The 72,089-nt window shown below is 37.5% G+C and overlaps 3 long non-coding RNA genes across 4 annotated transcripts, besides 1 other annotated feature; 1 reads left to right on the forward strand and 2 right to left on the reverse strand.

Moving 5' to 3' along the window:
• The first annotated feature begins 7,088 nt into the window (after positions 1–7,088).
• LOC107984630 (uncharacterized) lies at positions 7,089–35,691 on the forward strand. Its single transcript, XR_001751015.3, has 3 exons — positions 7,089–7,174; positions 11,043–12,295; positions 33,849–35,691. It is a non-coding gene; the product is annotated as an uncharacterized LOC107984630 (long non-coding RNA).
• On the reverse strand, positions 35,450–39,578 carry LOC112267892 (uncharacterized). 2 transcript variants are annotated; one of them, XR_001751016.2, is made up of 3 exons: positions 38,094–38,636; positions 37,039–37,246; positions 35,450–35,536 (listed from the first exon to the last, which is right to left on the reverse strand). It is a non-coding gene; the product is annotated as an uncharacterized LOC112267892 (long non-coding RNA). The 2 variants fall into 2 exon arrangements; XR_007064285.1 differs by lacking the exon at positions 35,450–35,536 and adding an exon at positions 39,471–39,578 and having other exon boundaries at positions 36,829–37,246; positions 38,094–38,170.
• Positions 39,579–45,479: 5,901 nt separating this feature from the next.
• LOC105370590 (uncharacterized) lies at positions 45,480–50,190 on the reverse strand. Its single transcript, XR_001751017.1, has 3 exons — positions 50,088–50,190; positions 47,107–47,158; positions 45,480–46,570 (listed from the first exon to the last, which is right to left on the reverse strand). It is a non-coding gene; the product is annotated as an uncharacterized LOC105370590 (long non-coding RNA).
• Positions 66,288–66,582: an enhancer, noted in NCBI's record as "tiled region #2920; HepG2 Activating DNase matched - State 8:EnhW". NCBI's record gives its function as "activates a minimal TATA promoter and a strong SV40 promoter by Sharpr-MPRA in HepG2 cells {active_cell/tissue: HepG2}" and the evidence as "EXISTENCE:reporter gene assay evidence [ECO:0000049][PMID:27701403]".

Raw genomic sequence — 72,089 nt, forward strand, 5'->3', positions numbered from 1 at the left:
TGTGGGGTGTGGGGAGGGGGGAGGGATAGCATTAGGAGATATACCTCATGCTAGATGACTAGTTAGTGGGTGCAGCGCACCAGCATGGCACATGTATACATATGTAACTAACCTGCACATTGTGCACAGGTACCCTAAAACTTAAAGTAAAATAATAATAAATTTAAAAAAAGACTAATCCCAAAACACATTGCAACTACAAGAAAAAAAAAAAGTCATTATTTCTAAATAGTCTGATTACAAGAGGAGTTGACTTAGAAAGCAAAGAGGCGATTACTATATGGAATATACATAATCAGAATTGTCCAAAGAAAGCACAATGGCATATCCTGGATGTGAGTTTTTTGGGAGATAGGAACACAGAAAGGGAGAGAGGACATGACGGGAAAGTACATAGACAGATAAAATTAGGGAGGTTTCCCAGGGAAAGGGAACCACTTACAGTACTTAAGGCAACAATTTTTGAAGTCGTTTCTAAAAAATGAACTGTAAGAACTCCCTATTCTATTCCTTACATTGACAGGCTATAAGCTACTTAGGATAATATTCACTTTACTTAATATTCAGTGCAATGCTTTGTATAAATTTCAAAATCTTTACCCTAGCTGCACTAGATATGTTATGTAGTATAAGGCAGAGGGCAAGGGAGGCAACACTAAGCAAAATAACAATAGACAGGTTAGAATTTCCTCCTTAAGACATCACTAGTGCAACATCAGCAGATTTGCTGACTCTTAATTTGGGCTCTCAGTATTCTTGACATTGTCCATTTAACTGCTTGGAACTAAATTAACCTTAAATTTTCTTCTAAACTTTCCCTTTACTTCTAACACTAAGTTTAACATTTGCTCACAGCTTCTCTAATACTATATTTATCTTGATACTGTCTCACATTAATGATCATTTTAAACAAAATTTTTTATGTATCTAAAAGCCAAGTGCATTTCTATGCAAACATGCCTCTGAAAATATAATGGAGAACTGTTGGAAAACATGTGGCCTGTAAACGTTCGATCTACAGATTTTAAATTTCAAGAAAGGCTGTATAATAAAAACAAAATAATAAAATTTAATAAACAAAAATAAACAAAAACCCCACAAAGCTACCCTATAGAAATTGATTTCTGGGGCTGAAGAGAAAAGGAAAAATAGCACTTCCTTAATATTAATCTATTATAATGTATCCTTCACCTCAGCTTCTCTTTGCCACATTATAAAGCAGCAACGCTTTGCATTGACCGTATAATTCAAATCTTTCTTTGGAGAAATATGCAATAGTTGGTAATTGTCTGCATTCTGAAGCATCTCATTTTACGCCCCCCAAATGCATGATTCACTTTGAATGATAAATATGGCTATGAAATGGAGTGTTTCCGACATTCACAGATCAAATGTAACTGGGGAGGAATAATTCAGATGCATCCTGATGTTTTATATTTCCATGCACTAATATTTGCTTCACACCATATGTCACAGTAACACAAGAGTGTGATCATGTAGAACAGCCCAGTGGTTTTCTCCTCCAACATCTGGTCTTCTGAGGAAGTCTAGCACTTTAGAGATTCATGTGTAAATCCCAAGACAGGTGGTAAAAATCAAATGCCTTGGTGACGGGAAGTAAAAAGAAGGCTAGAAAGGCTTTTTCCTGTCATCAGATTGGCATCAAGGAATGCTGTGATCATCTTAGTGGAATTAAACAAACAGAACCAGTAGTCCACTGGACCCTCTCTGAAAAGCCACACACTATGTACATTCACAGGGCAGTAAAGAGAACCAGTTGTCAGCAGGCGTTTTAATCGGTGGCCCCCCTCTTCAAGTCTGCTGACTCTTGGCTCTGTTGAAGGCATCCAGCCCTGGAGGCACTATAGCTTCGTAAGGAGCAATGGCAACATCATCTTCCTCTGGAAGCTGGCTTGACCACTCTCCAGAGAAGAAGACCAAGACCACTTTAGGTGTACTGACAGCATTTACAATACAAGCTAGTCTCTCTAATCCTTAAAAAAAAGAGAGGAGTGGGGGGAATAAGCTTTCATATTTCCTACTCTCCTGCAGGCATAAATTAGCTAGATTTATTCTATTTCCTCAGCTCCTCTTTATTCTTCAGGTTGGTACAGTGTGGTTTCTGTCCCTACCACTTCATAGAAGCTACCCACTGAGTTCCTAAATGGCTACTGTGTAAGCTAAACTTCATTTACCCTTTTCTAACTTCATTTTGCTTCACCACAGTGTTTAACAGGGTTGACTGCTCTCCACTTCTTGGAACACTCTTTTTTTTTTTTTTTTTAACTGAGTTAGATGTTACACTTCTCTGCTTTTCTAACTACCCTCTAAATCTTTTTTTGTGATTCCTTTACTTTCCTAGACTTTCAAGTTTCGATGTTTAGCAAACTGTGCTCTTACGCCTTCTTTTTGTCTGTTTACATTGACTTCTGGATGACCTAAGTCCCTCTCAAAATTCCAATTCCTAATCACCCCTATGCTGCAAGTACTGTCATCCTGTGTTTGCTGCTGCCTATCTATTACCCACCCTTCTCCACCCTGCCCTGGGCCCTGGGATGGTGATCTCTAAAAGCTGCATCATCAGACTCCTCGTATTTTGAATGATGGTTTGTTTTGTTAACGGCAGATAGTATCAGAAAATGGGATGGTAGGAAGAAAAAGAGGTGGGACGTTAATTTTTTTTTTTGTAATTTAATAGACTTTTCCAACCTTGCGTAATTAGGATAAATCCCCCTTGGTCATCTTGTATTATTCTTTTTATAAACTGTTAGATTCAATTTGCTAACATTTTGTTGAGGATTTTTGCATCTATTCTCATGAGAGATATTTGTCTGTAGTGTTCTTTTCTTATACTGCCTTTGTTTGGCTTTGGTGTTAGAGTAATTCTGGCCTAATGGATAGAGTTAGGAAGTATTCCCTCTGCTTCTATCCTCTGAAAGAGATTGTAGAGAATTGGTATAATTTCTTTCTTAACGTTTGGTAGAATTCACCAGTGAACTATCTGGGTCTAGTGTTTTCTGTTTTGGAATGTAATTAACTATTGATTTGCTTTTAAAAATAGATATAGGCAAATTCAGATTGCTTTTCTCTTCTGGCATGAGTTTTCTCTTCCATACTTTTAATCTGCTTTTTGTGATTTTAATTGAGCATTTATCGTATTTTATATTCTAATTCTACAAGTAGTCCAATTCTGCTTTTAAATAACCCCATACCACTTCACAAAGCTAGTACTTTGTAATAACACAATACTAATTCCTCCCTTTCATCCCTTTTGCCATTGTTGTCATTCATTTTCCTTACATATTTGCATACCCAAGTGTCTATGTAATCATTGTTGCTATTATTATTATGAACAAACTGTTTTCTGTTTACTAAATTAAAAATAAGAAAAAACAAATGTTTTCATTTTGCTTTCCCTTCTTCCTTTTTATGTATTGATCCAAGCTTCTGGCTTATATATAATAACTTTCCTCCTCCCTAAAGAACTTCTTCTAATAATTCTTGCAAGGTATGCTGTCAATAAATTCCATCAATTTTTGTTTGTCTGAGAAAGTATTTATTTCTTCTTTATTTTCGATGGATAATTTTACAAGACATGTAATTCTAGGTGTTTCCCCGCCCCCCCCCCCTCAGCACTTTAAATATTTCACTTCATTCTCTTTTTACTTTTATGGTTTCTGAGGAGAAATCAGATTTAATTCTTACCTTCGTTCCTCTGTAGGTAAGGCTTTTTTTTTTTTCTTCTGGTTTCTTTCAGAACATTTTTTTTAATCTTTGATTTTTCTGTAGTTTGAATATAGAATGCCTATGCATAGTTTTTAGTTTTTGGTTTTGTTTTTTCGCATTTATACTGATTGGTGTTCTCAGAACTTCTTGGATCTGTGGTTTGGTATCTGACATTAACTTGGGGGAAGTTCTCAGTCATTACCTCAAATATTTCTTCTATACTTCCCTCTCTTTCTTCTCTTTCTGTTATTCCCATTATACATACATTCCATCTTTTGTAGTTGTCCCATCGTTCTTGGATATTATGTTCTTCTTTTTCAGTCTTTTTTGTTTGTTTGTTTGCTTGCTTGCTTTTCAGTTTTGGAAGCTTCTATTGAGATTTCAAGTTCAGAGACTCTTTCTTCAGTTGTGTCCAGTCTACTAATAAGCTCATCAAAAGTAATGGTCGTTTCTGCTTTAGTTGCTTTTGATCTCTGGAATTTCTTTTCAGTTCTTTCTTGGAATTTCCATCTCTCTGTTTGCATTGCTGATCTGTTCTTGCATGCTGTCTACTTTATTCATTAGAGCCTTTAGCATCTTAACCATAGTTGTTTTAAATTCCCAGTTGAATAATTGCAACATCTTTGCTATATTTGAGCTCTGGTGCTGATGCTAGATTTATCTCCTCAAACTGTTTTTTGCCTTTCAGTATCCCTCATAACGTTTTCTTGATAACTGGACACGTTGTACTGAGTAAAACAAATTTTTACAAATATAGGTCTTTAGTAATGTGGTAGTAAACTGTGTGGGGAGGGAAAATATTCTATAGTCCTATGATTGGGCATTAGTCTTCTAGTGATGCTGTGCTCCTGGACTATGAACTTCACAAGGGCCTCTCAGTCCCTTGCCCCTTAGTTGGGACAGGTTGGCTAGAGTGGACTGGAGTTGGCTAGAGTGGGCTGCAGTTGGATATTTCCTCTCCTCCACATGGAAGCTAGAGGGGACTGCAGTTGAGTATTTTCCTTCCCCAAGGTCAATTAGATTCTGATAAAACCCCAGCAGGTTTAGATCTAGTGAAACAGTTTCACCTAAGGATAGGCAATACATTTCTGTTTAAGCCTCCCAGTTCATGGTCTTTGTTACAGCAGCCCTAGCAGAAGAATACAGCAGGAATCATGTCTGCCTTGATTACTGTGATATACCAAGTTTCTAGCATGTGTCAAACATTTATGGTAGGAATTCTAGACATATCTATTGAATGATTGATTAAATTCCTATAATTACTGTGAAGTAAAATGACATATTGGGAAAGTAATTAAACCAATTTGGTAATGGGACATAATTATTGAAATACAAGGTTATCACGTTAAAACCTGATCCCACATCTGAAAATAGAAGAAAAATGTTTTAATCAGTCCACACCACATTTAATATTAATTAATCAAGTAGGAAAACGGAGAATATTTTCTATCAGGGAAAGTAATAAAATAAATACTAAAGATCACTACTCAGAATAATAACTTATTTTTAAAATGCTATATCAGGTTTTCTTACCTCAATTCACGAGCCCTTTAGATTTTACGTTTCTAAGTAATAGTCTTTATTGTCAATAGAGTCTTAAGCACAGGGAGTGAAGGAGTTTGAGTGGGTCCTTTGTCATTTTTACTTATATCAGAGGCAAGAGGCGAAGGAGATTGTTTAGTTGCTACTTTCTGAGTTTATCTCTTCATAATTCAAACCTGAGAATTTCAACTCCCCCAACAAGGTACTTACAGGCTGAAGTTAAGAAACCCTTTAAAAATTTTGTGGACCAGAATAAAATTATCAGTTCATTCAACTTTCCATAACGCTTCCAAGGTAGAGGTGATTCAGCTAAGAGACAGCATGTGGATTTCTTAATGAATAGTAAACTTTGTAAGTTTGTATGTACCCTAAAAAGTTTTTGCCTTAACCCAATCACATATGTTAAAGTCAGACAATATCTTAGAAACAAAGACCTTCCTTCCATTCCCAAATGACAAGTTGGCATTTCACAAATACCTCTTTAGTTAAATAATGGGGTGGTCATAATGATGAAGTGGTGAATATAATTTGAACTAAAATATATTCTGAATGCTCATGTGTAGAAAAATAAGCAGCCTAATAAAACATATTAGTAGTGACTTTGTACTAGATGTCATCAATGATATCTTCTAATCCTGAGTCTTCAAATGTAGTCACAAACATGCCATTGGTACATTCTTATGAGATATCACCAAGGAACGGAGAGTACTTGAATTTAGCCACTTTAATTTCCTTCTTACTAACTTCTATTTTCCACATCTACAGCAGGAATCAAGATTTTAAATGTATTTGATTTTGTCATATTATACTCATACAACTCTGTAACCCCAGTTAAGTCCTCCACAAAGAGAAACTAAGTGACCAAAATCTTGCATGCACTTTCTTTAAATAATAAATCTGCTCCATATCATGTGGCCAACTTTCAAACAGAGAAGACCTGATACACTGGTACATTCTTGGACTATATCCCAAACTCAATTGCCTCATTGAACTTTAATTCTTCCTAACATGTTATTGGAACCATCGTTTTATTGAGCACTCCAGCCCTAGATCTGATGATCAACAATGACTTTCTGCTATCACTCTTGACTTCTCCCCAAGCCAAGCCCTACAGCATACCCTCATTTTGTATTACCCTTTGGCTAGCCATGCAAATTTTACACTACCTTGAACCATTCAGATCTTAATACTTTACCATGTCATTGATCATGTAGGCACAGATTTCCACAGTCCTGAAGTGGAAAACCAAATAATTATGAAAGACGTACATTTTGCCTTTGTTACTAGTTCAAGGCTCCCTTTTCTATACCCATAGTCTCTTACAATCTTGGTTCATAAACTCTTAGAGATATGTCGATGTCATGATGGTTGCTCTATAGACTCCTTCTGCCTAAATCAGAGATGTACAATTTTTGTAAAAGCTTATAGATGTCACAGAATACTTCCTCCCTCAGTGAAATATTTTATAGTATGCTTCCTGTGTTCGTCTTCTTCCATCACCATGGTGATTAAAGGACTGATCAGTACCACGGCTACCTGGAACACAAACTCAGACATAATTGCTCTGGAACTTCTCCTGTAGTTCAATCGTTGCTTGAGCCAGCAGAAATTTGATTTTATGTTACTTGCAAATAAAAGATGCCTAGCATCTAATTCAGTCTTTCGTCTCAGGGAACTGCTTATTCTACTTTAAGACTTTAGGAGACAGGGGAAGAAGACAATAGGAGACAGGGGAAGAAGACAAGGGCAGCATGTGACAAGAGCAAAAAATCAATTTGATGGACTAACATAACAAATCTTGTGTTCTCTGAAACAACGGGGCCAGCTTAACAGACTTCACAAGATTGTCATGATGAACATATTCAGCAACTCACTGCTCAGGCAGTGTTTCAGGAAGCTTGTCCAGGTATCTATGAGACAATCATCAAATCGTTGAGTCTAATCAGCATGAAATAAAATGGTTGCTTTTAAATATTCTTAAATACTCTCAGTTCTGAGCCTTTGGCACTTTTAAAATACATGCAAAGAATAAGTTTTTCTTGAGTTTTGATATGAATTATGAGAACTGAGAATTTGACACTGACCTAAATTACTAACAAAAGGCTTTAAATATCAATGAATAAAAGTGGAACAGAAGAAAAATGTTCATTTTAATTTTTAAAGAAAACATTTTCATTTTATTAATCTTTCTAACAAAAATATAATTATCTTCAAATGAAAGAGCAAGATTATTAATAATTTTCACTTTTAGAAGAACTTGAAAGAGAATAGAAACATTTTCTAGTGGAGTGAATCTTTTAAATGCAGGTGGCCGGGCGTGGTGGCTCATGCCTATAATCCTAGCACTTTGGGAGGCTGAGGTGGGCGAATCACTTGAGGTCAGGAGTTCAAGACCAGACTGGCCAACATGGTGAAACCCTGTGTCTACTAAGAATACAAAAATTAGCTGGGCGTAGTGGCGGGTGCCTGTAATCCCAGTTACTCAAGAGGCTGAGGCAGGAGAATCGCTTGAACCCAGGAGGTGGAAATTGCAATGAGGCAAGATTGTGCCACTGCACTCCAGCCTGGGCAACAGAGTGAAACTCTGTCTCAAAAAATAAATAAATAAAAATAAATAAATAAATAAAATAAAATGCAGGTAAATGTGATCTAGTGAAGACATTATGAACTCAGGCCTTTTATTACTAAGTAAATATAATTCAATGTTTACCCTTTAAAAAATATTGAAATCTGGCTGACAAAATGCATCATAAGTGGAATTCCATTTAGGGGAAGAAAAGTCAGGCCTTTCCATGGTTTCTTTAGGTCAGCATTGGAATAATTATACACTAGCATATAAGCAAAAAATAAGCTAAATATATATAACTTGATCTGATATAAAATTCAAATGTCTTCTCATGGCTCAGTTCGTCAACATTTTTCTCAATTTTAAAGAAAAAAAGCACAAGAAACACAAGCAATTTTCTCTTTCATGTTGACTTCCAAAATAATGTCTGCATGAAGCCTGCAGGGAAGCTTGGGAATTAGAATCCTTTTTCAATTAGCAAAGGAAAATCTAAGAAAATTTCCAGTAGTGACTCAATTAATCCAACTACAGCAGGGAGTATATACTAATAGTTAGAATAAGAAATGGAGAGAAGGTGCCTCAAACACCCTTCTAATTCCAAAGCCTGAAAACGGAGTTGCCAAAGGCAATTCTACTTGCCTGCCTGTCCTTCAGATTTCCCCATTGTAAAAATAAACAAATGAAATTTAATCTAGTTCAATCATAGGGCAATGTTTATAGAATACTTACAAGTTTTACTAACAGTGTTCATAGAGCAGGGCCAAGAAAGGGTCTAGAGACTGACAAGGCTATTAATTGCTAGTTACGTCCTACATTAAGTTTGTGTTCCTCACATCTTCCTTGACGATGAGAATATTTTCACATTTGTCTTCATTCTCAGATAGTTCTACTTTTCTGGATGGGGAGACATTTTGTCAGTGTAACTGAGACAGCTTTAATAGAATCAATTTCAATTTTAAATCTCTCTTGAGAGGCACTCACATCTTGTAGGTTCACCTAGGCTGATTCCAATGATGTCTCTTGAGTAACTATCCTCGGGCCATATGCATGCATTTTGGCTTCTAGCTGAGATTCCGCTGAATTAATAGTTGATTAAAATTGTTTTAAGAAAAATGTCACTGAATGGCAAAATGCCAAATAACAACTGAATTCATTTGTGAGGCACAAAGACGAGTGTTACTATCTCCACCCCATCTCCCACAGGCCAATGGCAGTCCTGACAAAGTACAAAGTGAAGCTCTCGTCTCAAAGAAAAGACACAAAATCCCCAGCAGCCCCATCCCAGAGAGGATATGACAGCAGAGCTCCAGGGGGGACACAGCTCATGATAACAGTGGATTTCTCTTGCTTCCCCTTGATATGATATCATACCTTTTATTTTTTCCAATCAAAATGTAGATTAAATTTCATAATGCACTGCAAAGTGTTTTCAAAATGCAAACTCGTTACAAAAACCCATTGAGTAATATTATTAATTTATGTTTATTGCTATATAGAAAGAATCTTGCTGCTTTTCTGTTTTTGACTATTTGCACATGCTCTTTCCTCTGTTTGGAATGCCTTTCTCATTTTCCGCTTGGAGAAAGCCCAACCCACCAGGAGAAAAACCTTCCTTGGCAAACTTGCCACTACCCCAGAGCCTCTTGTGACTCCTATGGGTTCCCAGAGCCTACTGTGACCCCTCTTACTTCTTAGCTCTTGGCATGCTCTAATATAATGTTAGATTAATATAGCTCTTCTGGCTGCTAGACAGTGACTGTCCTGAAAGTAGAGGAAAGAGAGCATCATGTTGGTATCTGGTGGGTGTTTAAGAACAATGCCTAGTACAAAGGTGTACTAAAATAAACATGTTTTTTGAATTAATGTAACTAGTGCTGCCCAGTAATAAATGCTTTCAATAAGCAACATAATTTAGATTTCTGTATCCTATGGAGTTACCTCAGTACTTTCAAAACACACACTAGCAATGTAGGTAATGGGTTATCATTAAAGTCTTACTTTTTTTTAGGTTGACTGCTGACTCAAATGTGCTTTATTTTGTAGCCATAATTTGTTCACATTTGTCTTCTTTATTACCCCATAGGCTCTTTGATAAAAGAGATGGTGCCCCAATTCTTGTGCCTAGCAGGCACAAAAAGAAATACATTTGAATAAGTAAATAATCAAATATGGAAAGATGACTTATGGTGCCCATGGCTAGGCAGAGGGTGTAGGTATTGTGGATTGATTCAATAGCTACACAATCAAATAGAGATGATAACTGGAGTTAAGATGTAACATTGGATCTGGGACAGGGAGAGTTTAGGAAACTAACAATAAAATCCTTCCATAAACTAAAGAACGCTCGCCACTATCAGGATGAAAAAATATGTCCTATGGAAAGATGTTGCCATAGAAATAGGGTATATGACCCTACAATGCAGAAGAGTTAAAACTGGTACTGATGAAAGAGGTTTGTTATTCATCTGAGAATTAGTAAAATAATGTCTAGCTATCCCAACTCCATAAATGGCCTAAAGGAAAGGACTGTAACAAGCAGTTTTCCAGAAAAAAGGACAAGTTGCTTGGACATAGAGCAAAGGGGAAAATATGAGGACATGATCGATTCCATCCATGGACAACTGCCTGAGAATCAGGGAGGAATGAGGTTGGAAAATCCCCCTTTATTTTTTTTCCGCATAGGTGTGTTCATTTCCAAGCAGTTTGGCTTCTTTCAATCCTGGCCTTCTTCCTGCTGAATACAGAATCATTTCAGGGGCCCAATAGTTTACCAATACCTAGTCCAGATGCACTGACAATTCTGGCATGCCTCTCCATTTTATCAAAGCACCCAGACATCAGAGCATCTGTATTGCACCAGCTGGAGGCCAGCCCCTTTATCCTCATGCTTATGTGTTCTTAGGATACATAAGCACTTGGAAAACCACTTAGAGGGATTACCAGCCAAGGTACCACATAATGCAGCTAGCCACTATTACCAACAGAGACCTAACACCAGTACATGTTTTGTTGAGAAAAATTAAAAAGCTACTCAGCTGTAAAAGCCATTTCCCACTCAATTGTTGGCAGCCTCAAATTGCAGTTATGTGGACCCAAGCAAGCAGTAACACACACGCATACCCTTCAGTTAAAGCTCAAGAGCCACATGATTTAGCTTTGAGTCCCAGCAAATAACTAGAAAGGTTTTCCTTTCTTTTTCTTCTTCCAGTTGGTCGACAGGTATAACAAGTTGACTGGGTCTGCAGTCAGCTCCATCAGAGAGTGTGAATAACAGAGCAAAAGGCAGAAAGATTTTATGTGTCTGGCGAACAGAGCATCCCCAGGGAAATCTTCAGAGGTTGAAAACATTTTTCGGAATTACTGCAATATACTACCTTTGTCAAAGGTGCTTACAGTGATTGAAACATATTAATTAAGTTTCCTTCCTGACCTTTGGGATTGGGACTGTAAAGTAGCATTAAAGCAGATTTGTAGAAGATAACAAAGGGGCTGTTATCCAACCAGTGCTGACCCAATCATGCATGCATAGGGTCTCCTTATCACCATGCTTTTTTCTCCACAGTCTGTATAGCCAGAGAGAAGTCAGGCTAGGCTTATATTCAGGTACTTTCTTCCGCTCTCTAAAGTTTGAAGGATATTGTAAAGCTTATAGTAGGGTGGGGAAAGGGGGTCTTCAAAGACATGAAATGGCAAAAAAGAAATATGAAATTTGGAGAGGAGCAGTATAGTGAAAATTGCTCATGGCTTTTCTTACCAATTGGTTTTTAGCAATGATGATCTCTACAAATAGTGTTCTCAGTCATTTTGAATGGAGAGATGAACTAATACAATTCATTTTTAATCAGTATTTAGGAAAACTGCCAGATTGCAGGAAGCCAAAATTGGTTGACTGTTAGTCTTTCCCCTGGATTAACAATCATCTCTAAATGGATAACTTCCTTGTCTGTGCCTCAATTTCAATGTTCTCAATAGACCTCATATGGCATTTCCTGTTGAAATAGTTCCTGAGCTCTCTGGTGAATTTTGGAGGTGTTTGAGAGGTAGATCATCCTCCTGTTCATGAGCCCCTGGCCTTTTGTGAGTATCCCTTACACTCTTCAGGACCCTTCCTCCCACAGCACTGCCCTCCTGCCAGGGAACCCCACTGCGCTCGGTCCTGCAGGCCCTGACCTGGCCTCACTTGGGGATGGACTCCTCATCTAACAAGAAGGAAAGTTTCCTAGTTGAGAAAAGGAGTGAACTTTGGGATTAAAGCTCTTCTTATTTCCTTGACTATGGCCAGATTGTTTAACTGATTTCATTTCTTTTCTCTTCCTGAGACATTCAGTCCTTACAGATGTCCTGCTGTTTGGGTTTCCAAATTACACTTCTTACACTGACTACCCAGAGCATAAATTCTGTTGCCACATGGATGTCCTGGATTGAACCTGGCTCTAACGCTAGTAAACTTTGGGTCCTTAGGTAAGTCACTTAATTTCTCTCTGCCTCAGTTTTTCCATCTGTAAAATGAAGTTAATAAGCTATTTTTATTTATAGGTTTGGTACAGGAATTGTATTTTCTAGGTTTTCCACATGTCTCACATTCCTTTTGCCATAGGATCACATGTTGGCCTCCTAACATGCATGGTCCCTGAAGGTATTTGAATTTGCAGTTTAAGTGTTTTCAGAGTCCTCATTGACCACTGTAAACCAAGGTCTAGGAAATATCATAGAAGATGCTAAGATTAAATACTTAGATTAAACAGATAATTCTTCAAATTAGAGATTCTTCTATTCAACTTTGTTCATGGGAGATTTGGAACCCAAACCACCTGATAAATCATCACTGCCCCTCTATGCCCAGAAGGCAGCCCAAAGAGCAGTGTGAGCCCTTGGGAGAACTGCAATTCAATGTTTACAATGAAGAATGCTCCATTTATGAACGTTAAAGACTAGGTAATTCAAAATCAATTTCATATTAGACAGTATGCAAGTTGTGAGTTCAAGGAGGGGAGAGCTAGCGGGAGGTGGATTAGGCCAGCAAGTCTCAGGACATTGGGCAGGTTCAACGGAAAGGAAAGAAAGACGACAAAGCAGTTTTATCTGGAAGAGTGAGAAGAGGTCAAGGGTAGCACAAGTAGCTATGCAAACCCTTGGTCTAATTAAATAAAATTTTGCTTTTCCAAAAAGCTTATCATACCTGCAAGTTCAAAATTTAAATTTGAAGAACTGAAATACACACACACACACACACACATACATACATATATTTCAGTTCTTGCTGATACAGTCATCACAAAAAAAACTAACAACAAGATCTTCTAAAATTGAAAAGCTCCACCTAAGAACTGGAGACAGATCAACCATGATGACATCATGAAATAAAACTTTTTTAAAAAAACTGGCTAATGCTTTACAGACTCATACTTGGATGCTGCCTACTCTGTGTCTACAGTATTTCTGCTTTCAGTGTTTTCCTACCTTTTACAGCTCTAGCATCAGATCTTTTTCCCTCTTTAATGTTTTTATTCTGCAATCTAAAAACATTTTACTTCAAACACCTGTACATCTTCTTGCAAATGATCAATGAAAATGTGTCAAATTGAATTGATCTTGGTGGCCTCCCACAAAGCAGCTGCACCTTCCTCCTCAAGCCCCTTCCTGTCCCCTCCCCGCATGTGCCATGCCACACTCTGCTATAGGTTGCTATTTATCAATAATTATTATGTAAAAATCTGTCAACTTATATTTGGTCCACATGCTCATGTATTTAAAGGGTAGAAATTCTTTTGAAATTACCTTGTAAGATTGAAGACAGGAGGGAAGCTAGGGAAATCCTTTCACTTTTAGATAAAGATTGAAAAGTTAACTCTTGAGTCACAAACATAAAAAACTACGTAAATTCATGAATATACATTGGGCATTATTTTTATAAAAGAGACCCCCCCCCCAAAAAAAAAAAAAACTACTGTTGCTTTATTTCTTTCCTCTTTCTCTTTCTTTCCATTGCTTTTTGGACTAAAATTCTCTAAGCCCAGAATTCTCATTGGAAGGAACATTTATTATTTACTTTGGTGATTTAGAAAGTGCCTATTCTGGCAACTATTCATTGAATTTTAAAATTAACCATAAATTACATGAGTTACTCCCAATGAATATCATTGACCAATGTTTCTGCCATTACCGGGCATAGATTGATCTGGCAAACTACAAGAAATGAGACAAAAATACTAACCAGTCAAAAGCTAGATCAAATAAACGTGCTTTGCATTGCGACCCAGTGATGGCAGCTTTCAACAGGAACTGCAGAGGGGAAGTAGTTTTTGGTTTTGTTTTAAGTGCTAGGACCCCTTTTGAGTAGCTGTCATCATTTAATACTCTAGGATAATTTAAGATAAATATTGATGTGTCTCTCAGAAGTTTAAGATATAACAGTCACATGTTTTTCAACAAATAGGAGAGAGGACTGCTATCTATTTAGTTCATTGCAGGAGCAAGAAGCAAATTTTCCCCAAAAAATTACAGTTACAGTGGGAGTAACTGTCAACAACATTAGCTCTGTAATGTAAACAAGTAGAAAACTGAACAAAATGTATGAAACAACTATTTTTAGGCATCGGACCACAGACAGCCTAGGACTAAGGTTGCTGAGACTGCTAAGATTCCCTTGCTGTGATTGCAAAGGAAACAAATTTGAATTGCCCAGGCATTCTGCTTGGGGTAACTTTCCAGATTTGGAAAGAGAGAGAAAGAACTCAAACAGACACAGCATGGTGATTTTAGTGCATTGAATAGGTAGAGATCAGAGTTCCAGGAAGCTAAGACAGATGGAATGTGTGGACATAGTACTAGACAGAAGAGGAACACATAGAGGAAAACCTTCAGAAATCTTCATAGGTGCATAGGGCACCTTTGAATCTGTTATTGAATACTGAGCTACACATGCATAGAGTAGAAAATCCATAAAGTCTGACAAAGAACTCTCAGGGAGCCATAAACTGAACAATGCCCAGAGCTCAAACAAAGCTGGGAGACATGCGAATTCCAATCAGCCAGGATGGGGCATTCAGGTACAACTGGTCCTATGGTAAATACTACATTACACTACTAAAAATAAGGCTTAAAAAATGATGAAGTTAATCTGCAAACAAATTCAAGGCTAGTTAAAACATTTTTCCAACACTTTATTGGGAAAAAAACACCTTAAATGACATAAAATATGATACTTTACATATTTATACTATTAGATGATAGTGTCTGATATCCAAAGAAAAAATTACTAGCCATAAAAAAATGAAGAAAAATGAGATGAAGAGCCAGGTGAAAAGTCAGCCAATAGGAACAGACCAAAAATGACAGAAATAATAAAATTATCAGAAAAAAACTTTAAAACTGCTATTAGGAATAAATTCAATACGTTCAAGTGTTAAACCAAAAAGATAAATGTGATGTGAGGAGAAAGGAAAGCTATAAAAAAGTTCCAGGTGGAAATGCTAAAGACGAAATATACGATATTTGAAGTGAAAAACTCAGTGGATGTGATTAACAGCAGATTGGATAGTGCAGAAGTAAACATTAGTAAATTTGAAGACATTGCAATAAAAACTATCCGAACTGAAGCACTGATATAAACGACTAAGCAATCAACACAATGTCAGAGGCCAGTGGGACAATATGAAGTATTGTAGCATATGTGAATACAGAACCCCAGAAAGATACAGAAAGTGTTTGGGAGGTATAAAGAAATAATGCCCTCAAATTTTCTTAATTTGATAGAAACTCTTAATCTGAAGATTCAAGGAGCTCAGTGAACCAGAAGTAGCATACATATACATAAACACAATACAGACACACACACACACACACACACACATACACACACACACACAACCAACTATGAGACCAAGGTACATCATAAACACATTTCTGAGAACCACAATAAAGAAGATTTAAATCTACCAGAGGTGAGGGTGGAGACATGATATATAGAGAGAAAAGAAAAAAAAATTACTGAGGACATGTCAAAAGAAATAAGATAAATGAAGGAAAGAAAAAGAAAGACCCAGTTTAAAAGTAGTGAAAGAAAAAAATAAACAATCAAATTGCATTCTAAATCTAGCAAAAATATCTTTAAACATGAAGGCATAATAAGGAAATTTCCAGACAAACAAAAGCCAGGAGAATTTGTTGCCTGCAGACTTGGATTTAAAGAAATAATATAGAAAGTTTTCACACTGAAGAAAAATGATACCAGATGGGAACATGGCTTCAAAAAAAGAATTAAAATACTGGACATGACAAATACGTGGCAAATATGAAAGTCTTTCTTTCAATAACAATGAAGGGTGGGGTTTATAACATGTAGAGTTAAAATGTTTTAAAAGAGTGCCCAAAGGATGGGAAGAAGGAAATGAAAATATACTGTTATAAGGTTCTTATCTGTGAAGTGGTATATTATTTGAAAGCAGAGACTCTGGTTAACGATGCACATTTTAAATCTTAGAGTAATCATGAAAACTAGCAAAAGGTGAAAAAAAAAAGGTGTTGTATTTAATAAACCAACAAGGACAAACACTCTCAGTCATTCTCTCTGTGGTATTCAATACTTCAGATTGTTCAAGCTCTTCTCTTCTGCCATTGGTTTGAGTAATATAAAAGTCCCTGTGGGTTTAGGCCCAGCCTGATAAGAAGTGAGACAGGCTGAGTACAGTGGCTTACATCTGTAATCTCAGCACTTGGGGAGGCTAAGGCAGGAGGATTGCTTGAACTCAGGAGCTCAAGACTAGCCTGGGCAACAGAGCAAGACCTCTTCTCTATTAAAAATCAAAAAAATTAGCCAGGCATGGTGGTATATACCTGTAGTCCCAGCTACTCAGGAGGGTGAGGTGGGAGGATTGCTTGAGTCTGGGAGGCAGAGGTTGCAGTGAGCCATGAGCCACTGCATTCCAGCCTGGGTGATGGAGACCCTGTCTCAAAAAAAAAAAAAAAAAAAAGAAATGAGACTTGTGGTTTTTAGATTTAAAACCCATGATGCTTTCAGTACTAAAGCCACTTGGAAATAAAAATTTCCATCAGGATCAGCCATAGGTAAGATTATAAAGTAGGAAAAGTCTATCATCCTTATTATTCCTTTAATGGACAAGCTACTATTAAAAAAAAAATTAGAGGAGAGGCCAAGATGGCTGATTGGAAGCAGCTGTGGTCCACAGCACTCATGGAGAGGAATGAGTGCCTCCTCACTGGGTGGGATCTTCCTGTGGGGGCTTCAGCCACTCCAGCCAGGGTTATACAGAGAGAACTCGTATCTTTTCCTCAGATGGCGCTCCCAGGGGCAGGGGTGGCTGCCATCTCTATGATTCAGTTGTCTCAGCCATCCAGCCTGCCAGCTTTGGAGAGTCCAATGGTCTGGATGAGGAAGGGTCCCTCACAATGCAGCACACTTGCTCTACCAAAAAGCAGCCAGACTGCTTCTTTAAGTAGATTATTGATCCTGTTCCTCCTGACTGATAGTGTTCCTCTGACTCCCATCCAAGGTCTCCAGCCACTTTTCACAGGTACGTTCAGGCCAGGAACATGTCATTAACCCCATGGGCTAGAGCTTCCAGAGGAAGAAGCAGACTGCCATCTTTGCTGTTATGCAGCCTTCACTGGTGATACCTCCAGGTACAAAAAAAACTGAGGCAACTCTAGGGTCTGAAGAGTACCCCCAGCAAACAGCAGCAGCACTACAGAAGAGTGGCCTGATCACTAATAGAAAAACAAACAGAAAACAACAACAGAACATCTACAAAAAGACCCCACAAAATCCCCATTCAAAGGTCAGTAACCTCAAAGATCAAAAGTAGATAAGTCCACAAAGATGAGAAAAATCAATGCAAAAATGATGGAAATATAAAAAAGATGGAATGCCTCTTCTCCAAATGGCTGCAACACCTCTCCAGCAAGGATACAGATCTAGGCTGAGGCTAAGATGGCTGAATTGGCAGAAGTAGGCTTCAGAAGGTGAGTAACGATGAACTTCACTGAACTAAAGCAGCATGCTGTAACCCAATGCAAAGAAGCTAAGAATCATGATAAAACAATACAGGAACTGATAGCCCGAATAGCCAGTTTAAAGAGGAAAATAACTGACCTGATAGAGCTGAAAAACACCATACAAGAACTTCACAATGTAATCACAAGTATCAATAGCAGAATAGACCAAGCAGAGGAAAGAATCTCAGAGCTTGAAGATGATCTTTCTGAAGTAGACAGGCAGACAAGAATAGAGAAAAAAAGAATGAAAAGAAACAAACAAAACCTCTGAGAAATATGGGATTTTGTAAAGAGATTGAGTCTACAATTGGTTGAGGTACCTGAAAGAGACAGGGATAACGGAGCCAAATTGGAAAACATACTTCAGGATATCATCCAGGATAATTTTCCCAACCTAATAAGGCAGGCCAACATTCAAATTGAAGAAATGCAGAGAACTCCAGTAAGATATTCCATAAAAAGATCTACCCCGAGACACATAATCATCAGATTCTCCAAGGCTGAAATGAAAGAAAAGACGTTAAGGACAGCCAGAGAGAAAGGCCAGGTCACCTACAAAGGGAAGCCCATCAGACTAACAGCAGACCTCTCAGTGGAAACCTTACAAGCCAGAAGAGATTGGGGGGCCAATATTCAACCTTCTTACAGAAAATAATTTCCAACCCAGAATTTTGTATCCAGCCACACTAAGCTTCATCATTGAAAGAGAAATAAGATCCTTTTCAGACAAGCAAATGTTGGGATAATTCCCCACCATCAGGACTGCCTTGCAAAACTCCTGAAGGGAGTACTAAATATGGAAAGGAAAAACCATTACTAGCCACTAGTTCAGTAAAAACACACTGAAATACACAGACCAGTGACACTATGAAGCAACCACATAAACAAGCCTTCAAAATAATCAGCTAGCATCATGATGTCAGGATCAAATTCACATATAACAATACTAACCTTAAATGTAAATGGCCTACATGTCCCAATTAAAAGACACAGAATGGCAAGATAAATAAAGAGCCAAGACCCATTGGTATGCTGTCTTCAAGAGACCCATCTTATGTGCAAAGACACATATAGGCTCAAAATAAAACAATGGAGGAAAATTTACCAAGAAAATAGAAAACAGAATAAAGCAGGGGTTGCAATCCTAGTTTCTGACACAACAGACTTTAAATCAACAAAGATAAAAAATGACAAAGAATGGCATTCCATAATGGTAGAGGGTTCAATTCAACAAAAAAGCTAACTATCCTAAATATATAAGCACCCAATACAGGAGCACCCAGATTCATAAAGCAAGTTCTTAGAGACCTACAAAGAAATTTAGATTCCCACACAATCATAATGGGAGAATTTAACATCCCACTGACAATATTAGACAGATCATTGAGACAGAAAATTAATAAAGATATTTAGGACCTGAACTCAGTTCTGGATGAAGTGGACCTGATAGATGTCTACAGAACTCTCCACCCAAAAACAACAGAATATACATTCTTCTCATTGCCACATGGCACTTACTCTAAAATTGATCACATAATCAGAAGTAAAACACTCCCCAGCAAATGCAAAAGAAGTGAAATCATAACAGCCTCTCAGACCACAGCACAATGACATTAGAACTCAAGACTAAGAAATTCACTCAAAACCACACAACTACATGGAAATTGAACAACCTGCTCCTGAATGACTCTTGGGTAAATAATGAAATGAAGGCAAAAATCAAGAAGGTGTTTCAAACTAATGAGAACAGAGAGACAACGTACTAGAATCTCTGGGATCCAGCTAAAGCAGTATTAAGAGGTGAATCTATAGCACTAAATGCCCACATCAAAAAGCTAGAAAGATCTCAAGTTAACAACCTAACATCACAGCTACAAGAACTAGAGAACCAACAGCAAACACACCCCAAAGCTAGCAGAAGACAAGAAATGACCAAGATCAGAGCTGAACTGAAAGAAATAGAAACATGAAAAATCTGCAACAAGTCAATGAATCCAAGATCTGGTGTTTTGAAAAAATTAATAAAATAGACCACTAGCTAGACTAATAAGAAAAGAGAGAAGAATCAAATAAACACAATCAGAAATGACAAGGGGGATATAACCACTGACCCCACAGAAATACAAACAACCATTAGAGAATACGGTAAGTACCCCTATGCACATAAACTAGAACATCTAGAAGAAATTGAGAGATTCCTGGACACATACATGCTCCCAAAACTAAATCAGGAAGAAACGGAATCCCTGAATAGACCAATAAAGAGTCTGAAATTGAGGCTGTAATATAATAAATAGCCCACCAACCAAAAAAAAGCCCAGGGCCAGATGTATCCACATCAGAATTCTACCAGAGGTACAAAGAAGAGCTGGTACCATTTCTACTGAAACTGTTCCAAAAAATTGAAAAGGAGGGACTCCTCCCTAATTCATTCTATGAGGTCAGCATCATCTTGATACCACAACCTAGCAGAGATACAACAATAAAAAACTTCAGGCCAATATCTTTGATAAACATTGATTCAAAAATCCTCAGTAAAATATTGACAAACCGAATCCAGCAGCACATCAAAAAGCTTATCCACAATAATCAAACTGGCTTCATTCCCATGATGTAAGGTTGGTTCAATATATATGAATCAATAAATGTGATTCATCACATAAGCAGAACTAAAGACAAAAATGACACGATTATTTCAATAGATGGAGAAAAGGCCTCTGATAAAATTCAACATTCCTTTATGTTAAAAACTATCAATAAACTAGATATTGAAGGAACATGCTTCAAAATAATAAGAGCCATTTATGACAAACCCACAGCTAATATCATACTGAATGGGCAAAACCTGGGAGCATTCTCCTTGAAAACCATCACAAGACAAGGATGGCCTCCCTCACCACTCCTATTCAACATGGTATTGGAAGTTTTGGCCAGGGAAATCAAGCAAGAGAAAGAAGTAAAGTCTATTCAAATAGGAAAAGAGGAACTCAAATGATCTTTGTTTGCAAATGACATAATTCTGTACCTAGAAAACCACATCATCTCAGCCCAAAAGCTTCTTAAGCTGATAAGCAACTTCAGCAAAGTCTCAGTATACAAAATCAATGTGCAAAAATTAGTAGTATTCCTGTATATCAGCATCAGGCAAGCAAAGAGCCAAATTATGAATGAACTCCCATTCATAATTGCTACAAAAAGAATAAAATACCTAGGAATACAGCTAACAAGGGAAGTTAAGGTCCTCTTCAAGGAGAACTAAAAACCACTGTTCAAATAAATCAGAGAGGACACAAACAAATAGAAAAATATTTCATGCTCATGAATAGGAAGAATCAATATCATAAAAATGACCATACTGCCCAAAGTAACTTACAGATTCAGCGCTATTCACATTAAACTACCATTGACAGTATTCACAGAATTAGAAAAAAAAATTTAATTCACATGAAACCAAAAAAGAGCCTGAATAGCCAAGACAATCCTAAGCAAAAAGAATAAGGCTGGAGGCATTATGCTACCTGACTTCAAACTATACTACAAGGCTATAGTAACCAAAGCAGCATGCTACTGGTACAAGAAAAGAAACATAGACCAATGCAACAGCATAGATAACTCAGAAATAAGACTTCACAACTACAACCATCCAATCTTTCACAAACCCGACAAAAACAAGCAATGGGGAAAAGATTTCCTATTTAATAAATGGTGCTAGGAGAACCAGCTACCTAAATGCAGAAAATTGAAACTGGACTGCTTCCTTACACCATATACAAAAATTAACTCAAGATGGATTAAAGACTTAAATTGAAAACCCCAAACTATAAAAAACCCTAGAAGAAAATCTAGGCAATACCATTCAAGACACAGGCATGGGCAAAGATTTCATGATGAGCTTCAAAAGCAATTGCAACAAAAGCAAAAATTGACAAGTGGGATCTAATTAAACTAAAGAGCTTCTGCACAGCAAAAGAAACTATTATCAGAGCAAACACACAACCTACAGAATGGGAGAACATTTTTGCAACCCATTCATCTGACAAAAGCCTAATATCCAGAGTCTACAAGGAAGTTAAACAAATTTACACACAAAATAAAAACAACCCTATTAAAAAGTGGGCAAAGGACATGAACAGACACTTCTCAAAAGAAGACACACATGTGGCCAACAAACAAATGAAAAAAAGCTCAACATTATTGACCAAAAGAGAAGTGCAAATCAAAACCACAGTGAGATACCATCTCACGCCAGTCAGAATGGTGATTATTAAAAAGTCAAAACAGCAGATGCTCGCAAGGTTACAGAGAAAAAGGAACACTTTTACACTGTGTAAATTCAACCATTGTGGAAGACAGTTTGGTGAGTCTTCAAAGATCTAGAGGCAGAAATACCATTTCACCCAGCAATCCCATTACTAGATATATATACCCAAAGGAATATAATTCATTCTGTTATAAAGATACATGCACGTGTATGTTCATTGCAGCACTATTCACAATAACAAAGACATGGAATCAGCCAAAATGCCCATCAATGATAGACTGGATAAAGAAACTATGGTACATATTCACCATGGAATACTATGCCGCCATAGAAAGGAATGAGATCATGTCCTTTGAGGGACATGGATGGAGTTGGAAGCCATTATTCTTAGCAAACTAATGCAGGAACAGAAAACCAAATGCCACATGTTCTCACTTGTAAGTGGGAGCTGAATGATGAGAACTCATGGACATATTGCGGGGAAAAACATACAATGAGGCCTGTTGGAGGTGGGTAGGGAGAACATCGGGAAGCATAGTTAATGGATGCTGGGCTTAATACCTAGAAGATGGGATGATCTATGCAGCAAACCACCATGACATACACAAACCTACACATCCTGCACATGTGCCCCTGAACTTTAAAAAGCTGAAGAAAAAAAATTAACTTGTTCATTGTGCCCTAGATCCCTCTTTGTCAACCTCCTCTTCTCGTGGCTTTTCAGCTCCTTCATCCAGAATCTGGGTGCTTTATGCTGTGATTGATATAGTGGCCACCTTTCATTCAACAAAATTTTTTGAGCTTCCCTTGTTTACCACACAGGGTTATCACGAGGAGGCCCTTTTTCTTCTCTGTACATGCAAATTTAATTGATTCCTTAAGCTCAATTTCAAATGTTTTTTTCTGTGTGTTTATTTTTTGTTTTTGTTTTTCCTGTAAGGCTTTTCACTGGTCACAAAGATCCTTCTCTAAAAAATCTCTGTTTTTTTTTTTGTTTATTTGTCTGTTTGTGTGTTTTGAGATGGAGTCTCACTCTTTTGCCCAAGCTGGAGTGCAATGGCACAATCTCAGCTCACTGCAATCTCCATGAAACCAAAACTTCCTGGGTTCAAGCAGTTCTCCTGCCTCAGCCTTCCGAGTTGCTGGAATTACAGGCACGCACCACCACACCTGGCTAATTTTTGTATTTTAAGTAGAGACGGGGTTTCACTATGTTGGCCAGGCTGGTCTTGAACTCCTGACCTCAGGTGATCTGCCCACCTCAGCCTCCCAAAGTGCTGGGATTACGGGTGTGAGACACCGTGCACAGCCCCTAAAAAGTGTTATCTGAAATCCATAATGTGTTGTTCTTTTCTTTACAGCTCCTCACTACCCTGTATTGTTACAATCTGTTTCCTTATCGGTGTCTTACTCACTGAGCTGTATATTGTCCATATTTGCACTTGCTTCCCTGCCCAGGGCAGAGGCCTGCACTTAAAAGAGATTTCATCCATGGAGCAGGGGGAGGAGACAGGCTTTTGAGGTTATGGAATCCATCACTTTACTCTTTTATAACTTGGAAAGCAAAAAGTGTCTGAGAATCAAAGAAAAAGAAAGTGATTATTGCCAGGTAACTTGCAAATGTAAGATAAAGGTCTATTTTTACTATTGATAAAATCTCATATAAACAACTCAAACCCTATCTGTATCAGCTTATGTAGAGAAAACAGAAGAAAAAATGAGCCATGTTAGGGCAGTGAAGATTCTTGCCCTTTGTTAGAGAGCTTAGAAACTCCAAAGTATTTCATGTTCTCCTTTCTGTTTCATGGGGACCAGCGAAGTTCCCAAAGGTGGAGGTTCAGTCTGCCTGGGTCTTCTGTGACAATGACATGGAGCAGAGTCCAAACTCCACCTCTGGGCAGCCAATCTGAGATTGAGGTCAATATGATCTGGGCAAGAAATAAGCAGTTGTTGTTACAAAGCATCAAACTTGAAGGATTGCCTGCAGTAAAAATATAACCCATCCTCTCCTGAATGACAGATACCTACAGAATCCTTGCATAAGCATCCACACAGCATCTGCTAAACATAGCAACATGATCACCAGATTAACTGGAAGGGGTTGGTATATGTCATATTCAAGAATACCAACAAAACAATACCAAGAAAAATGCAATGTCAATGGTTAGTCAAACAATCAGGTGATCTGTGTTTGTACTTCACAACGACTTCATACAAGTGGTATCATATTTTCCAAGTTGTAAAGCAATTGATGTGGTTGCATATCTGTAGTACCACTTTTTGGTGTGTTTACCTAGCTTCAAACCATCCTCCCTTCCTTGGAAAATGTGCCTCATTTGTACTATGTGATTCAATTCTCTGACAATAACTGCCTGTAACAGGAATGGGTGGGAAGCCCAGGCTGTGCCAATTCATGGCAGTCACTTCCCGTAAAATTTGGAGCTGGGATCATGAAATTCCAGTTTTATCTTGGTCTGGGCTCATACATGAAGAGGATTTAAAACTAAGAAATTGCAAAAATTCCCTTTTTCTGATATATGGAAGGTAGAAGTGAAAAGAAAAAACTTTTTTGTTCAACTTTTATTTTACGTTTGCGGGGTACATGTGCAGGTTTGTTAGCTGGGTATATTGTGAGATGCTGAGGTTTGGGATACAATCAATCTCATCACTCAGGTAGTGAGCATAGTATCCAACAGTTAGTTTTTCAACCCTTGGCCTCCTTCCTCCCTCCCCATTCTAGTAGTCCCTAGTTTCTATTGTTCCTATTTTTATGTCCATGAGTATTCAATTTATAAGTGAGAACATGCGAGATTTGGTTTTTAAGTTCCTGCAGTAAACTGATTAGCATAATGGCCCCCAACAGCATCCATGTTGCTTCACAGGACTTGATTTTATTCTTCTTTATGGATGCACAGTATTCCTTGGTGTATGGGTACCACAGTTTCTTTATCCAGTCCACCATTAATGAGCATCTAGGTTGATTCCATATCTTTGCTGTTGTGAATAGTGCTGTGATGAGCATAAAGGTGCATGTGTATTTTTGTTAAAATGACTTATTTTTGAGAAGTCATTTTGAAGATATATAAATGAAGTGGGCATGACCAAAAGAAACAGAAATAAGAGAAAGAGTATTCCTTCAAATGACTTCCAAAACTCTGACAGAGTTGGCTAAATTTCTGCCTCCTAGTCTCAAAAAGTATATGTAGATTTTTTAAATTTGAAAACTCTTTGTTTTGAAATGACTTAAGATTCACAAGAAGTTGCAGAAATAGAACACTTTCTCTGTACACTCACCAACCTGAACTCTCCCCCCCAAAATAACATCTCATATTATTAATACTGTAATATGTCATCAAAATCAGAATTGGTGTTGGTACAATACTATTAACCAGAGACTTTATGCAATTTTTACATGCACTCATCTTTTGTGTGTTTGCTTTTAGTACTATGACACTTTATCTCATATATAGATGTATAGATTCTTGCAACCATCACCACAATCAGGACACGTAACTGTCCCAATACCACAAAAAAATTCCCTCATATTACCCCTTAATAGCCAGATCCTCCCTGCAACCCTAACCCTGGCAACCACTGACTTGTTCTTCATGTCTAAAATTATGCCATTTAATACTGTTATATGAATAGAATCATGAAGTATGTAGCCTTTTGAGATGAGCTCTTTTCACTTAGCTTAATTTCCCTTAGATCCATCCAAGTTGTCGCATGTATCAGTAGCTTGTTCCTTTTCATTGCTGTATGGTGTTCCATCATATGACTGCTCCACAGTCTGTTGATTCATTCACTCACTGAAGAACGTTAGGATTGCTTATAGCTTTCTAGCTATTATAAGTAAAACTTCTATAAATGTCCACGTGAATGTTTTTGTATAAACGTAAGTTTCATTTTTCTAGGATACATACCCAGAAGTGTTATTGCTAGGTAGTTTGGCATACCTGAAATTTTAAAATGCATCTTTCCTTTAATTATTCACTATGATGTTGTTTCCTTTTTTACAAGTCAAGTTTCCCAAATAATATAATATCTATATTTCCCACCAGAATATGAGTCTTCCAAGGCAGAGGCCATGTCTTAATTATGATTGCACACCCAGTGGCTATTTCCATCACAAAGTAGACATAAAATAATGTTGTTTAGCTTTTCTCTCAAAATATCCAAGGCAGCTCCAAGTCATTTCTGATGGATCAGTCACTTATATTTACAACGAAGTCAATCACATATCTGAACAAAGAATTTACAAAGTACAGGGAGCCTGTGTGGTGCCATTCTGAGCAGCAATGATCTGAGTCTAGAATTCCATGCTTCGAAAACAGCTCTCTCTGCTCATGGTAACCACCATCTTGATCTTCTCTTCAATCTCTTAAACACATCAAGTATAACCACCAGTTACCCCAATTTTGGGGTGCTTGGTTGATTTTGAGCCTCTTTTATTGTAAAAGGCAAGTATTTAATCAAATCTCAAGGGAAGCAAAGGACATGTTCTAATAGAGAAGAACAAGGATCATATTTAAGTCATGAAGAGTATGGTGAGCACAGCTGAAAACAGTCATAATGGGAATAAAAAATTTACAGAGAATTTGGCTCCTGAAAATGTGCCAATGTACAATTTTAGTTAATAAAGGCAATTAATGATTTAATCTTTCAACTGTCTGAATAGATATTATTTTTCTTGAAATGGCAAAGTACATCTGTTGTTTTTGCTACTCACAACTTTCTCTTGATATCCCTCCTCCTCCTCCAAATCCAAAATTATATAGAGAGACATCCCCATCCCCACCCACTAATTGGAGCATGGGTGTTCATGTATTTGCATGACAGGATTTTCTCATCTCTTATGCTTCATGTGCTACTTATTATAGAGCCCTCAGTATATGTTATTGGCATCAAAGAACTCAGCCATGGCTGCCTTAGAACCAGAATGGAGCTAAATGTGCCAGATAAGACAATACTGACAACATGGTAGCAATTAAACTGCCTCAATATTTTCTGTTCATCATCTCTGTGTAAGAACCTAGGAAACAAAGTGGATGAAAAAATCTAGGGAAAGGAAAAAAATGGATAAGGACAGTGTTTGGAATCAGCACCTTGTTATCCTTTCATGGAAGGAACCACATCTCTTTCTTTCTCTCTTTTTCTCTGAAACTGTGTCAGGTCATTGTCAAAAAGTCATACAAAGGCAGGTTCAACTAGATAAAATGGAAAGTAAAATAAAAACTGAAAGTAAATGCAAATCTTATTTTTGAAAGTGATATTTTTCTCTCCTTGTATGAATTGCTTTGATCCAGACATGAAAAACTAAAGACTTAACTGAAATAAGAGTCTTGTTCCCACATGAGTTCCCATATGAGTACCAGTACTTGGAGGATTGCTTATTCAACATTTTGTCCACAATTGAGACATGGTATCAGGAAAGAGTAGTTTTAGCTGTGAGTGATAGAGATGCCCAAATAACAGTGGCATTTTGAACCATTGTTATTTGGTTGAAATGTACTGCTCTCATATCAAAATTAATTCTAGACATAAGCATTTCAGAGCTTATGTAGTCACTCCATGATCATTAGAAACCCAGGCTTCTTAAATTTCATTGTTCTATCATCCTTGACTTGTAGCTTTCACCCTATGGTCCAAGATGGCTTCTCGGGCTTCATGTTGTCCACAATTAAGCAGCAGAAGAAAGAAAAGTCAGTAGTACTTAGTCCCACTTCTAAGCATTCCTTGCTTAAAAATCTGCAGAAGTACTTAGTCCTACTTTTAAGCATTTCTTAAGCTGTATGTACTTATATCTCATTGGATAGAAATTAGTTACATTGTCACATCTAGCTTCAAAGAAGTGTGGGAAATGTAGTCCATATTTTGATTGGTCATATGCCCAGTTAATATTCAGAGATTCGATTATTAAAGGAGGGGAGAATGAATCTTGAGAAATCAATATCTGGCTCTGTCACAGGTTCTATATAGTAGTGATCTGTTTTTCATGGCTGCCCCAAATCTTTTGAACGTGCTCTTTTTTTTTTTTTTTTTTTTTTTTTTTTATGGAGTCTTGCTCCATCGCCCAGGCTGGAGTGCAGTGGCATGATCTTGGCTCACTGCAACCTCCGCTTCCCATGTTCAAGCAATTCTCCTGTCTCAGCCTCCCATTTTGCTGGGATTACAGGTGCCTGCCACCACTCCTGGCTAATTTTTGTATCTTTAGTAGAGACAGGGTTTCACCTTATTGGTCAGGCTGGTCTCGAACTCCTGACCTCAGGTAATCCATCCGCCTTGGCCTCCCAAAGTGCTGGCATTATAGGCGTGAGCCAGCGCGCCCAGCCTGAACATGCTCTTTTTTTTAATAGTTTCACTTTACAGTTTCTTTTATCATTGCAAATCCCTAGTGAGAGCGGTTAAAAGGCCAGAAATGAGGCTGGAAAGAGTGCAGGAGGCCAGTAGTGAAGGGTCTCATTCATCATGCCAAAGAGTACGGATTTTATAGGGAGGAATCTTTAGGTTTCCCTGGAACTTACAAAAGATACAATGGATGAGAAAGAGAGAGAGAGAGAGAGAATGCTTTTGATTACTATGCTTAAATCTATTTTAGCATGGAAGATGAAACAAAAATAAAATTGACATTCATTGCTCTTAAGTAGCTTATAATTTTATAGAGAAAATATGTCCATAACTAAAATCCAATGCAAAGTGATAAAAGTTTATAGCTCCTTTTAATTTACAGAGTACTTCTACATAAATGATTGAGTGAATGACTGAAGCAAAGAAATGGAATCCAAAGAGGAAAAGATATTTTGGGAAAATGAGTAGTTTGTTTTGACCAACTAGAAACTCATATAGGAGAAAAGTAAAAAAAGCCTAACAAAAATAATTAAGACTAGATCACATAATATATTGAGCATAATATTCCTTGTTTCCGAACTTATAAAAGTAAGAACATAGACCTCAGAATCTCTGAGTACACAAATCGCACTTGCTTGCACTTAAACCTTGACTAGACTAAATACTATTTCAAATGCTGGTGATTCCAAGAAAAATCTAGTCACCACTGACAAATAAATACTACTGCTGATTCATAATCAACTACATAAGGCCAACTATGTGAAGCTGTAGAAAACTATAACCTCACTGCTTTGATCTTTTCACTGGCTCCTGAGTAGTGACCTAGGATATTTGCAGTCTGTCTCCACATATACTTATTTTTGTCTGTTATCTATTACTGTGTAACAAACCATCCCCAAGAGATAGTGGCTTAGGACAACAGCAACTTAGTATTTCTGAAGGTTTTGTGGATATTTCTGATTCACTTGGTATCAGCTGAGGTGCTGGGAAGACTGGATGTTCCAAAATGCTCTTACTTATATTTTTAGCAGTTGGTGCCCTGACTGGGAGCTCAGCCAAGGGCCTCAGTTTTTATCTACTTGGGCCTCCCCCTTGAACTGCTTGGGCTTCCTCGCAGCATGGTAGTGAGCATGGTAGTGAAGATCTAAAAAGGACTGTTCCAAGTGGCAAAGGTGGAAGTTATAGATCTTTTAACAACAAAACTCTGAAGTTACACAGCATAATATCTGCCCCCATTCTTTTGTTCAAAGTGGGTCATTGGAGCATCACAAATTTAAGGGGAGAGAAAATAGACTTCATGTCTCGATAGGAAAGTGGCAAGGTCATATCACAAGGAAGTAGATGGGATGGCCGATATTATTATAATCATCTTTGTAAAAACAATCTACCACTATTTATCTTCTGGACATAAGAATTCATATTCCTGACACTTGAAAAATATTCTTAGCCTATCTCCCCAAAATCTCATCCCATTTTAACATTAGGCTCATACTCAAGTTCCAGGACTTTTTTATCTAAATTAGATCAGGTTAAGAATGAATCCTCTTGGGTACAAAGACCTATGAACTATCTACTACTCCATTCCTATGCCCAACAAACAATGGGGAGATGTCTCCCCGTAATAGACATTCCCAATCAAAAAGGGGGGAACAATTACATTTAGGTCAACTGTTTATACAAATTTTGATATCCAGCCAGACAGATGTTGGTAATCTGTGTGCCAGTTTCAAAAAATTTACATTGATTGGGGCCCACTGCTGGTCCCTATGAATAATTCTCCTTAGTTTTTTGTTCTGCTTTCAAGATCTTAGGCCAGTGAGTCATTCTTTCTTTTCCATATGAAGTGGGCAATGTTTGTAGTTGAGAAATTTTCTCATCCTGCTTTCTGACCATAGAATGTTAGGAGTCCAGAAATCTTGATTCATTTTGAACTCTCAGTCCTTTTTAGTCTAAGCTGGTAGTACCTACTCTGACAGTTTTCTTAGGAACTTTGTAGGTTTCCTGTGACTCTTATTGGAATTAGCATCATTGTACATAAGCCACACACACTTAATAGAACTAGCATCCACACCTACTGGGGTTAAGGTCACACTCTTAAAGACAGGCACCTTTCAACCTTGAGGTGAGGATTGGGGCGCTGTGAGATGTTGCCCTTGAAAGTTTTACAAGTACTTTTTTCTACTTTTTTCACCTGAAACAGCATGAACTCAAGATGTTTAAAAGATTTTTTTTTTTTTTAAGACAGAGTCTTGCTTTGTCACCAGGCCTGAAATGAAGTGAGGCAATCATTGCTCACTGCAGCCTTCAGCTCCTGGGCTCAAGCAATCCTCCTGCCTCAGATTCCCAAAAAATTAAGACTACAGGCATGTGCCACCGTATCCAGATAATTTTAATTTTTTTTTTTTTTTTGTAGAGACATGGTCTTGCTATGTTTCCCAGGCTTCTGACCTCAAGTGACCCTCACCCCTCTGCTTCCCAAAGTGCCGAGACTACAGACATGAGCTACTGCATCTGGCCTAAAAACCTTTTTTTTTTTTTTTTAATCTAGCTGAGAAGTCTAGGAAGCAAAGGCTTTAATATTTATGAGGTCTTAACAAAGAGTCTAACGAACACATCCTTTACTTGATTCTGATCTGAGACATTGTATCAGCATCATCCTGGGTTTGATCTTTTCCCAGAGCCATTTCTTACTTTGCCAACTTATTGCCATCTGGAGAGGCTTGGACCAAGAAACAGTTTTGTTTTCCAACTTTGAAACTTTTAGTTTGGAAAATTCTTCTCTAAACTCTGCTTGAAATCCGAATTTGTTTTTTTAGGTCCTCTCTCTTTTTCATCACTTTATTATCAGCAGTTAAAAGAAGCTAATTGACGCACTCAGCATCCTGCCTGGAAATCACTTTTGCCAAATCCTTAAGTTCATTATTTGTATTTTTTGTTTTCTGTGTTACTGTAGATGACAGTGTTGCCAAATTTTCTATCACTATATGATACTGGGCACCCTTCCTCCAGCCTCCAATGTTAATTACCGCATTACATTTTTAGCCTCCACTAAGTCTTCCTACTTTTCTCTATGCCTGTGCTCAGTCTCAGCTCAAAGACAATGCCATGTGTTTTAGGTTTAGCTATGGCTCTACTACATCTCTATACTGCCCCCAAATTTAGTTGCTTATAACAATAAAAATTTTTCATATCTCAAGTTTCCATGAATTGACTAGGGGGTTCTTTTGTTTCCAATGATGCTGGTTTAAGTGCCAGGACAAATGGGAAGTCCAAAAATGGTGTCACTGATCTGCTTGGCAGTTGGTGCTCAGTGCTAGTTGATAACTCATCCAGTTCTGACAGTTAGGGGTCTTGGTTATCCTGTATATGGACCCCTCCACACATCTTTTTATGCTTCCTGGACATGTTTTACTAAATTTGTTTATTTTTTGAGACAGGATCTCACTCCAGTTGCCCAGGCTGGAGTACAGTAGTGTGATCTCAGCTCACTGCAGCTTCGACCTCCTGGGCTCAGGTGTCAGAGTAGGTACTACCAGCTTAGACTAAAAAGGACTGAGAGTTCAAAATGAATCAAGATTTCTGGACTCCTAACATTCTACAGTCAGGAAGCAGGATGAGAAAATTTCTCAACTGCAAACATTGCCCACTTCATATGGAAAAGAAAGAATAACTCACTGGCCTCCCAAAGAGTTGGGATTACAGGCATAAGTCACCATGCCCAGCCCATTAAATTTAGTTTATTTCTTTAACTTTAGCATTGTGAGGTAGATCTTATCACACCCATTTATTCAACAAATAGCACCAATGAGTAGCAGCGATATGCCAGGAACTATGGTTGATTTATAAGAATAAAGAGTCGAATAAGACATTATTCCTTGCCTTAAAAGCTAATATCTCATGGAGGATTTAATCAATGATTACAGTGCAAACTTATATGGTGAAACTGAGGTTCAAAAGTTTAAGTACATTGCTTCTCATCTAACAGCTGACCCAAAATTTGAACATTTATCTGCCGGATTTCACAATGTATACTTTCCCTGTGGCACAACTGAGTATTTAGAAAGTTAATATGAGTGTCCAAACCAATGGCAATTAAGATTTGGAAACTGGAAATGAATAATGAATCAAATGCAAAAATACTGCCCAACTGGAATAGACAGGACTTGATGATTGCTTAGATTTGGTAGATAAGGCCAACAGTAGAATAAAAGGTGAGTCTTATGGTACTGAAGTTGGGAAATCAGAAGGAAACGTAGTAAATGATGATGCTATTTGTTTTATCCATGTTTAATTTAAGAGACCAACTAGATATACAGATGTTATCCAGCAAGCAAAGATTAAAACTTTTCTTTCATTTATTTTAATTTTTATGAGCACCTACCATATGTCTGGTACTGAGTAGGTGAATAAGAAGCCAGATCTCCAGTGTCAATGATTTATTAATTGGCAAAGACAGTCCTACAGGCAAGTGATTATACTTGGATGTGATAAGGGCCACAATAAAGGTAAATACACAAGTAGGTGCAAGGGAACAGAATAAAGTAAAGATAACACTAGGGGAATTAATTGTATTTGGGTGGCCATTACAACAGGGTGTGGATGCAATTGCTAAGTGAAGGGAAGAAAGAAAATGTTCCAGGACAGTCACTAGGATAAGGATCCACGGAAGAGAATAGGAGGAAAGTTCAAGAGGTAGGAATAGGACCACCCACAGAAGTTAAGAGAAGATTACATTTCCAAAAAGACACCGCAGTCCTGGAAGAGTCACAGGGAGGCAGCCCAACAGAACGAGATGCGTCTAGAGCATTAATGTGTAATACAGGTAAGATAGACAAAGAGGATGCAGACCGAGAAAGAGATTGTTTTATTGGACTTGAATTCAGTTTTTCTTTCTGTTTATATGGAAGTCAGATAAACTATGATAATTCCATCTTTCAGAGACATTAAAATGACTCCCAGACAAGCAAGTATATTGGTTATATAGCTGTATCATAATGACTCATATCCCAGGAAGGGATAAATGAACTATAAGCTGAATGAGAAAGAAACACTTAGCTAAGATAATTAAGTTGGCTAGGCTTAATTGAGGGTTCAGAAGCTCCTAGATTTGGAATGAAAATGGTAGAGGAAAAGCTTATTTCAAATATGGAAGGACAATTTCGGGTTAAAAACTGAGTAGGCCTCAGGATTTAGAGTCTGAGCTGTCCCATTTCAACTTCTTATTCTGCATGAAGAAAATTTCATCATAAAAATAGAAATAGCTAGATGTTTGGAAAGTACAGGACAACAATTCATTTTTAAACTTTCTATTTCCTATAAGAACCATTTAACCAATACAGAAAAACATTTATAATAGGATGTTAAAATTGTTCTTTCCTTTCTCTGTTTCAGCTGAAACCCCCCAAAGGCTGAGAACAAAATGATTGGTGCCAAATAACCTCCACAATCTAAAATAAGAAGCCAGGCCATATATGCAGGACTTGCAAAAGAAGTATTCTGGAAATTTCCTTTGGCAACCCCTAGCATAAGAACTGTCTCAAGGATATTTAAAAGGTTGGAGAGCCAAAAAAGAGGACTACTATTTTTTGAGACTTCCAATTTCTTTGGAGAGAGCTATTAGAATGGTATGGCAATCACCACCAATTCTGACTTAACACACACACCTCACTGCCCTGACAGAGGAGAGCAAAGTGTACTTATCCCTGACCTCAAGCCAAGTAAGTGGAGATGAAGAAAACTACTCAAAGAAATTGGCAATCTATGAAATACATAGACTGATGCCATCTTTATTTCAAGAAAAGTTCAAATGTAGGACATTGTGGTGGCTTCATTGGTCAGCAGCTGCACTCATCCCATGTTTCCCAGGAATTAATTGTAGGGCTCAAACTGGGATTCAGCTTGGATCCCACACAAAAAGAGCTGTCTAGAGGGAAGACAAGACCCCAACAGAGTCGACAGACCACTGGGTGCCCATGGTCTGGGAGGAATTATAAGCAGACACCTAGCAGAGAACCTCAGGAAATGTGGCTGGAGGTTGCCAGTGGGAAAATCTTTTAGAAATCCATAAAAGCTCCTCATGAGATAATGAGTCAGCTTTGGACAACCACCAGGCCCTGAAATCAACAAAGTGAGATCATGATGGTATGACAGTACTAGCATGTTAAATCTTTACTGCCCCGAACGTCTCTTCCTCCTTTCACTCCCACCCCCACCCAAGCCACTCCCAAACTGAAGGAGTCAAAGGCATCTTATTATTGTATGGTGACATAGGAGCTTTAGCCTCAAATGAAGCTTGGAGTCCTGATTACCATCATGGACTGGCAATTTTAATTCTGAAGTAAGATGGTTATTGCATCTAGAAGTATGAGGGAATTTTTATTAGCTAAAAATAATATAGCCACTGGAGAAGCTATGAAACCTGCTCAAGATTTTATTCAATGCCCAGGGAAGAAATTGTCTACACAGCTGTTTTAAAGGAGCAGTGTATTTTGTTTTCTTCTCACATTCTGAATCTCACATATTTGTTATAATCTTTACACTTAGATTGTGTTATCTTTTTAGTCCAGTATAACATAATGATTAAAGGTGCTACTTGTGAAGAAAGAGTTCCTAGATCCACCACCCACAGCTTGTGTCAACTTGGGCAAATGACCTGGTCATTCCAAGCTTTCTGCTCTGGAAAGTGGAAATAGTAATTGTACTTACATCATAGTGTTGATGTGAGGGCTAAAATCAAATTATGTAGGCAAATCCCTTAGTATTGCAGCTACCATAGTGAGTGCTTGATAAGTTTTAGCTACCTAGTTATTAACTAGTTATCAAATGGTCACAATTAGTCTCTTTTTTCTCATCCCAAAGAGCTTACTGGTTGCTATTTGTCTGTACCAAATACTACTACTAATTTCATTGCTACTCATTAAACTCACCATGTGGATGTAGATTTGTAGCTCTTCTCTGAAGTACAGTGTCACAGCTCTGCAAAAATGTAGGGTGGGAAATGGAAGGCACTGCATCCAATTGAAAACTGCAGGCAAACTTGAGCAAGCAGAAAGTGATTACTTTGGCATCTCCCCAGTTCCCTGCAGAGTAGAAAATTCTCTGAATCCCTGGTAGGAATGGCCTAGCATTTTGGAAGACTCCTGGACTCCTCCTAGTTATTCTCCACCGTTTTTGAGAGAATCACTTCACTGAAACTCTAGTTGTGTGGGGCACATGCCATTCTGATTTTTTCAAATATTTCAACTTATTTTATAAGAATGGTTTTCTGACTCCTTCCTTATGGTAGAAAGGGAAAGCGTCAACATAATTTAAGCTGAATGTTCTAGAACATTGAAAGCCACCCATCTTAAAGAGCATGAGATGGTCAGTTTCAGGTGTTTTCTCTTTCTTGCTAGATCTTACGAGAAAAGAGCCCATGAAAACTAAAATGCAAACGATAAGGTTACTCAAAAAAAAAAAGATTGGCACTCAGAAGGTAGTATGCATATTAAGCAGCTGTTGTTTCTGTCTAGCCATATAGAGGCGTCCATCATTGTGCTACAGGAGCTTATAAACGAAAGAGACCTTAGGGGTCATCTACATCAGCCCTAGTCCCTTGCTATCCGGCATTCATCTGTAACTCTCGCAACTGATGATCTATAGTTTCTGTAATTATTTGTTTGGCTTGGATGCTGAATACTTATTTTATTTTATTCAATGGTTTCCTTTGGAAATATAATACATTAAATGGTTCAAAATTTAAAAGGCACAAAAGAGTATACAGTAAAATGTTTCTATCTTCCCCTTAGTCACAGCCAACCAGCAGCTCTTTTCAAAGGGAATTAATGTTATCAGTTTAATATGAATCCATTCAAAGAACAGAATTGGAACAATGAATGTACGTGCGTAGAAATTTCCCCTTTTCTATTACACTTGTTGCAGTATATTACTCATATGTTTTGTACCTTAATTTTTAACCTAAAAATGTATTTCAGAAATTATTCCATATCTGTACATACACACTTCCTAATTTTTTAGAGCTGCATAGTTTTCTGTTGTATGCGTGCACCATAATTTAACTACTTTGCTATTTGTAGATATTTAAACTGTTTCCAATAATTTGCTACCTCAAATAATGCTGTGATGAATGATTTTGCAGAAAAGTGTTTCCCTTAGATATGTGATATAATTGTAGACCAAATCCCAGAAGTAAAATTGAGTAAAAGGATACGTGCATTTGTCATTTGGTACCATGTGCCCCTCCTCAGGATATTAACAAAACTGTGGACACTTGCACACTGTTAGTCCTACTGCCTATGAGTTTTCTGAATAAGCCTAATTTTCTCTCACCCCACGTGACATGAGTGTGAATGTGTGTCAGTTACCTTTGCATAGATGGTACCAAATGACAAATGCATGAATTATCAAAGATTAAAAAATACAATAATGTCTTTGTGGCAGGGTTATGGAGAAATAGGCACTATCACTCATTGGTGGTGTGAGAGTAAATTATTTTTGTGTCTGTGGAAGTCGGTTAGACTATGTCTAGCTGAGGAGAGAGGATTCTTCTGACTCCTGGGTATCCCTCACAGCTCTGTCTCACCTGGCTTTTTATCTTCCCCCCTAATAGTTCCAAAGATCAGGTTCACCAGGCTGGAGTTAGATCGTTGGGTTAACACAAGACCTCTTGTTAATATCAGGAGCATTAGTCTGCAAAGGCTGCAACTGAGCTCTGGTCCCACAAGAACATTTCCCACTCCAGGAATCATTGCTTGTTACAGAACTAAGGAAGTATTTTCTGTCTAGTCATTCTGTAAATGAAAACAATAATAAAAAAGAATGAAAACTATTGTATTTAGTTTAAATTTCGTCATTATCTGATCTAAGCATCTTTTCATATGTTTTTAAATAACTTATTTTCCTCTTTTTACCTGTTCATATCATTCTGTTTTTATATTGGATTATGTGTCCTTTTTTATTGATTTCTGTAGGAAATTTTTATCTTCTTATAAAGACACCAGCCATTGAATTTGTGGCCCACCCTAAGCCAGTACGCCCTCATTTTAACTAATTACGTGTTCATGGCTCCATTTCCAAATATGGTTGCATCAGAGGATGTTCGCAGACATGAATTTTGAGGGCTAGAATTTGACCCACTACACTACATATATTTTATTATTACTCTTTACTGTCTACTGTTAAAGCAAACGAAATATGGCCTGAGAAAGACTCCATACTTCTATATTTGAGCCCTTGTGGATGAACTGCAACCTAACTTAATAGGTAGACAAGTTCAAAAACCTAACTTAGGAGTATGCACCTGTAACAATCACGAGTTCTGGCCAATCCCTCCAGCCATACTTCAACCAGTCATACACTGCTGAGTGTTCAAACTGTGTTTAAATAAAGCAAGCACTGAGCTGTAACCAATCCAGCTGTTTCTGTACCTCACTTCCAATTTCTGTACCTCACTTCCCTTGTTTTTGGTCTATAAATCTTCTTCTACCACATGGCTGTTCTGGAGTTTCTCTGAATCTGCTGTGATTCTGGGGGCTGCCTGATTCACAAACCATTCATTACTCAGTTTAAATAACTGAGCAATAACTCCTTTGAATTTAATTCAGCTTAAGTTTTCTTTTTAACACTACTCATACTTACCTTTACAAAAGAGTACCTTAGGAATCTCTGTGACATATCATCAGGGACCATCTTGAGCTTCATGTGTGAATAACACTCTTGGACACAAAGAAACACAAATATATTACAACAAATTCTTCCATTATTGACTCGGTTCATTCCGGTTTGCTGAAGCAAGCAGAACATATTTATTCTGAAGACATGCCATCTTCCCCTTTCCTTCCTCCTTTGACTTATTAGATGTGAATATGAATAATTTTAATTGGATGAATTTAAATGATTTTAAATAAATGATTTCATCATGCATTCTCTAGTTTGCCACTAATTTGTATAGGGTAGTATAATGGTTTTCAAAGTATGGTCCCAGTGATACAGGAAAAATGAGCCCCAAAATTGAGGCATAGGCTGTGAGAGTTCTTGGCTTTGCCCAGGAAAAAATTCAAGGGTGAGCCAGTAGTGGTGTTAGACAGCAAATTTATTGCAGCAGCAGGGTACAGCAGTAGTAGAGGTACTGCTCTTTGCAGAGCAGGGCTAAGCCATAGGCAGTGTGCTCAGAGTGGGAGCTCGGGGGCAGCGCTCCAGTCATATTAATACCCACTTTTAATTATATGCAAATTATGGGACAGGTTATTCAGAAATTTCTAGAAAAAGGGTGGTAACTTCTGGGCCATTGCCATGGAAAGCAAGAGTAACTATTGGGTGTTGCCATGGCAATGGTAAACTGGCATGGCACTGGTGGGCTTGTCTTATGAAGAAGTGCTTTTGCCTCTTCCCTATTTCAACTAGTCTTCAATCTGGTCCAGAGCTCAAGCCCTGCCTCTGGAGTTGAGTCCCACCTTCTGCCTCACCAAGGCCACATTATCAGCATCATCTGAGAACTTGTTATAAATGCAAACTGAATCAAAATCCTGGTAGTGGAGATCACGCTCTATTTTAACAAGCCATCTAGGTGATTATGATGCATGTTCAGTTTGACAAGCACCTGAATAATACGTAAGAGCACCTACTCTAAATTCAGAATGTCTGGGTTTCAAGCCTAAAGAGCTTGTCTCATTTTACCTGAGTAACCCTGGACAAATTACTCAACTTTTCTGTTTCATCTTCTATAAAAGGACATATTGGTGGTAACAGCATATTTCTAAAAGAGTTCCTACGAGGATTCAATGAGTTAATCCACATAGAATGCTTAGAACAGAGCTTGGCACTAAGCAAGTACCAGATAAATGTCACCTGAATCTTTGCTGCTGTTACAACAAAAACCTGCCTGCTTCACTCATTTGCATCACATTCCCTTGCTGCTGAAGACAATCAAATTTGCAGTGCTGGCCTAAAATGTCTTAAAATATACTTTGCCTCGTTTGGGAAATTAAAATATCTATTATTTTCTAAGCCTCTTACCTGCCATTTTCATCATCTCTCCAAATAAAGGGAAGCTAGTGGTACTATAATCACATCTGCAAGTCATTTTTGTATTCTGAAACGTAAACCAATTGAATAAAGGGTACTTCTCATGGGCACGGAAATTAGACTTAATTTAAACCATGAGGAATTCTCTTACCAAGTTCTCACCCATTCCAGATTTCACTTTTTTGCTAATGATATTTTTCTGTATTTCCCCAGATTAAATGTCTTTCTCATTAATAGCTAGTATGAGAGAAAAAAGTTCTTCCTTTATTATAATTAGAGCATTTGCATTTTTTCCTGATGATGGGTCTATTATTTCATTGGGTCTATACGCTTCTTTGAAATGGTACATGGTGAAACTGCCTTTAGTCATTTATTCAGTAAGTATTTATTGTGTGCCTACTATATGCCAAGTAGTGATCTGTGTGTTAGGGATACAGCAATGAACAGAACAGACAAAACTTCCTACCGTCATGAACTTTACCCTTTAGCTGTAGTAATAGACAATATACAATAAACACATAAATAAATAAAATTACTTTGTAGTTCAAGAAATCAATGCTATAGGAAAATACATGATGAGGTAAGGAGGATTGACAGTATTAGTGAGTGCAATTTTAAACAGTGTTTAAGATGATTGATTTACTATTTGTTTCATTATGTTTTCCCCCTTTAGAAAAATGAAAGTTTAGGGTGAGACCTGCACCCTTTGTGTTAAACTTCCTGGGGTATCAGTTCTATCTAGGTCTCAGTGAAAGTAGTTTCCAGGACCTGATCCAGATTGACCAATTCTTTTCATAGAACAGTCTATTCATTCCCTAGAGCTGCAGTCACAGATAACCATGAACTTTTACTACTATTCCAGCCTAAAGCAATAGAAATGTACTCTCTCATAGTTCTGGAGGCAAGAGTTCAAAATTAAGGAGTCTGAAGGATGGATTCCCTCTGCAGGTTCTGAGGAAGAACCCACTTCATGCCCCTTTCTAGCTTCCAGCAGCTTCCAGCAATCCTCAGTGTTCTTTGACTTGTAGACTCGCCACATCAATCTCTGCCTCCATTTTCACATCACTTTCTTCCTGGTGTCTTTGTGTGTCTTCTCCTCTTTTTAAAGATGTTTTATTGAATTTTGGGCCCACCTGGATAATCCAGGATAATCTAATTTAGAGATGATTAACTAAACACTATCTGCAAAGACCCTTTTTCCAAATAAATCATATACACAAGTTCCAAGTAAAATTTCTCTATATCTATCTATCCAGCTAGCAAGTTATATTGCTATCTAGCTATCTATCTGATATGGTATGGCTCTGTGGCCCCACCCAAATCTCATCTCAAATTGTAATCCCCATGTTTTGAAGGAGGGAGCTGGTGGGAAATGACTGGATCATGGGGGCCTTTCCTCCCATGCTGTACTCATGATAGTGAGTGAGTTCTCATGAGATCTGATTGTTTTACAAGGCAGTTTTCCCTGCTCTTGCACACTTTCTCTTGCCTGTTCTCCTTCTGCCATGATTGTAAGTTTCCTAAGGCCTCCCCAACCATGTGGAATTGGGAGTCATTTAAGCCTCTTTCCTTTATAAATTACCCAGTCTTTGGCAGTTCTTGATAGCAGGTGAGAACAAACTTATACAGTAAATTGGTACCATGGACAGTGGGGTGCTACTGTAAGGATAACTGAAAATTTGGAAGTGACTTTGGAACTGGGTACCAGGAAGACGTTGAAATAGTTTGGAGGGCTCAGAAGAAGACATGAAATGTGGGAAAGTTTGGAACTTCCTAGAGACTTGTTGAATGGTTTTGACCAAAATGCTGATAGTGATATGGACAATGAAGTCCAGGCTGAGATGGTCTCAGATAGAGATGAGGAACTCATTGGGAACTGGAGCAAAGGTCACTCTTTCTATGCTTTAGCAAAGAGACTGGCAGCATTGTGCCCCTACCCTAGAGAACTGTGGAATTTTGAACTTGAGAGAGCTGATCTGAAATTAGAACTTATGTTTAAAAGGGAAGCAGAGCATAAAAGTTTGGCAAATTTGCAGCCTGAAGAAAAACCCATTTTCTGGGGAGAAATTCAATCCTGCTGCAGATATTTGAATAAGTAACAAGGAGCCAAATGTTAATCACCAAGACAATGAAAAAATGTCTCCAGGGCATGTCAGAGGTCTTCACAGCAGCCCCTCCAAATCACAAGCCTGGTGGCCCAGGAGGAAACAATGGTTCCCTGGGCTGGGCCCAAGGCTTTGCTGCTTTATGCAGTCTCAGGACTTGGTGCTCTACATCCCAGCCATGGCTAAAAGGGGCCAATGTACAGCTCAGGCTGTTGCTTCAGAGGGTGCAAGCCCCAACCCTGGGAGGCTTCCATGTGGCGTTGGGCCTGCAGGTGCACAGAAATCAAGAATCGAGGTTTGGGAACCTTTACCTAGATTTCAGAGAATGTATGGAAACACTTGGATGTTCAGGCAGAAGTTTGCTGCAGGTGCAGAGCCCTCATGGAGAACCTCTATTATGGCAGTGCAGAAGGGAAACGTGGGGTTGCAGCCCCCACACAGAGTCCCTACTGGGGCACTGCCTAGTGGAACTGTGAGAAGAGGGCCACCATCCTCCAGACCTCAGAATATTAGATCCGCCAACAGCTTGCACCATTGCACCTGGAAAAGCTGCAGACACTCAATGCCAGCCTGTGAAAGCAGCAGGGGGCTGCATCCTGCAAAATCACAGGAGTGGAGCTGCCCAAGACCCTGGGAGCCCACCTCTTGCATCAGCAGATGCAAGAGATATGGAGTGAGATATGGATGTGAGATATGGAGTCAAAGGAGATTATTTTGGGGCTTTAAGATTTAATGACTCTGTCATTGGATTTTGGACTTGCATGGGATCTGTAGCCCCTTTGTTTGGTCAATTTTTCGCATTTGGAATGAGAGCATTTATCCAATGCCTGTACCCCCATTTTATGTTGGAATTAGCTAACTTGCTTTTGATTTTACAGGGAGGGGCTTGTCTCAAATGAGACTTTGCACTTGGACTTTTGAGTTAATGCTGAAATGAGTTAAGACTTTGGAGGACCGTTGGGAAGGCATGATTGGTTTTAAAATGTGACGACATGAGATTTGGGAGGGGCCAGGTTTGAATGACATGGTTAAGCTTTGTGTCCCCACTCAAATCACATTGGGAATTGTAATTTCCAGGGGTTTAGGAACAGACCTGGTGGGAAGTGATTGGATGGAGGGGGCAGTTTTCCCCATGTTGTTCTCATAGTAGTGAGTGAGTTCTCATGAGATCTGATGATTTTTGTAAGGCAGTCTTCCCTGCTTTTGCTAGCACTCTGTCTCCTGCTGGCATGTGAAAAGATCCAAGTTTGCTTCCCCTTCACCTTCCACCATGATTGTAAATTTCCTGAGGCTTCCCTAGCCATGTGGAACTGTGAGTCAATTGAACATCTTTCTTTTATAAATTATCCAGTCTCAGGTAGTATCTTAATAGCAATGTGAGAACAGATTAATACACTATCTATCTATCTATCTCTAGATATATACAGATACAGATAGAGAGATAGATAGATAGATATCTCTATGTATCTAGAGATAGACAGATTTTTTTTTGGTGGAGGGGTACCATTTAACCCACTGCAGTTAATGCCCTGTATCTAAAAGTTTACAGCTATTGTAGTGATAACTCCCTGCCTGCAATAATAAATACTAGGAGGCAACAGCTGTTGCCAATTTAAGTACAAAATTAGGACACCAAGATTAGGTTTCTCCATTGCAAAATGTAGGCCAATTCAACACCAACCTGTGACTCTACCTGTACACTGGTGCTGGTCTAAAAACTTTGGCTTGTCCATGAGGTTATAACAACAGAATTTAAGAGTAAGCATTTAAAAAACTCCATTAGCAATTTGACACGGTAAATGAAAGATAATAATAATAATGAAGCTTCTATTTTTAAAGTCTTTTTAGAATTTTATAGTTCTAGTAATTCAGTTTTATTTTTTAAAATATTGGTCTGAGCTGAATTTAAAAAGTATATAAACCTGATCCTTCATCACAGGTTGTTTGAGAAGCACTGGTATAAACTGTCATTGGTAAAACTAGAATATAACAATATGCCTCCACAATTACGTTCATTCAAAGGAGAGAAAACACATCAGTCTCAGGAACTGAAGGGATGTGCTTCATGGACAATGTGCTGTATATCATAGATAATAATTTCTAATTGCCCTGTTTAATGTACTTCAGCATGTAGCTTTTATCACTGCTATGGTACCTACCTATCCCACACTGATATAATAAAACCCCAAAATACCTACGAGGTCAGGACAATTGAGTCAAGTTTTGGCTTACAAGTTAATATCTGTTTTACTATAGACAGCTCATTCTGCCTCTCTAGTCAAATTTTCTCATCTGTAAACAGATATGTATCTTTTTGGCTTTGACATTCTATTTAGCACCACTATCACCACCACCACCACCACCAAAAATAAAGTGTAATACAAAACAGGAACTATCTCACTTAGAGGGTAGCTAAGGAGATGAACATCCTTTTCCTAACTAACATTTTAATACACAATTTTTCAAACACTAAACGGAGTAGAACAAATTTTGCAGTAAACATACATATGACCACAACCTAGTTTACCATTAAATTTTTTCTTGTGCATGTGTACCACCCATCTCTCTAACCCTCTCTGCAATAATTATTTAATAAATTTTCATGATCTTGATCAGAGTTTTTGATGTATTTCTAAGGAAACAGTAAATAGCAGTAGACTTCTACTTAAATACTTCAACATACTTATCACTATTAAATATTTGTATATAGTTTTATTTTGATGTAAAATTTACATACAATGAAATCTTAAAAGTATTCTGAGAACTGACAAATACATGCATTTGTGTAACCAAAACACCTATCAAGATATAAAACATCAGCATCAATTCAAAGACAACACAGTGCTGATTTTTCTACCCTAGATTAGATTTTTCTGTTCTAGAACTTCATATACATGTAATCATGTTTGTTCCTTTATATGCAAGTATGTTAGTCCGCTTTCACACTGCTATAACAAAAAGCCCAAGACTGAGTAATTTAAAAAGAAAAGAGATCTAATTGACTCACAGTTCTGCATGGCTAGAGAGGCCTCAGGAAACTTACAGTCATGGTGGAAGGCAAAGGTAAAGCAAGTACCTTCTTCACGTGGTGGCAGAAAAGAGAGAGCTAGCAAGAGCACAGAAAACTACCTTATAAAACCATCTGATCTCATGAGAACTCACTCAATATCATGAGAACAGCATGAGGGAGACCGTCCCCATGATCTAATCACCTCCCATCTGGTCCTTCCCTCGTCATGCAGGGATTATGGAGATTACAATTTGAGATGAGATTTGGGTGGGGACACAAAGCCAATCCATATCACTGAGGCTTTCTTATTTTTACTCAGCATGAGGGTTTTGAGATTTATCAATGTCATCTGTATTAGTTTTCCACTTTGCTGAGTACTATTCCATTTTACGACCACATGTGACTATACTACAATTGTTTATCCATTCTCCTATTGATGAACACCTTAACTCTCTTCAGGTTTAAACTATTATGAGTAAGACAGCTATGAACATTTCTGTACAAATGTTTTGATGAACATATGTTATTATTTTTCTTGATTCATTTGTGTCTCTATATTTTTGTTTATGGTTTCTTTTAAGCTAATTTTGTATATGGTGAAAATAAGCATAATCATTCATTCTTTCCACATGGATATCTAGTTTTCACATCTAATTCTTGAAAATTTATTTCTCCCCTCTCCTCCTCATTGAATTATCTTGGCACCTTGTTGAAAATTAATTGACCATATATGTATGTTTCTTTAGGGCTTTCTATTCTGTTACATTGATTATATGTCTATTTTTACACCAGCATTACGCTGTCTTGATTATTGTAGTTTTATAGTAAGTCCTATACATTTGTTCTTTTTTAAAATAATTTTCTACTCTTTCGGATTTCCTGCCTTTCTGTATAAATTTTAGAACAAGGTTACCAATTTCTGTAAAAGAAAAAAAACAAGAAGCCTCCTGGAATTCTGACTGAAATACTGAAATTGCATCGATTCTATAGATACATTTGGGGAGGAAAAACTTCTTAACAACATTGAGTTTCTATTCTGCAATTAAGATTATTTGGTTATTTTTACAATTTCTTATGTATTTTTAAATTCTAGAACTTCCTTTTTTGCCTATAATTTTTATTTCTCTTTTAATTCACTATGAGCATATTTCCTTTTACTTTCTTAAACGCAGTTTGTGGAGCTGCTTTAAAATGCTTGTCAGCTACTTCCAGTATCTGGCTCAATCACGTTGGCATCAATCTCCATTTACATTTTCTCATATCTTCTTTTGTCAAGTGGTTTTGGATTGTTTCCCATACATTATGCAAGTTATATTGCAGAGGCTCTGGATTTATGTTTCTCTAAAAGAAAGTTAGTAGTTTGTTTTGTTTGTGCAGGCTTTGTCATTTGTTAGAGTCCACCTGCAAAGGCTCTCTTTCAGATGTCAATTTAAAGCTCAGTTCAGTCGTTTTATTTTCTAGTCTTGAAGTCTGCCCTAAGCATGCATTGTTCATGTGTCAGTCAGAGATCTGGGGAAAAAAAGTTTAAACAAAGAATTTGCATCTCCTCTTCTCTGGCTCTCTTCTTTCTGGGATCCCCCCAATCCCTACCTGACTTTCCAGAAATGGTATTTTCCCCAACTCTGTCCTCTGGTTTTTAGGCCTGAAAACCTGTGGGTTTTGTGTTAGACCTTCACCTGACCTGCCTGGCTCTGCCTGCCACTTGCCCAAAGTATAAAAACTGTTATTAATTAGAAGAAGAAGGGGAAGAAGAGGAGGAGAAGAACGAGGAAGAGGAATATGCAGAGGAGGAAGAGAGGGAGAAGGAGGGTGTTGGGAAGAGGAGAGAAGCAGGAGGAGAAGGAATTAAAATAAGAAACACATTCAGTGCCTTTTGTTTCTCCCAAGTGTCAACTTCCCTCTAGAATCTGTTGATGTTAATTCTCGAGTGCTTTCAGATACTTTACTGTGTTTTGTCCAGAGTTCATAGTTGTTATCTGTGGAAAGACAAATTAGTTAGGAGCTTACCGGTCCTTCCTAGAAGCAGTGACAAACAGAAAATGTAAAAGGCGCTTGTAATTAGAACCTATTGATAAGAAGAGGGCAGCATTGCTTTTAAAGAAATAACTCTTGGGAAAACACTTTAGTGGTCCTTTTGCTTACGTAAAGGTTCAGGTCAGGGCTATAAGGGATAAAGGAGTATTACAGAAAAGGAATGCAAAAGTTGTTCTGCATAATCAAATAACAGAAATACAGTTTCTTAGGGAAGGGAGTGGGAGTTGTTCTGACATAAGAAGAGGATGGGAAAGAAGGGTGACAGTAAATAAGAAACCTTAGCTGGAAACAGGGTACTAAGAGGTGGAACAGCTGAGACAAAAAATAAAAAGACCCTCCAATAGAGAAGAAATTTGGGGTCATGACTGTTATCATGTCATGAAAGTTGTATCATTGTTTTTGTTTTAATACTTTATCCCAGACCTATTGTATACCTCCACTGCAGCAGAGAAAGTGGGGAGTGTATTCTGCTACTCACTTGATTACTTTCCTCTATTGATTACATACTACTTCCTTAGCAGGTATATTATCTGAAAAAAAAATTATCACTAAATTAACTTTAGGACAGCAGTGTTCTAGAAAGAGTAATGATATATAATTTACATTTATGAAAGAAGCAAGCATCCAATAAATTAGAAAATGCATACCATCATCCAAGTACATTGTTAAATATCCCAAGTGCTCACCTTATTGAGTATTTGACAAATGGATTTCACATTTATATCAGTACTATTTTTATGTCATCTGCTGTGTTTGCTTAAATGTATGTGTTTTCACTAACGATGTTAAGTGTACTTAACTCCATTTATACTGTCTAGGAGGGATACTCAGGAAGGATGATCATTTGAAAACATTGAATAGGCCCTGATCATGTGTTACTTATACCGTTGCTGCTGATTCTTAGATTTCAATGATACTTTCATTTTGTCTGTATATGATGCTAAGGGTTGAAATGTTTTCATACAAAAGATTCCTTTATTATTTTCTACACACCCCATGACTCCATGTTTGGAAATATTTGGTTCCAGGTAACAATTTGCCTTCTCATTGAATAGGAAAAATAGAAATAATTGACAAGCAGAGTTCCTGCCTGGGGAAGAATAACAACTAGATTGAAAGAATTCCATCTAAACACAAAATATTTGAGTTTTAGTTAGTCTGGTAGCATTGTCACAGATAAATATACAATTTCTGTTGTATTTATTTTTTAAATTTACTTAGGTTTTTATTTTGTTTTTTTAAAAATATATTTTGAAATGTAAAAGAGAATAAAAAAATCAAAGCACGTTTCATTTTATTTCTAATCTGCACAAATAAGAAGCAAAAATAGTCTGTCAGGTAGCCTGTCCCTGGGGATCCTCGTTAATGTTTCCACAAGTCTCTAGAAATAAGTACCCTGGTTTCATAAACACACTGGCTTTCTAGTCTATACGGATCACACTAGTTTGAGAGCAACAAATTATCAAAGAGGAAAAATCTTCCCTCTAGCATTTCAACATGCTTTTGAGGGAGTTAGAGCGAGATATCTGATGTATCTAAAAAGAGGCCTTTCCTGGTTATAGCAAAACCAATTGTGTGTAAAGGTCTTGGATTTAGAGATAAACTAAGCACCTAAGAGAGACTCATTGGGAAAAGTTGTTTTATTTTAAAAATAATTTTAAAAAATTGCAAAGTCTGTACTACATTATTTACTTTTATGTTTCCTTCCTTCAAAGGCAGAAAAAGACTGATGTTCCAGGTCCAGCAATCAGGCAAGAGGAGTTCCTTCTTACCTGTGGGACGGTCAGCCCTATTGTTCTAATCAAGCCTTCAATTGATTGGATGAGGGCCACCCACATTAGGAGGACAATCTGTTATGGGAAAGTGGTTCTGATCCAGACCCCAAGAGGGGATTCTTAGACCTGGAACATGAAAGAAGTCAGGGCGGGTCCATAGAGTAAAGTAAAAGCAAGTTGATTAAGAAAGTAAGGGAATAAAAGAATGGCTACTCCATAGGCAGAGTAGCAGTATGGACTGCTGAGTTGAGTATATTTATAGTTATTTCTTGATCACATGCTAAACAAAGGGTGGATTATTCATGAGTTTTCTAGGAAAGGAGCAGATATTTCCCAGAACTGAGGGTCCTTTCCCTTTTTAGACCATATAGGTTAACTTCTGGACATTGCCATGGCATTTGTAAACCATCATGCACTAGTAGGAGTTTCTTTTAGCATGCATATGCTTTATATTTAATGTAAAATAAGCAGTGAGGATGACCAGAGGTCACTTTCATTGCCATCTTAGTTTTGGTGGGTTTTGGCTAGCTTCTTTTAGCACATTCTGTTTTATCAGCAGGGCCTTTGTGACCTGTATCTTGTGCCAACCTCCTGTCTCATCTCATGACTAAGAATGCCTAATCTCCTGGGAATGCAGCCCAGTAGGTCTCAGCCTTATTTTACCCAGTCCTATTCAAGATGGAGTCACTCTGGTTCAAATGCCTCTGACAAATCTGCTTTATTCCATCTATTATTTCAAAGATTTACCTCATTCAAAAACAGCCTGACAGACCCACTGAAAATAATATTTGACCAAATATCTGGGCAGCTCATGGTCAAGTCAAGTTGACATGTAAATTAACTGTGATAGAGAGAGACCAGTTCCCTAGGCCATGTCTTGAGCTCTTAAATTTAGGCAGGCTTGCATAAAACTCTACCCTGGGCTTTTCAGTTAGTAAATGATGTATTTCCTTTTTTTTAAAGTCATTTCAGCTATCTTTCTAATTGAAATCTTCATTATTATCTTCATGATATACCAGGACCCATATGGCTCCAAGTGGAAATCATTTGCAAATACCATAGCTGAGATTATATTCTCCATCTGTCATCATCTTCAGACATTTCAGGGGCTAACATAGCTCAATGTTCCACTTGGCTACCAGCCAACACTATTCGTTACATAAATAGAAATAATATGCTGTAGTGTTGTTTTTGCTTCACTAAGGAAAGAGATTCTTCTTTTAAGCTAGAATGTGTGTGTTCATAGTTGTGTCCCCAAACCAAAATATCTCATTGGAATATTAAAAAGACAATCAACTAACAGTCCAGGAGAGCAGGTAACTTTACATCTTAGCATAGTGATTAAAACATTTATACAACCCAAGCAGAATTCAAAATTCTCCTCAATTTCATGCAGTTTGTAAGTTGAAATTTTTCTAGCCCTTGAGATCTCTGTATTTATGACTCTATATAGAGAGAATTCAATCCAACAGGCAATACAGACTGCTGTTTCTAACATTCGCTTTCTGTAGTTTTTTTTAAATTGCAATGACATACAACAATAAAACAATTGCCCCCCACAAGACAGAAACTATACCAACTCATGCATAAAATAAATCATCTAAAGGCAGTAAGACTGCCAACTATTGCTAACAAGATTCATTTTACTTAAAAAATACCTAAAACTTACCCAACCCTATTTTACCTTTTTCTGGGGCCTGATTCTGTTTCTGCATGTTAACGTCAATAGTTAAAAATGGGGTTGAACTCCTGAACCAGGTGACCAGTGCTTCGCTGGACTTTTGCAAATGTTTCTGGAAAGTTATTTATAAATTAAATCAAATCAGAAACTCTCTAGAGGAAATTGTTATCTAAAGAAATTTTATAAGAAAATTTTAAAAAGGAAGGTATCTGGTAAAAGAAAATGTCCTCGGATTTGATGTTCATGTATACATTTTGTTTTTCTTATTTTGGACATGCATTAAGCAAAGTATGTCTAGAGTTCTCCTTTTTGAAAGTCATCAGAAATCAAATGACATTGAGGTATCAGACCACTCTAAAGTAGTGTGCCAGAGCAGGAGGATGTTGGACCTAGTTAACTGAGGACTGTGCCTAAGTGAAATTAAAGCCTTTTCCTCTTCCCTTTTTGAGCCAGATTTATAATATTTGGATTGAAATATTTTTATATATAGGGATAACATATTTATTTTCATAAAGAAGTTCTTTTTTAAGTTAGAAGAAAGGAGAAAAAAAGCTCTCATCTGGTGAGTTTTGAACTCATTCTTTGGCAGGTGACAGAAAGCCAATTCAAACTAGTTTGAGAGAAAAAAAAAATCAGTACTCATGAGCCCCTTAGCAGGATGAAACTATCTAATTCCTCAAATCGTTGCTAAGAACTGACAACTTTTTACCAATCTGAAAAATTTTCTTCCTTTGATTATTGGTGGTACTTACAGTCTTTTTCTATGCCTATTAGCTGTTCAACTGATTTTGTCAATTGCTCATTTGTTTATTTTTATTAAAATGTTTTAAAGTCAAGAATGCTAATATTTTGGTTATTAAGGGTTACACTTGTTATCCTATTGCCTTTTGACCTTATTGTGTGAATTTTATTTTGCTCACCATTTAAAATTTTTACATAGACAACCCTGTCAATCTTTTCCTATATGGAATTATGGGTTAGTTAACACACTTAGAAAAACTTTCCTACTTCACAATAATTTTCTTGTTTTTGTAGTGTCATTTTTTACACTTAAATATTTTATTTGGAATTCTGTTGTAAAAAGTAGCTACCTAGTAAACTTTCCTAAAAAACACTTTTGGTGCTGCAGTTATTGGCCATATCAATTAAAATAGGGACAATCATGGACTAATTTGGCTCGGAAAAATATCATGAATTTTCTTGTTTTGTCTTGGCTTTATTAACTGTATTAGTTAAGATTCTTTTGGTATACTTGTAGTAGTTGTCTTGTGTTAATATTTTAAGTCACATACTGACTTAAAATAAGAATAAACATTTATTATCCTCAGAGTTTCTGTGGGTTATGAATTTTGTAGTGACTTCTCTGAGTGGTTCTGCCTCAGGTTCTTTCATGAGATTGAGTCAAGATGTGAGCTGGAAGTGCAATTATCTGAAAGTTTGGCTGGGACCAGAGGCTCTGCTCCCAAGGTGCTCATCTAGCATGGTGGTGCTGTTGAGGCCTCAGTTCCAGCCCACATGGGCCTCCCACAAGACTGTTTTGTCTTCATGATGTGGTGCTGGTTCCCTCCAGAACTGGTGACCCAAGAGAGCAGGCTAAGTGAAAGATACCCTGTCTATGACCTGGCCTGGAAACTCAAACAGCATTTCTTCTGCCATATTTAATCTGTTAGAAAAGCATTACTAAGGACTCAAGTAAAGTTGCCAGGATTAGAGTTCCCTTTCTCCATCTTCAAGCTCAGCTTTCTCAGCATTAATTTGCTCCAGAGAAGCTCTTCTCTTGGGTTGTAAGATGATGCCAGCTTAGGTTACCACATTCTATCATCTTGATATACTGATTTGCTTAGCCCTGGGTTACATGGTTTACCCCATCTCTAAGATCTGCTTCAGACCACATAAATAGAGAGTGGAGGGAGAATATACCCCTTCACAGAAAGAAGGTATATTTTTAGAAGAAGATGAAACTGATGCTAGTGTGGCAAACAACAAGTGTTTTACTGTACTATCCACATATATGTACACCTGAATGGCCCATCAGTATATCTTAGATTACATTTCACATAGGACAGAAATCACATTTCTCAAATTTATTTTGTATAGTGCCAATTACAGTATCATGCACTGGGTTGGACTCACCTAGTGCTTCTGGGTAATCATTGATGAATGACTTAGCATTAGTTGAGCATGGATACGCAAGACCAGGAATCCCACACAAGTGTAGAATACCAGAATGTAGAGCAAGGTTAAAGGCAGCCTGGGTTCAATGGGTACTGAAGAAGGAACCATGTATTGCTGGGAGACCTTCATAGTGGCAGTTGAAATAGCATAAGTGAGTAGATGACACTGCTTAATGTTTTGTGTTCCTGGGACCACTGAGGAGGAATAGTGTCAAATCCCATCGCAAACCTCTTGAAATTAACAAATGTGAAGACATGTGATTATTCCTTTTGTACAGCATATGCTCCCTTATGTTTATCCCAATTTGGTAGTAACACGTCACAAACTTACAATTTTCCCAAAGTTTACAAACATTATAGAGATTGGGGCTATATTTTACTCTCCTAAAAAGTCTCGTTGCAGAGAGTTCTTGACAACCATGCTGTGGAGATCTCTCGCCTCGTGCCATCATTCAAAGCATCTGTTTAGCTGAATGGCAGCTGGGGAGAAATAGTTGTGAAGGACCCCATAAAGAAAAGATGAAGTGTGCAAAGGGAAACACAGGTGCTATAGTTTCTCATAAAGCCCCTTCTGTGCTAGGAGTGTCTGTGTAAACAGCAGCCCCAGCAGAAAGGTGAAGCTTCCCAAGGAGAGCTAACAATTAATACAATTCAGGTTAGTTCACACTGTTTCTTTTTTCTTTTATTTTACTTTCTTTCTTTCTTTCTTTCTTTTTAGAGACAGTCTTGCTATGTTGCCCTGGCTGGACTTCAGCTCCTGGGCTCAAGTGACCCTCCTGCCTCAGTTTCCCAAGTAGCTGGGACTTCAGATGCCTGCCACCGCACCTAGTTCACATTGTATTTTAAACAACTTTCTCATGATGTAACTACATCTCAGCCTTCATATAACTAATCATGTATTTAGTCACATCCTTGGCATGACTTGCAGAGTGTTAAAGCCAACTTCATCCCCACAGTGTGCATCCTCACCTTCACACAAAGGCTGAAGTCTCGTATGAGTGATGCCTTCAGACAGGTTCTTTGTTACAATGCCAGGGACAACAACAATAGAAAGAAAGTAATCTCAGAATGGGCTCTTAAATGCACATCAATGTCTAGAAAATGAATTTTCTAGTTTCTTTCTCAGCTGCTGTGTGCTCTATAAGAGAGAGGCAGCCCTATCATATTTTAAATTTCTGCATGGTCCCAGGGAGGAGTGCTCTGAGAACATAAAAGTATGTGTCCTTTTGTGTGGGAGAAGGAAGATGATGTTATAGGTTGGAGGAGGACATGGAAGAAAGAAAAAGATGGATTTGAGGACAACACTGTGTACTTGAATTTGCCCAGGGGAAGCTCCTACTCATTTACTAGGGGATAGGAATTGAAGTTTTAGACTATATTAAATTGGTTAGGCAGTTGTGACCTTCAAGTCCATCTTCACTGTATTTGTCAAGGTCAGCCAAAGGAGCGAAATCAATAAGGGTGTGTGTGTATGTGTGTGTGTGTGTGTGTGTGTGTGTGTAAAGAGAAAGAGAATAGGTCAGAGATACAAGTAAGAAGAGTTCAAGTCTGAAGGCACTGTGCTAGCAGAATTCCTTCTTCCTTTGAGAAGGCAGTCTTTTTTCTTTTTTATTTGTTTTTTATTTATTTATTGCATTTATTTATTTTTATGTATATAATAGTTGTACATATTTGGGAGGTACCTGATATACTTTGGTACCTGCATATAATGTGTAGTAATAAAATCAGGGTAATTGGACCATCTATCACCTCAAACATTTGTCTTTTCTTTGTGTTGGGAACATTACGAATCTTCTCTCTAGCTATTTTGAAATATACAATAAATTATTGTTTCCCTACTGTACTATCACATACTAGAATTTATTTCTTCTACCTAACCATATTTTTGTACCTCTTAACCAAGTTCTCTTCACCTTCAACTTATTGAGTGAAGTTCACCTATATTTTGGAGGGCAATCTTTACTCAAAGTCTACTGATTTAAATGCTTATTTCATCCAAAAATACCTTCACGGAAACATTTAGATTCATGTTGGGTCCAATAGCAGGGCACTGTTGCCAGGCCAAGCTGACATATAAAATTAACCATCTTATTCACTATGGCCACTGATAGAGAACACGCCAGTGGTTTTAGGACCAAATCTTCCAATTCTGTCTTGAATAATAAGAAAAGGGCTTCTCGTGATGAAGTTTTTAATTATTCCTCTCAAAACTTATGATTACAGAAATATGACATGTGATAAGGAGTTGGCAACATGATGACCTTTGTCTTATTCCAAGGAGTTCACTGAGCCACATAGTTCAAAGACATTAAATATGGCACCCGTATCAGAGGTGAGAGTTCATACAGCTGTTAATTTCCAGTCTCTGGGGTAAAATAATTAATGTTTAATGATCTGCTGGCAGGGCTCACACCTTATAGATTATATGAAGAAAACCATCACTTTTATAGTTTATTTGTTCACTACTCAGCAAAAACATTTAATGCCTATTATGTGCTAGTATGTGAGCTAGATGCTGAAGAGACAATTAAGTTAAAAATCTCTCTCCTCACAATCAAAATAGAGATACAGGTCAATACCCTTCCCTCCCTAAAACCAAAAACGATAAGTATTTTGAAAGTTCTTAATTCCACTTTGAAGGAGTTAGGTAAAGAAATGATTGTCTGAGGTCACCGTGACTTCTGAAATAAGACTTAAGTGATGAGTTATAGGAATAATAATAAAAGATTCCTTGAGTACTTTTTTATGTTTCAGGCATGGTTATAAGCACTTCCCATGTATTCAATTATGTAATGAGTAATATTTTTCCGGTAGCTCAGGGTGGGATGGCACACAGCATGTAGATGAAAACACAGTGGCCTATGAGAGGAGGACACACATTCAGGGAACTGCAAGTAACTTAGCAGTGGAACACAGGGCTCCTACGCAGAGGATCAGTCAGTGAGACTAAAACCTCTCTCCCTAAGATATTCCCAGTTGTCAACAGGCACTCTCTGGTTTGTCTCTAGTGCCAACATCGATCCTCAGTCCTTTAGACCTGGGCTGTGGAGCCTCCCAAGCCTTCACCCAACAGACCCAGGAACTTGGAATACACTTACTTTTTATTCACAGTGTTAATTGCTTCAGGGTCTCAGCCTGTTTCCTTTGTTAACTGAGTCACCTACCATCCTTGCCACCATCATAGCTGACCCCTCCTCCGGTACCTTGAGTTATAGATTCTCATGATATTTTCTCTTTGTCAACTGGCTTCTACCTGCTTTATATCTTTAAGGAATTCATCACAAATTTTTGTCAAGACAGTATCTTTTATGCTTTAATAATATTCTTGAATTCATCTTTATCTAAATAATTTATAAATATGTATATATTTATGTGTATGTACATATGCATATGTATGTTAAAGGATTTGGGGCATCAGGAGAGGTCAGTATATGCTCATTCCACCATTATGATAATTTTGACTGCTGAGTCAATGAATTAAGCATCCCCATTTTTTTATTTTTATTTTTTATTTATTTTCATTGGTTTTTTTTAGGTTTTGCTGCTGATATTCGTTGCACTGGCCTCGTGGTGAATATTGAAATCCTCCTGACCTTGGAATCAACTCTCCAGTCCTCATCTCAAAACCCAAGGGGCAGTTTAATCTGTCTCTGTAGTTTGAGAGAGCAGGGAGAGACACTCAGCATCTGGATCTGCTGACTGTCCCCGTAGGATCCTAAGTCTTTTTTTCCTTGATGGTCTTTGTCTAGTGTCCTTTCAAAGACTCTCCCTTAGTCCCCTGCTGAGGATCAAAGGAAATAACAGAATGGCTTGATATGCAAACATGGTAGTTTATAAACTACTGTCATCCCAGGCGAGAGGCCCTCTGGGGTACTTTAACTTCCCTTTTCACATTCTTGTGCTGTTCTGTGTGCCTGACTTCTTTGTGGTGGCAGGGTGAAAATGGTTGGAGGACTCAGCTCAGAAAAAAAGGAATTTCTGAAGTCAGAGTGGGGTTCATAACAGAGATTCAAAAAGTTGGAAACACCTTAAGTATGTAGGTTTCTAAGGCCAGTCACTGAAAGGAACAAAAGGTCAAGACATTGGAATTAGAGGAACTGCCTTACAGGATATGGCAGCAGAGCACGAGATCAGATTTTTCCTTAAGCCATCTGGATTTTCTATCAGAATTTCCATCATTTCACCTGAGCACAGTGCTTTGGGGTCCCTGAGAGACCCAGACTGCATCTTTCTCCTACTCTTTTTTATTTCTCTGCTTCCTGCTTATTATTTAAAACTTTATTTTTTGTCCAAATTGTAGGAAAGTTGCTCTGATATCATTTCCTTTATTTGCTCTGACTATTTTAGTAAAACTGGATGGTCCAAAGCCCACCATGATTGATTTCTTTTTAAATCACACTTTGTTCCAACTAGAATTTTTTAAATCACCAGCTTGATTGAAGTAGAATTCATGTAACATAAAATTTAGTCTTTTAAATTATACAATTCAGTGATTATAAATATATTCATGGAGTTGTGCAACTATTGCCACAATCTAACTACAAAACACTATCAGCACCCCAAAGAGAAACCCCATATACATTAGCAATAATTTCTCATTTTCCTCTTTCCTCCAGCCTTTGACAACCATGGATCTACTTTCTTTTTCAGTGAATTTAACTGTGCTGGACATTTCACATAAGTAGAATTATATGATATGTGATTTTTTGTGACCAGTTTCTTTCACTAGGCATAATGTTTTCAAGGTCTATCCATGTTGTAGCATGCATCAGTACTGCATTCCTTTGTATTGCTGAATAATATCCCATTGTATACATAGACCACATTTTGTTTACCCATTATTCAATTAATGGAAATATGAGTTATTCCTACTTTCTGGCTATTATGAGTAACACTTCTATGAACATTCATGTGTAGATTTTAGGGTACACTTGATTTTCAATTCTCTTAGGTGTATGCTTCAGTTCCTGGTTTGTATGGTAAGCCTACGTTTAACCTTTTGAGAAACTGTCAGGCTCTCTTCAAGTAGGCTGAGCCATTTTACACTCCAACCAGCAGTATGTAAGAGTTCCAATTCTCCACATCCTTACCAACAGTACTATTATATGTCCTTTTGCTTATAGCTATCCTTCTGTGTATAAAGTTTTATCTCATTGTGATTTTGATTTGCATTTCCCTGCTAGCTAATGATGTTGAGCATCTTTTGATGTGATTATTTGTCATATGTATATCTTCTGCGGAAAAATTCCTTTCAAAGACTGATCATTTTTAAATCTGGTTGTTTTCTTATTGTTGAGATTTAAGTTTTCTATATATTCTAGATACAATTCCCTTATCGGATATATGGTTTACAAATATGTTCTACCATTTTCTGGGTTGTTTCTCACTTTCTTGTGTTCCTTGAAGCACAAAAGCTTTTTAATTTTGGTGAAGTTCAGTCTACTTATTTATCGTTTGTAACTTGTGTTTTCTATTTGGTTCTTCATATGCCAAAATAGTTGTTGGAGTTTAGAAAAACTCTGCTCTCTATGCACACAGTATGCCTATAAAAATTGTTATCTCATCGTAGACTTAATAAAGTCCAAACTCAAAGGCTGATCAAAGACTTCTTTGTCCTAGAAAGTACCTGAAGCAATAATCTTTAATGGAAGATCTGCTAGGAGAGTTAAGATGTGGAAGAGATTGATTTCTGCTGGGGAGGACCAAAGACATATCAAAGACACTTTTTTCAACTTTGGTAGGTTTTAAATACGGAGAAAAATTTACAATCCCAAGGGCACTGCGGACCTATTCTAAAGACAAAGATGAAAAGGCTGGTTGAAATCTGAGTAAGAGAGGAGGAGTGCATGATAAAGCATTGAATGCCAAGCCAAGGATGAATTCATATTCTCTTATGAAGAAACCGTTAGATAGTTTAGGGGAAGGTAGGACTGTGAGTCCTTCTGGACTTTGCAAATGTTAATCAGATTATAGTCTGGAGAAATGATTGCAAAAAGAGAGCACAGAGTCAAGGAAGCCAACAGGGAGACTATGGCAATGGGATAGATGAGAGTTAGTACAGATGGAAGCCTTGCTCGTAACTGTAGGGCAAGGAAAAACAAAAGATGCCGCAGTGGTCAGTTTGTCAAATACCTGGCACTACTAAGATGCAAGATGGGGTCTCGCAACGGGAATAAGAAAACAAGCTAATTGCGATGAAAAAAAAATTCCGATTAAATAAACTTATTTTGAATTCATTGTAATCCATTGTTCTGATGTTCCAAACATCAGAAGTTTGTAGATTCCTTAATAAAATATAATCTAAATTATATTGTTTTTTGAAAAATATTCCTGCAAATATTTTTTCAGCTGCAAAGGCAGGAACAATGTTGAGAAAGAAAATTTATTTACTTTGTCATTTTGACTCCAGCTGTAATGGAGAAAGAAGCCTGAACTCTATTTTCAGCTCTTCATGGAAACATCTTAAAATTCTCATTTCTTTATGCAGATTAGGTGCAACTTAAATGGTTGTATGTTTTCCCCTCTTGAAGACAAAAAAGATTGTATATATGTGACTGCAATAGCATATGAGGCAGTGTTTTTCTGTATTATATTTTTGTTCTTATATATTGCTCCACTGAAGCCCCTGGGGGTTCTAACAGATATTAAATTTGTACAGTAGATCTAAAGGAGTGAGAAGAAGTTCATTTTTTCTGGCTTTTCTTCCTATAAGCTCTAGTGACTGCTAAAGAGCAAAGATAGTTAATCTAGTTTAGGTTTAAGGAAATCAGGTAAAGACAAGAGATATTCTAACTACATTTAATTAGACATTTCTTACCTAACAAAAGAAAGATGGGGAGATAGGGAAAAAGTATTTCCCACATAGATGTGTGATGACAGATTCTTTAGTGCTGGTTCTAATTGTGTTCTAGGTGGCCGTTTTTTGTTTATATGTTTTTTTCTTTTTAACCTCCTTTTGTCATAGTGACTTTAGGAAACGTAATGCAAGCCATGGACCTTTTCCCAGGAAACACACTGCAATAAGCATACAGGTTCAGGGGTATGCAGACTCCCCTAAAACCCAATTACAGACACACCATGAAGAAGTCACTAGCACCACACTTGAGTGATGTTAATACCCAAGATTATATTGTAAAGATAATAATGTTAAAATAATCACATTGATATGACTGTCTAAAAGTCAATCATGAGTTCAGAGTATATTAAAAAATAAAAACTCATAGCAGAAGAAGGGCACTTTAGGTATCTTAACACAAGACAGTTAATAAAAGAGTTGGTAACTTCTCATGTCTTAATCACTTTACAGTAGCCATAATGCAGTCAACTCTTCATCATTCCCAAATAATCTAATAAAGTTATATATTAAGACAAATCAGAAAGATATGGAATAAGTGTCCCCATTCCATTTGTCTACTCAGAGCTAGCTTCATGCAAGGTACATAACCTCAGTCAAGATTTACTGGGTGTGAATTTTTCAAAAATTTGCTTGCTGTTTGCTTTGATGAAATTAATTAAGCACTTTAGTTGAAGAGCACTTTTACTGTACTGCAGGTAGCAGTAAATGCAAAGGTGCTGGTTCTACCATTGTATGGTAAACTTGGGGTGTGCCTGATCACACCTTAAGCTCTCATTCTTGCAACAAGGCAGTCTGTGAATTCATGGTTGCTAGTGTCTATCAGGAAGCAGCCTCTTGCCTATGACCTTGTCACAAGTACCTGTACAGATGACCCTGAGCTTAGAGATTGTAATACTGGCTTCCCATACCCTCTAATGTGGAAGGGATTCAGAAGGGCAATGTGTCATGCCAAAGAGAAGGTCACTAAGGACTCAGTGGGCCAGCAGTTGCCTGACATTGAGCTGCAGACAGAGCAGAGGCAGGAAGCTTTATGAGAAGCAAAGCTCACGACAGGAGGTCCATGTATGGCTGTGCAGGTTGGGCCCTGTGCCAAAGACCCCACTGAAAGGGTTTGCGGACACAACATTCTGCATCCAGAATCACTCGCTTTGGTGGATAGCAGTGTCTACCTGCAGGGGAAATCTCTTCCCAGTTCTGACAAATGTCCAAATGCCCCACATAGGCTATTGGTGGTCCTGATTCCAGGTCAGTGGCAGGTACTGACGTCTTCACAAACTCAGTGGGAACAGCCTCCATCACGATCAAAATCAGGACTGAGAGAGGCTGATTCTCTGAGAGAAGTGGAATAAGATGATGACATGAAAAACAGGCCAAACCTCAAAATACTGAGGTTATATCAGCTCCCTTTGAACCAAGATTCTACTTTTGGAAGGAAAAAGTTGAGAGGATAACCAGTCCTGGATGGAAATTGGAGTTTAAAACACCTGAGTATTTACCCAGATGACCCTGATCAACCTGAGAGAGACAATGCAAAAGTAAAAGAGTTTGCTGGAACTAAAATTGCCAAGTTTGTATCCTTACATCCTACTCCAACAGACATATCCAGCCTCTGAAAGTTATTGAATGAATTTCATGTAGGAGATGACTACATTTATAGAAAGCCAAGAACTCTATGTTTTTGATGATTAAGCGTAAAAACTTATATATCACATCTATTCCCATATAATTTTAAGTCTCTCCCCCCAGTATTTATTTTATTTCCCAGAAGCTCTTGAGAATGCTTTGAATATAGCATATTGTAGATGCTCAATATATTTGCAGACGAAGTGTTTTGCTAATGGCTTAGGATATCATGAGGCATGTTTAGCTCTTCCATTGAAGACTGACTGCCTTTTCAGACTCCAAATAACTTATGTCGCTGTTTTTATCACATTGCATGTCTTTGTTGTCAATGTTTTGGGTTTTGGCAGAAGAGAGAAGGAAAACCTGTTAGCTATATTTGCACAACATATACAGTCAAACGTTGGCATAGCTACAGGCTAAACCTGATAAAAATCTGCTCAACAATCTTTCTAAATTAGTTCTTTAATCCTATGAAAGGCAAAAAAAATATTGGGAGATGAACAGAATGCTCAGAAGATGCTAGATTAACAATTCTTGAAGCTGAAGATTTCTCTAATTAAATCACAAATAGTGAGACCCATTTCTCCTAGCTATACTATACTCACATCCCTGGCTGAACTATGTAATATCTTTAGAGGGTGACATTAAGTGGTCTTCTACCTTTTGTGTGTGAACGTTACTTGTGTCACACTGAGACAGGAAAAAGCTGGACGAGGCACCAATATGAAAAGCTTTCTTCCTTGTCTGCCTGCTATATGCAACAAACTTTTACTGTAATTATTTCACTTGGTTAAAATATTTTTATATTTATTTATATTTTTGATAGTGCAAGATTTATATCCAAAATGGAAATCTTTATTGCTTTGCTTTAATTCCAAATGTATCAGGTAAATAGCTTATATTTTCATATTAATAACTCATGGTATAAATATTACTTGATATTTTTCTACTTTTCTTCACTGTGTATGGAGCATCATCTCAGCACACATAGACTGCCTTAATCTTTTTAAAAGAATGTATGCTATTACATTGTATAGTCTCCACATAAATATGTATCAATGGAAAATGGATTAAGATGGTTTTTACCTTTTTAGTGCTTTTGCAATCAATATTATATTAAACAACTTGAACATATATCTCTGTGGATTTTTCAATAAATTTCTCTGGGTCTCTATAAACAGAATTGCCAGGTTAAGCAATATGTGCATTTAAACTGTTGATTTGCATTGCCAGCCTACTCTAGAATGGTTGTACTACTTTGGACATTAACGTGGCACTTACCATTTTTTTTCAACTCATGATGCATAGAGGAAATGAAAGTGTCTGGATGATATCTTAGATCGTTTGGGCTGCTATAAAAATGCCTTAGACTGTGTTGGGCACAGTGGCTCACGCCTGTAATCCCAGCACTTTGGGAGGCCGAGGTGGGTGGATCACGAGGTCAGGAGATCGAGACCATACTGGCTAGAGATGGTGAAATCCCGTCTCTACTAAAAATACAAAAAATTAGCCAGGCGTAGTGGCAGGTGCCTGTAGTCCCAGCTACTTGGGAGGCTGAGACAGGAGAATGGCATGAACCCGGGAGGCAAAGCTTGCAGTGAGCCGAGATCGTGCCACTGCACTCCAGCCTGGGAGAAAGAGCGAGACTCCATCTCAAAAAAAAAAAAAAAAAGCCTTAGACTGGATGATTTACAAACAACAGAAATGTATTGCTCACAGTTCTGGAGGATGGGAAGTTCAAGATCAAGGCACCAGCAGATTCAGTGTTCGGTGAGCGCCCACACTCCACTTTATAGATGGCACCTTTTAACTGAGTCTTCAAATGGAGAAGGGGGGACTAGCTTCCTCCAGCCTCTTCAATAAGGATATTAATCCCATCCATGAGGACAGAGCCCTTATGACCTAATCACCTCCTAATAATGCCACCTCTTAATACCGTTCTACTAAGGATTCAGTCTCGACATAAAAAGTTGTGGGGACACAAACATTTAAACCATAGCAAATGGCATGCAGATAAACATAGGAAGTTGTTCTCAGCTAGGCAAACCAGCCAGAGGGCTTCAGTTACACCTAAGGTTAAGAGTATGAGTATTCCTCCAGACCATTTCTGACGCCCCATATAGGAAGCATTATTCTGACCAACAGTGTGTTGAAGTCTATTATCAACATTTAAAAAAATCTCCATTCTAATCAGCAAAATTCCTTTTTTAATTTTATATTTCTTTGACAATTAGTGACATTGAAATTTTTTTTTTATGTCAATGGATGTCTGTGTTTTTCTAAGAATTAGCTCTACATGTGCTTTGTCCATGTAACCCCAACCTGTGCCACCTGGATGTTCCCAACTCCACACTTCTGAACACTCTTTCCACTGTATAAGCCCTCTCCCCACACCCTAGAGAATCATTACCCTTTCCTCATCGTTTCTGAGAGTTTGGCACATGGTGGGGTTGGTTATACCCATTGGCTCTTCCCTTGTGGCTGCTGTTCTTATTCAACCACTTGCCCTCACCCCGTGAGGGACACCACTCCTTTTTTTGACTAACACAGTGTTAATAGAAGCCCGTTTAAGTTGTAAATGTTTAAGCAAATTTGGAGTCAACACGGGGTTACAACATAGAATAGCCCACGCATCATAAACAGTATTAGACTTCAGTGTTCCCAGGATGGATCTTTGCCACGCCCACCAATGGGAGACTTTCTCAGCTACCCTGTACCTGCTTAGTTCTTACTTAAGCTTCTCCACACTTCTTGGGCCCTTTCTTTTCCCTGTGTCTACCTTTCTCCAAATTCTAGACTCCATAGTCTCTCCATAAACTCTAAACTTCTGTTAGTTTAAATATCAGGCAATCTTGATCGTGTACCTACACTTTTCAATTAAGCTAAAACTGGAGGACTTCTTCTCAGACTATAAGGTCCATCAAAGTGTTTCCTGAACAGGAAACGCATTCTCTTCTGTGATAAAGATAAAAATACTGTACCCTTTCCGTCATTTCTGTTGTTGTCTTTTTAAAGAAGATGTGCCCCATTTTTCTAGTGGGCTGTTTGCTTTTCATTTTCATTTGTAAAAAAATCATTTATATCTTATTTTTACCACTCACAAGCTGCATGCCTTGGATAAGTTTTTAAATTTCTCACTATCTCAGTTTCCTCATCTGTAAAATGAGTCTAACAGTAGGACATACGTTAAAGTCATTGAACAAACCAGATATATACTTATTCCAATTACTAGCATGTAGTAATCACTGTATATATTAGCTATTATTGTTATAATTAGTACCATTATGAAGAATATTAACCTTTTCTGTGTATTGTAACTAATTTTCCCAGTTTATAATCTGCATTTCTAGTTTTTGCCCTCAATCTTTTATTCTACAAAAATTCTTAGGTAATCTGTCAGGTGTTTTCTTTTATGCTTTCTGCCTTCCCCATCATGTTAAGAAAGACTTCCCCCACCCCAAGATTATTTTTAAGAAATCATTTTCACGTTTATATTTACTATTAAATTATTATTTAACCTGGAAACATTTGTTAAAAGTGCTAGACAGGAATGCAATACCTCTACTCACCCAAATGAATATTCTCGTATCCTCAGAATCTATAAAGGAGTTCTTTAAACTCGAAATTTAATAAGGATAACAAAAGATTCATCATAGAATAGGTGTATATTTTTTATCATGTAATGGGCTTAAATAAGCATAAAATGGACACAAGACTGTAAACCACAATTACTGGGTTCTTACTTTAGCTTCTAGACCTTCCTCAGTAAGGCCTTTGTGAAACTTGAGCCAGGTTCACGGAGAAAAATATCCTCATGGAAGAGTTTGGATTCTCCTATTCTCACTTTCTATTTAGCACGATCCTCACCTACCTAAGGGCTCCACACTCTCTGTTAGTCTGAATTTGGAGACATTGTAGCAACAAGACTTAAATTTCTTTATATTAATATAAAGCCTGTGATACATGGCGGGGGGCAGGGGTGGGTATCAGTTCCATGCAGACCAGACGTAGGCTCTTCCTCAACTGCTTATGAAGACTTCATCCCTGATCTTTCTAGCCACTGCAGATCCCCATGATAATGAAACCTAAGGAGATCTATCCTTCAACAAACTCAGCTTCATTCCTGCTGCGGCTGCCAATCACTCAAAAACAGCTTCTATTTCTCTGTACTCTATGTCTTTGAGTTTGGAGAGAAAGAAGTAGTAGAAAAAAGCAGCTTTGAGCTGGCTCCTACAACTCTATCCAGCCTTTCAGGAATTTATGGCACTTTCTTGATGAGATTACCACATGTACCGCTCATAGATTTTGAAACTTAAATTTCACTGTGGGGGTATTTTAAGCCTACTTGGACTAAATAGTCATTCTGCTATACTGTGGGCTCACAGGGGGAAAACTGTACTGCAAGATACCCAGCCCTAGGTGTAGGGAGAATAAACATCTGTGTAAAAGAGAGATGAAAAATCACCCTCGATGGATTGTTATGGAACCTACAATTTCATTAACATCCTTTTTAAAGGCCTCCTTGAGAATACAAGTGTTTGCATCTCAATTAAATAGGCATAACCATTTTTTAAATTGTGAATCACAAAAATTTATGTATCTCATAATTCAGTGCTCGTGATAGCATTAAATTAGTGGAAATTAATAGGGAAGTGGTCACAAGCAGGTGACAGGGGTTAGGGATGGGAAAATATAAGTTGTAAAGTGTAGTTGAAAGAGGACTAGTTTGAAGTCAGAATACTCCAGTTCATTCATTCACACACAAAAAATTTAATCACAAATTAGTATGTGCTGAATAATGTGTATGACGGGGAGTATATGCTGGTGACTAGGACAGATATGTCCTCAGCCTCGAGGGAGCTTATACACTGTTGAGGAAGACCAATGGGTAGATACATAATTAGAAATGGCTATGCGTGCCACAGGGGCAAATGAGCAGGGTGTGGAGATAGGAACAGACTTTAGAGGGGGGACTTTTTCATTAGATTGGTCAAAAAAGGGGCCTCTGAGGAGATGATTTTTAATTCAAAACCCAAAGCATGATCAGGAGTCAGTGATGTGAATGAATCAGACAGAGAGGAAATCACATGAGAAGACCCAGAGAAGTGAAAAGATTATGGAGTTTGAGGACCTACTGGGGGTTGCATGACTGGAAAATGATGGAAACAGCAGAGAAAAACATAAGATGAAGTTGAAGGGTAGGCAGAGGTCGCAGCATGAAGGGCATTCCCAGCTACCCTATGGACTTTGGGCTTATTTGAAGTGAGGGGAAGTCGTAGGAAAGTTTTAAGCAAAAGAACATGTGATCTGATTTGCATTTAGAACTATTTTCTGGCTACTGTACGGGAATTAGACTGTTTTTATAGTCTCGACTCTGCCTTAATTTGCTATTAGATCCAGCCCTGTGGATTGTAGATGTTCTCTAAGTTCCCTTCAAGTTGTAAAATCTCAGACTCTTACTAGCTCTAATGAAAAGGTGTGATGGAAAACTGGGAGAAATGTGTATCTTGGTGGTGATGGGGATTTGGAGATGATATGTTAGAAACCGCTAGATGGGTATTTACGGCAGTGTGGAAAAATGACAGTCAAATGGTTCATGTCACAGGCTTATCCAGAGTCAATCTTTCCTACATGCCAGAAATGTGAATAACACACATCTTTACTTAGCACTGCTTGACCTGATAATCCTTTATTTACATTTGGGAAATCTAGTTCAATAGTCTTTTGTACACTCACCAAATATTTATTGAATGCTTTGTATTTACATAGCACTGGGAGGGACACAAAGAAGGTGGTGTGATCTAATGAAAAACATGTGGGACGTGGAGTCAGTTCTGAATTTACATCCCAGCCGTACCATTTATTAAACCAATAATGTCAGGTCTCTGAGTCAATTCCCACTTCTGAGAAGTGAAAATGATGACACCAACCCGAATGAGATGATATACATCAAGTACCTAATATAAGCATCTATCGCAGAGTAAACACTCAATAAACATGTGCAACATTTTAGGATCTCAGTGACTGTTTCTCACGAGGCAGGCAACTTAATATGCAGTCTATTCTTCCAATATAGTAAAGTGAGTTCAAGATTGCAAACTCATTTCTCATAAGTTCCTAAAAGCCTGTATTTTTTCTAATGTAAAAGGGAAACAAGTTGAACAGTCACACTAAGAAAAATTGTTATCTAGCAATATCTATTCCCCAGAGAAATTTAGCCTTTCAATTTTTCTCTTAAGAAATAGATATGTACAGGCGTTTGCAATTTTGTTGACTTGTATATTTCCCCCATAGCTCATGAGGCCTGTTCAAATACAAACTTGGCTTTCATACAAAGCCCTTGATTTGTAGATAATACAGTCCTAAAAGGTGCTATGTGGAACTCTCTTTAGCAACATTTCTTAAAGCTTAAGATCTTCTCATTCAGACACTGGCATTAGAACTGAATCGTATTTTTGGCTAAAGAAAATAGCATAAGCCACTACAGGATTTTCTTTTCATTTTTGCAAAGGATTCATCAACTTGTCATAGAAGCAGCAGGGCTGACTCCTCTACCATTCCTTCTCTACTAACTGACACTGATGCTTGTATTTATAAGAAAGCTAAGTTCTAAAGGCCAAAAGAAAACCAAACACCCTGTTGTAAATAGCCGAGAGACAGATTTCATAATATGTGTACAAATATTAATGTTTTAGCATAAGCAATACAAACATCTTGAATGAGTTTTGCATCTTTATACTGCAAAGCGGTATCCTCTCTGAAATAAAACTCAAGCAAAATATTTAACTAAAACGATCACTTGCAGCATGTGGGAGGTAAGGTTTAAATGGCAATTTCTTTCTAAAAGACATAGCCAGAGTCTAGAGTTAGTGTCACTTATACCTGACCTCAGAATATGCATATGGAGGTAAATATTCCTATTAATTCAAACGCACTGGTACCTGCCATGGCCTTACTTTATTTGATGTATTCTTTTTACAGTGGGGTCCCCACTGTATCATCCAGCTCGCCCAGACAGCAATGACTTTGTTGATGCAGTATTCTCAGGAGCTGCTTACCTCACCCAATCTTCTTTATGTATAGAATCTGAAATTGAAATTGCAGTTGTCTACCTAGTTTAAGTACCCTTAGCTACCCTTACCTTCTTTTTCAACTTATAAAGCACTTATCCAGAATGATTGAATCCCTATCCCCAAAACAACCTATATATAATCTAATGATCAGTTATGTATAAATGCAAAGATACATGTCATATGGCTATAGTTTTATATCTTTATCCTTATTCTTGAAATTCTCACCCATGACAATTTGTTCTATTTGTGCTAAGGATCTTTACTGGTCCTCTATTAAAATGCAAATACTTTAACAGAATTTCTGGGACTTTCAGCCAGGGATTGGCTTTACTGTCCTTACTATAAATGTGTTTACCTGAGTAGTAACTGCAGAGGTAGCTGAGATTTAAGTCGATATGGAATATGACATCAGCAGTTTCTGATAAGCTGACAGGACAGAGTGTGGGAAAATAGTCTTAAAGCAAGGGGATGACCAGAGGAGGTGAGGAGACAGTCTTTCGTGGATTCTCATGTAGTTAGAAGAATAGCGTGAAGGCCTTGAGTACTCAATGTAGGAAGAAAAAGAGTAGCCTGGAAGAAGAAAGAAGCTCTAAAAAGTGAGTAGGAATATCCAGCCATCGGTTTACTTCTTCATAGTCTTAGAAGTGACATTTTTGTTCCATAAGTGATTCTACCTCAGTACATGTTTCAGAAGGTGCTTGGCCTATGTGCTGTCTATATCTGACATATGATAGTGTTAAAACAGATAACACAAAAAGTTGCTTTCTACTCAAACATTCCATGAACTCACTCCCCAGTGAGGAAGATGGAGGCAAAAGCGAAATCTCCTTCATTTGTCCATAAGAATATTGATTTGTTTATGCCACAGATACATAAATAGCAAGGCAAAACCTCCACAATGGAATTCATGCAATTTTCATGGAAACTAGAGTGTGACAGCCAAGGCTGGAAAACTGACATTGGAATAATATCATTCTTATAAGCCATCACCCTGATTAAAATGGAAAGTTGCCAGGGGCTTGAAAGGGGTTTCAGATGAATGGTTTCATTTGTTTTGAGGATATTTGCAAACCCTAGATTCAATCATGTACTCATACATTAAAGGACCTGGTGAAAACAAAGACACTCTTGAGATACTCTGAATGAGAAAAAAAAAGAAAAGTCAAAGCTTGACCAGAACGCTTTCAAAATACTTCCACTAAAAGTACCCAAATGTGGACTCATATTTCTTATCATTTGAATAACTCAAATCCATTTAGTTGCAAGTTTACTGTTTCCCCTTGCTGCCATAGTCATTTTCAGAAAGTAAATTAAATACCCCCACAACCTTCCATAACTCCTTATAGCCTTTTTCTGATGTTTAAGATCCTCCAAATCTTAGTCCCAATTACTCATATAATGTTACTTTTTCCCACATGTAGATATCTACTGATTGAAACAAATTTTACATTTATAAATACATGAACATGCTGGGTCATTTTGCTTTTGTTATTGTTGGAATAACAACCTTTCTCCTACTTCCTACAATAGATATTCAACTCATCCCTCGAGATTCATCTATCCTAATCTCCCCAGTCACCAGCTTAACCTTTTTCTCCTTTAATTCACTCCACCACCATCTCAAAGCACTTAATATTTAATACTTTTTATGACACTTTTAATATTGTGCCTAAAATCTGGGGGTTTCTTTTGTTATTATTTTTTACTTTTAGAGAATGAGGTACTTATCTAAGTTTCCCTTCTGGATTGTTTCTATTTCAAGGCAGGAACTAGGTTTCACTCACCTTTAGAACCTTTAGGTATCTCTCACATTTCTGTTGAATTAAATGTTAATGTTGACTTTCCTAGACTTTTAAAGGCATTCCCAGATATAACTGAATTTTGGAATTGTGGAAAGAACATAACAAAAGCTAAGGCATGCTGGTTAGTTGAATAATTCAGCCTCTTGTGTAGAAACGTGCCTAAGATTACTGTCCAAATTATCTGTCGTGTTCTTAATACAAGGAACCACTCAATAGGTTTCTGTTTGACTTCTATAGCCAGAAAAAAATTTCCTGCTGGTGTATCTGTTCACTCATTTTTTTTTTCCTTAATGTTGTGAGCACTCACTATGTACTAAGATTAACAAGGGAAAAATAAGAGAAAGTCATACATTTTGGTGTATATTCATCTTAACAGCCTTTCCAAAATGGTTTGTTCTACTTAAATCCAATACCTGAAAACATCTATTCCCCCCATTATTTTTCATCCTCACATGTCATATTTTGCACTGTTTAAATCTGTAAGTTGCTACAGATCCCTTTGGACGTAGGCGAAGGATGCATAGTGAATATTAATGACTACATCTGCTAATACTCATCATCCAAATGCCTCAAAAGTTCCACAGATCATATCAACACCTACAGAAAGCACTCTGAGATACACGCTGCTCCATTTGAAAACGGAGTGATGTGTAAGATAATCTCATCAAGTTTCTTTCTTTTTGGCTGCTGTGAAACATGAAGATTTTGGGCACTGAGCACGTTTTGCCATTAAGGATCTCACAGCACAAATTGTCCACAACGAGATGCTCATAACCCAGACACCTTGGCCTAACTCCAAAGAAAGTAATTACATTCAGTCTACCTGAAATTCCCACTGCAGTGAGAATTGGAATCAGGTCTGTCACCTGCTTAGTTGAACTATTATGCAGCATCATTGTACAGCAATAAAACAGCTGCTCTATCTGACTTATTTCTACTTTCTCCCAGTTTGGGCAACTAAAATGGCTCTGTACAAAATTCTTTCAGTAAGAACTTGGACAGATAAGACCTAGAGATTACTTCATCTTTCTCTAAGACCCAGGAATTCTGATGTTAAGAAAATTTATTTATGGGGCTATATAAGCTCAGCATTACAAAGAGCCAAGTTGCTACATGGTATAGACATGTTTAAAATTACCATTTTTCATTTTTCATTATTATTGTCAGCAAAAAGAAAAGTCAGTGGCAAGTCCTACAAAGACTCTCTAGTTTCTTCAATGACAACAACAACAATATCAACAATTTATACAGTTAGGATGAAGCACGTCTTTTATTTTTATTTTGTTTTACTAATAACGCTAAACTCATGAGAAATTATGATGCCTATTACAAGTAGTTCTTAATACATCATAGTTTTTTTCCTCTTCTTTGCAGGTCAGAATATATTTATTAATTCCTAATCCTAGAATTAGAAACGTTTTATATACTTTTACTGAGTGTCATTCATTATCGGATAACATGGTAAACTGCTATAGGAGAAACTCTTAACACCTGTTTTTGCAGGCAGATATTTATTTTCTTTTTTATGAGCTACAAACAAAAATGGCCAAGTCTTTGACTGGGCTATCAATGTAAGATCAAAGTGAAGCAACATCTCTCAAAAGGAATAGCTAATTATCACTAGCACTTATTGGTGACCTCACTGTGTGTCAGGCTCTATGTTAAAGAAATGACTGTGTGTTCTCATTTAATTGTCACAGTAATCCTATAAAGTAAGTGGTTTTAGTCTTCTTAGGTTAACTATGAGGAGAACTAGGCTTTTAAAAGTAAATAACTTGCCTAGTATCACAGACAGAAAGTGGCAGAATCAGAATATAAAAGTCAATCAGCCTGACCCTCAGTCTATAATATAGATATTGTGGAAATGTTAAATGTTGAAATATCTTAGAATTTTTAAAAAATGAAATACTATGACAGAAACTAAGAAAAACTCTCGAGTCCTTTGTAAAAAAAAAGGCATTAATTTTCAATCTATTTTTAAATAGTCAAAATAACTAGTTATTTAAATAAAACAATGATAATAATAAAGTTCAAAGGCACTTGAGCAACTTTGCTTTAGAACATGGCTTGATAGAACAGCTTATTTTAAGTAGGACATTCAGATAAGTGTTATTATTTTTGTGCTGGGGTCTGAGCAAAACAAAAAAAGACCGGAATCTGCTAAAACACAATCCTTCTAGGGAATGTTTCTTTATTACCATAAAACAATTAGTAATACTTGGCATAATGCAATGAGAAAACCAACAGCACCTGCTCATCCAAAAAAGGTTCATTAAGGTTCACTTTTCTCTACTGAGACATGAATATGACTGAGCAAATACAGTCCCTTTTGTTTGACCCCTGTTGAAAGTCTAATTTGTATTTTGTTTTGGCTTTCCCTCCAACTTTTTTGTGTTGTTGTTGATACCTTTCTTCTCCAGAAAATCCATTAAATAGAATGATTTGCTTCTTGTGTATCTCGCTTAATTTAGGGTTTG

Source organism: Homo sapiens, chromosome 14 (genome assembly GCF_000001405.40).
Source record: "Homo sapiens chromosome 14, GRCh38.p14 Primary Assembly".
NCBI classification, from domain to species: Eukaryota; Metazoa; Chordata; class Mammalia; order Primates; family Hominidae; genus Homo; species Homo sapiens.